The 72,089-nt window shown below is 43.0% G+C and overlaps 1 pseudogene; it reads left to right on the top strand.

Moving 5' to 3' along the window:
• The first annotated feature begins 25,183 nt into the window (after positions 1–25,183).
• On the top strand, positions 25,184–53,628 carry LOC124595162 (annotated as a pseudogene).
• Positions 53,629–72,089: the final 18,461 nt, after the last annotated feature.

Consider the following 72,089-nt stretch of genomic DNA (forward strand, 5'->3'; position numbering starts at 1 on the left):
AGCTCCTTAAAATGTGAATAACTGAAGCTATCTCACGACCCAGACGAAAGTAATGAGAAATAGGAGAAATTAAAACAAGGAGAACCTAATCATCAGGACTGACGGTCACGAAGTAGATGAAGTTAAGGAATTCTGCTACCAAGGCAGTAAAATCATTAGTGACGGACGGAGGAAGGAGGACATGAAAAGCAGACTATCACTGGGAAATAGGGCATTCCTGGCCAGGAGAACTCTACTAATATCAAACATAGATTTTAATTTGTGGAAGAAATTTCTGAGAATGCTCGTTTGGAGCACAGCATTGTGTGTTAGTGGGCTGTGGGAAAAACGGAACAGAAGAGAATCGAAGCATTTGAGATGTGGTGCTACAAACAAATGTTGCAAATTTTGGGGGGGGGGGGGGGGGGGCTCATAGGCTGAGGAATGAGGAGGTTCTGCACAAAGTCGGAGACGAAAGGAATATGTGGAAAACACTGAATGGGAGAACTTCAGATACAGTCCAAAACAGCACAGGAGATACTTTCAGTACTGTACTATTATGGCCACTCGGTTAGCCGTGCGGTCTAAAGCACGGCTTCCCGGATTGGGAAGGAGCGCCAGGCGAATGCGGGCTGATTCCCTAATTCCACCTCAGCTTCACTTTGTCGGCGATTGCTGCGCAAACAAGTTCATGTACGCGTTCACCACCATTACTCTACCACTCAAACAGGGGTTACACTCGTGTGGTGTGAGACCCTTCCCTGGGGTGGGGTGGGGGGGGGGGGTGGTCCAGCGGGGGTCGAACCGCACAGTAACCCTGAAAGAGTGGTTGGGTGTGGTGCGGCGGAGGGGTGAAGTGGACTGCGGTAGTCGTCGTGGGGTTGTGGACCACTGCGGCTGCGGCGGGGACGGAGCCTCTCCGTCGCTTATAGGCCCCCGGTTAACATACAATACAATACAATACTGCACTATTATGATATAATTAGAACATCATTTTACAGTTAATTTTAGGTAAATAATTAATGTATTATTGAGAGATGAAACACTTCTTGAATTGTCGTCAGTGTAACGAACGACCGCCCAACGAAGTGATTCGCGCCAAACGAGGCAGTGCTGGGACTAATGGCATGAAGTTGTGTGTGTGTGTGTGTGTGTATGTGTGTGTGTGTGTGTTTTGGGGCTTACGGACGCTCATCGCCGAGGTTATCAGCGCCCTGACACACAAGAAGTTGGAAGGAAGATATAGGAGGTCCGCGATTAAGCTCGGTAGTCTACGGGCAAAGCAGATTGTATTATGAGCTTCCGGGTGTCTAACTTTTTGATTTCTTAGTAATATATGTTCTTCAGTTAGAAAACGATGAAGGATTGAATTTTCACTCGTGAGACTGAAAGATGATTTATTGTATGAACTTGCCAGGCGTACGAATGATTGTACAACAATATAGAACTCATTTTGCTATATTTCTATGGAATATATTCATAATAAAGACAGTTGGCAATCCTGAACAAGCTACCCGATGAAATAAGAGCTGGGGCCAGTTCACTGCATTTTTGTACAGCCCCTCATCTAAAGTAACAAACTCGAAATCTTTGCGCTCCTTTTGCGCTGAGACAAGGACATCGCATCAAGCCGCCACGTTGACCAACTCTCAAAACTTCAGTATCTGATTATTATGTGGCAAGATGTAATTAGACCCCTTATAAGTTCTGTTACTCCAGGAGAAATGGAGACAGTAGCGCGCTATCTGTGATAACACAGAGACGTCAATAGCTCACTGATTCTATAACCACAAGCAAATTAATTGCTGGCGGGAAAAGCCTTGTATCAGATTTCCCCCGTAGTTGCAAATGTAAAAAGAAAATAAATTTATGTTTGCTCATTGTAGAATCATTTTTCGAAACATATTTGACTGCAAATATGGACACAAAATTTAAGTTATATACTAGAGATGTAAGTAAACACAGATGGTTCTTGCAGTTGAACTGAATGCAACAAGGGAGAATTCCAAAAGAGGTTTTATCATATAAACGGGCCTGTGAAAGACAAAACCGAGGTAACGTTGGCTACAAGTTCCTCTGAGACCAGGACAAGCGAATCTCCAACTACTTGAACGAAGGAAGGAGAAGAAACATTTGTCACTGACTGCCCAACTGGTGAACAGCTAATTATCAAGGAATATCACTGTTCGAGGAAAAGAGAAGTTGTGTTGCAGTGTAAAAATTTACAAGGCGGAACTTAAGGGAAACGTGGAGTGGAAATGGCATACTCCGCAAGTCACTACTCGATGTATGACACAGGATACGTTGCACCACTGCTAGTCATTTCCTTTCCTGTTCCACTCGCAAATGAAGGGAGGGAAAATCTCCTTTCTATTTACTTCCATACGAGTCCTATTTCATTTTATGTTCGCGGTCCTTGTTCGAAATGTACGTTGGTGGCAGTAGAAATTTTCTGCAGTAAGCTGCAAATGCCGGGTCTCTATATTTTCCCTGTAGCAGCACAGAGTACTTGGTTCTGTTATTTATGAAGTCTTCGAGCCACTCATATACCAGGTAGTTACAATGAAAGTGCAGCTACTCACAGAGGTCCAGCGGTGATCTGTAACTATCGTGTGGCAGCGAAATTTGGTAGACAGTCTAATGCGTCAATGTGGAACCGATTTACGTAGACAAAAATTAATTCTAGTTTTGGCTACCAGATGTCAATATGGCTCTGTGAATGCAAGAAAGGATAAAAGAAATGTTTCCATACGTAGTGCGTTAGGAACTGGACGTGAGCAGGAATGCTCAAATAAGTGAGAAATACAGGATACTGATTTTATTATTAGCTGACGCTTACACAGTTTGTTCAGTACGAGCACCGGAGACGTCGACGAGACGCCAGACAGCGCCAGACTTTCATCTGGAGGCCAAAATTGAAACAAATTTTTTCCAGCGTAAATCGGTTGCGTATTAGCATATATACCAATTGCCGTTGTTATACGATAATTACGGTCTACTCTGGATCTCCGTGAGTTGCTGCACTTTGTTTATTTATTCGAATAATCCTTTTGGAGCGTACGATAAATCAACCACGGCTTTGCTTATTTGTATTTAATTTTCGTTGCCCCCAGCCTTCCTTCATCTTCTGAGAGTGCTGTTCCTCTTCTTCCTGAGCCCAGTTTCTTCCTTTTGCAGACGAATTTCGTTCCTGAAATCCTGCATTTTGTGTTGCTTCTCTAAAAAATATTCTGTTATCTATTAGGTGTACAATTTTGCTTCCGCCGTTTTGCAATAGACGGCAGTAGCAGCAAGTGAGCTTCAGGTGATTGGTCATAGTTGTAATACAATAAGCTTAGGCATCTGTGAACACAATGCCATAAAAAATTAGTCGATTTGTGATTGCATCATAAGGTTATTCTTGATTAAGTACGTCAACTTACGTACGCATTTCTCGCCATTTTCGGGAACTATTAATTTTCTGCTTTAACATGAAGAAATCAGCGGCTGTGGCTCCTAAAATGCTGGGTAACTATTAGTGGAAGAACGTGCAGAGAATTCAACACCTTTGGAACGGTGATTGGGATGTCGAAGACCGGCATGGCGGTGGAAGACAGGACGTTTTCGTAGCTACTGAAACAGACGAAGACAGTCAGAGGACGTCATTATTGAAAGCAATTAAAGCGTTCGAGCCCAGCACTGAAACAGAAACGGCCACAATATAGCGATAGGCACGTAAAGGTAAATTTGCAGCAGGTCAGTGCTCGACCCCATGTCGCAAAATCCGTCAATAATATGCATGGAAACGTTGAAATGAGAAGTCCTATCCCTTCTGCCGTATTCTCCATACGTCGCTCTCTCTGACTACCACCTTTTTCGATCAGTGGCATGCAGTCTGGCTGACCAGTACTTCCGATCATATGAAGAAGTGCAAAATTGAATCGATTCATGGATTCCCACAATAGACGCCCAGTTCTTCGGCCACGAGATTCCTATGCTATTCGAAAGATGGGAGAATGTAGTGGCCCGCGATGGGCAATACTTTGAGTCATAACTTTTTTTGTAATTTTTTCACAATAAAGCCCCGAACTTCGAGAAAACACGGTGGAAGCAAATTTGTAGACCTAGTATTATGTCCATTCTGATTGCTGTGTTTTCCATATCTTTGTCAATTACGGTGAACCATGTGGGTTTGGATTTGAAGCTGCTTAGGAAATTGAAGATCTGCTTGGTTACTCTGTTACTATCCATTCGGTATAAGTTCAAATGATTCCAATGACTCTGAGCACTATGGTACTTAACATCTGAGTTCATCATTCCCCTAGAAATTAGAACTACTTAAACCTAACTAACCTATGGACATCACACACATCCATACCCGAGGCAGGATTTGAACCTGCGACCGTAGCGGTCGCGTGGTGCTAGACTGAAGCTCCTAGAAGTGCTCGGTCACTGCGGTATAAGTGGCCAAAAAACTGTAGCCTTCTTGTCCTCATTACACCAGTTAGCTTTTCCATTTCCACATAGAGCTCTCTGTTTGGTCTTCATTTTATCCAACATTAGTGTTACTTCTAGGTCCTTGTATTTTACTTAGAATTCTTCTTTCAACCTTTTCCACTTTTTCTAGATCCCCAAATCTTTCTGTCTCAGACAAGAATGTACCTTACGAAAAAAGCAGAAGAACAAACGGTATACTGGCGTCATACTCGTCTGCTAGTGACAGCCAAGTAATATGAGGTCGGATCGGGACGGTCGACAACTACGGTCTTCGCCGTGGATGCTGGTTCGTCTTTTATCGAATTGCCTGCACTATTATCTAACCATACTGTGGGTCGTATGTGTTGTGCATAAACGTGGCACACTTGGCAACGGATCTGTGCTGGAGATTGTATTGTATTGTATGTTAACCGGAGACCTAGAAACGACGGAGAGGCTCCGTCCCCGCCGCAGCCGTAGTGGTCCACAACCCCACGACGACTACCGCAGTCCACTTCACCCCTCCGCCGCCCCACACCGAACCCAGCGTTATTGTGCGGTTCGGCCCCAGGTGGACCCCTCAGGGAATGTCTCACGCCAGACGAGTGTAACCCCTATGTTTGCATGGTAGAGTAGTGGTGGTGTACGGGTACGTGGAGAACTTGTTTGCGCAGCAATCGCTGACATAGTGTAATGAGGCGGAATAAGGGGAACCAGACCGCATTCGCCGAGGCAGATGGAAAACCGCCTAAAAACCATCCACAGACTGGCCGGTTCACCAGACCTCGACACAAATCCGCCGGGCGGATTCGTGCCGGGGACCAGGCGCTCCTTCCCGCCCTGAAAGCCGAGCGTTTTTTTTTGCAGTGTATTCCTTAAAAAAACAAAAATATTCTCGTTTTTTCCAAAACACTTATTGATGGCAATCAATTAAAATAATTAAAAAGAAGTCATTTCGACAAAAACAAAAGGGTGAAATTAGTAAAACGTATAGGAAGGCATGGGGCGTCAATTTTAACGTTCCCACACATTCTTTCTTTCGCAACTTCTACATTGCGTTAGACCGCACGGCCAACCGGGTGGGCTGCTGGAGATTACTTCTGATCGTGTAAATATCAGATAAGAACACGAACCTCGTAGTTGGCGGGAGACAATAACAGAGCAGCCATTTTATCATAGCACAGTGCGGTAACCATGTTGTCAGAAGACCGAAAGTGCACTGCATTTTTGCTACATACCTCCTCTCCATTCCAGCGCATGCTCATTCATACCGATTACTCATGGCGTCTCTGAACGCGATCGGAACCCACTTTCTAGATTCATCTCGTAATAACAACAAACATGTCCACCTAATTCATTGAAAGAAGTGTGAAGCCGAGAGCCACAGCTGCTGGTGGCGCATCGGCCACCGTCTGGGTCGGCTACCGGATGTGGGCTGCAGCGAGTGCGGCTGACATGCGGGGAAGGAGCATGGCGCAAGTAATTGGGCGCAACGCCGCTCCGGTTAGCGTGCCACGCCACGCGTGCGAAGTAGCGCAAGACGGGCGGCGGCGCTAAAAGTGCGCCACGCGAGGCCGCCGCCGGCCCCGAAGCCCCGTGACCCCGATTCGTCACGCGCCGGTCGATCCACCGCCGCCGCCGCCGCGTCTTACGCAACTTGTCGCGGAGGCACGCGCCGTGGCTAGCGTCTGCCGCCCCCGCCACCGCCCCCTCACCCACCCGAGGTGATAACGCACAGCATGCCGCCTCTACCATCGCTACTGTGCAGCCCAGCGAATTCCTCCCGCTGCACTTGCAACACACCTTGGCGAAAGCAGTCGAGTGGCTCGAAGACTTATTAGGTAGTAGAACCCAATATGTTGTCCTCGACGGCAAGGGTTCATCACAGAAAAGAAGTGTGACAAGACCGCCACTGTTTTCATATTTTGGGGTAACTCCACAAACAGATAAAAACTTTTTAGAGCACAGAAGCGTATAATAAGAGTAATGAGTAGTGTAAATCCAAGAACATCATGTCGAAACCTATTCAAAGAATTGGGCATATTAACCACAGCTTCTCAGTATATTTATCCCTTAATGAAGTTTGTTGTAAATAATAAATCTCTTTTTCCAACTAACTGTTTAGTACACAGTATCAATTCTAGGAATATGAACAATATACGTAAAGATTTAAAATCACTTACTCTTGCCCAGAAAGGAGTCCAGTATTCAGCAACGTATATTTTCAATAAGTTACCAGCGACCATTAAGAGTTTAGTTTCAGACAAGGCACAATTTAAACATAATTTAAAAGAACTTTTGGTGGTCTACTCCTTCTATTCCATCCATGAGTTTCTCAACAAGTGCAGTAGACCATTTTAATGAAAATTTATTATACTTCAATTTTTGACGATACTTGGCTGTAACAGCCAAGTAACTACCTACTGTGTGAATGATGGATGTATGGAAAGCAGATGTAAGTCTTAAGTCTGTAAATAGTGGAAGTTTCATTTTAAATCTTGTACATAATCTGACTGTTCTTAACTGAGAATCACTGAAATGAATAATTTACTTTATTTTTGACAATACTTGGTTGTAATAGCCAAGAAACTAGCAAATGTCTGAATGATGGATTTAACGAAAGCAGATGTAAGTATCAAACCTGTAGAAATTAGAAGTTTAAATTTAATTCATGTACATAATTTTACTGTTTATTGCCTGAGGATCATTGAAATTAATGAAACTCAAGTTTTTCTAATTACATTTTTGTAATGTGTTTATCTGACATGTTCCACACCCAGGAGGATTCCCTCTTTCATGGGTCTATGGAATAAATAATTAATCTAATCTAGTCTAATCTTCTACATACATAACCGATCTTCTGCACAGGGTGGGCAGCAGTCTCTGTGATTGTTGTTCTTGATGCTGCAGTGTAGACAAAGGTGTCGGAGTAACTGCAGGAGGATACAATATATACGAAATTTCTCGTCGGAATGGCAGCGAGCTCTAAATGTAGAAACGTGTAAGTTAATGTGGATGAGCAGCGAAAAATAATCGCGAAATTTTCGGGCACACCATTAGTATTGCCCTGCTTGACAAAGTCACGTCATTTAAATATCAGGGTGTAACGCTCAAAAGCGATATGGAACCGATCGAGCACGTGAGGATTGTGGTAAGGGAGGTGAGTGATCGACTTCGGTTCATTGGCAGAATTTTGGGGAAGTATGGTTCATCTGTAAAGCAGACTGCATAGAAGACTCTAGTGAGACATGGTACTCTTGAGTACGGCTCGAGTGTCTGAGATCCATACCAGATCGGATTGAAGGTACACATCGAAACGATTCACAGACGAACTGCTAGATTTACGAGGGTCACTCCAAAAGAAATGCACACTATTTTTGTAAAAATACAGTTTTCATTCTGCATGTGTGAAAGTTTTACAGTGTGTAGATACATCCTTCCCGCTTGTTTTCAAACTTAGTTCAACTTGTTCCCATGCGTGGTGGCATCACAGCATGTCTTCAAGATGGCTGCTATACTTGACGCTCGTCAGAAGCAACGTGCTGTCATAGAATTCCTGTGCTGTGAAAACGAGACAATGGGAAACATCCACAAGAGGTTGGAAAAGGTGTATGGAGATGCTGCTGTCGATCGCAGTACAGTTAGTCGGTGGGCAAGCAGGTTACGTGATGAAAGCGGGCGCGGCAATATTGAGGATTGTCCTCGTAGCAGCAGGCCTCGTACTGCACACACTCCAGACAGTGTGCAGAGAGTTAACGAATTGTTGACTGCTGACAGACGCATCAGAGTGAACGAATTGTCACGCTACGTTGGGGTAGGGGAAGGAAGGGTTTGCAGAATACTGAAAGTGTTGGCGTTAAAAAAGGTTTGTGCCAGATGGGTTCCCAGGATGTTGACAGTGGCTCACAAAGAAACAAGAAAAACGGTATGCAGCGAACTTTTGGAACAGTACGAGAATGGTGGAGATGAATTTCTTGGAAGAATTGTGACAGGTGATGCTACTTGGCTCCATCATTTTTCACCAGAGACGAAGAGGCAATCAATGGAGTGGCATCATGCAAATTCACCCAAGAAAAAATAATTCAAAACCACACCCTCTGCAGGAAAAGATATGGCTACGGTGTTTTTCGATTCCGTAGGACTCTTGCTTGTGGACATCATGCCAAGTGGAACCACCATAAATTCTGATGCATACGTGACGACACTGAAGAAACTTCAAGCTCTACTGAGTCGTGTTCGACCACATCAGCAAAAGCACGATGTTTTGCTGTTGCACTACAATGCACGACCACATGTCAGTCAAAAAACCATGGAAACGATCACAAAACTCGGATGGACAACACTGGAACACCCGCCTTACAGTCCTGACCTGGCTCTATGTGACTAGCATCTCGTTGGGAACCTGAAAGGCTCTCTTCGTGGAACAAGTTTTGAAGATGATGACTCCCTTGTGCAAGCTGCCAAACAGTGGCTCCAACAGGTTGGTCCAGAATTTTCCGTGCGGGTATACAGGCGCTGGTTCCAAGATGGCGTAAGGCAATTGTGAGGGATGGAAATTATGTGGAGAAATGAAAATATTGTTCCTAAAGGATGTATCTACACAATGTAAAACTTTCAAACACGTAGAATAAAAGATGGATTAAAAAAAAATTGTGTGCATTTCTTTTGGAGTGACCCTCGTATTAACGGTTGGTTTGAACAACACATAAGCGTTGCAGAGATGCTTCCACATCTGACATGGGAATCTCCGAGGGAGTACTGCTGAGAAATTTTAGAGAACCGGCATCTTAAATTGACTGTTATGCTGCCTCCAGCATACATTTAACGTAAGGAAATCCTCTCGGTACTAAAGTGGTATACCACATTTATACACAGGGGTGACCTCCTAATATCGTGTCGGACCTCCTTTTGCCGGCATAGTGCAGCAACTCGACGTGGTGTGGTTCCAACATGTCGTTGGAAGGCCCCTACAGAAATATTGAGCCATCCTACCTTTATGGCCGTCTATAAATGCGAAATTGTTGTCGGTGCAGGATTTTGTGCACGAACTGATTATGTCCCATAAATGTTCGACGAGATTCATGTCGGGCGATCTGGGTGGCCTAATCATTCTCCCATTTGTCCAGAATATTCATCAGACCGATCACGGACAATTAAGACCCAGTGACACTGCACATTATCATCCATAAAAATTCCAGCGTTGTTTGGGAGCATGAAGTGCATGAATGGCTGCATATGGTCCCCAGGTAGTGTAACATAACCATTTAAAATCAATAATTGGTTCATTTGGACCACAGCCCACATCATTACGGAACCATTACCAGCTTGCACAGTACCTTGTTGACAACTTGGGCCCATGGCTTCGTGGGGTTAGCGCCACAGTCGACCACTGTCATCGGTTCTTACCGACTGAAATCGGTACTCATCTGACCACGCCACTGTTTTCCAGTGGTCTAGAATCCAGCCAGCACGGTCACGAGCCCAGGACGATGCTGTGCTGTTTGCAAAGGCACTCGCGTTGGTCGTCTGCCGCCATAGCACATCAACGCTAAATTTCGCCGCGTTGTCCTAACCAATACGTTTGTCGTACGTCCGACATTGATTTCTGTAGTTCTTACATGCAGTGGTGTTTGCCTGTTATCACTGACCACTCTACGCAGACGCCGCTGCTCTCGATTGTTAAGTGAGGGCTAACGGCCACGTCGTTGTCCGTGGTGAGAGGTATAAGCATGAAATTTGGTTTTCTAGACACACTCTCAACACAACGGATCTTGGAATATAGAATTTCCTAATTATTTGCGAAATGGAATGTCACATACGTCTAGCTCCAACTACCATTCCGCATTCAAAGTGAATTCCCGTCGTGTGTCCATAATAAGGTGGAAATCTTTTCACATGGATCGATCACCTGAGCACAAATGACAGCTTCGCCTGTGCACTGCCCTTCTGTACCTTGTTACGAGACAGTACTGCCATCTGCATATGTGCATATCACTAGCCTATGGCTTTAGTCACCTTAGTGTATTTCAGGTGCGAGAACGTTTACCAAATGTTTGCGTAGCATGTATCTGAGACGTGAAGATACAACCCTCGTGTTTATCTAGCGCCGGCCGCTGTGGACTAGCGATTCTAGGCGCTTCAGTCCGGAACCGCGCTGCTGCTGCGGTCGCAGGTTCGAATCCTGCCTCGGGCATGGATGGGTGTGATGTCCTTAGTTATGTTTAAGTATATCTAGGTCTAAGGGACTGAAGACATCAGATCTTAAGTCCCATAGTGCTCAGAGCCATTTTTGAATTTATCTAGATGAACGTGGAAAATCACCTTAAATCCAGACCAACAGTAATAAAAGGATAGGTCGAGAGTACATCACACTTCCCACAATAACAGAACGCTCATGTAAGAAATGGGCAAAAGAATGGTTTGTGATAGTCATTTGTACGTCTTAACCAACAGGAATAGCTTAGAAAAACGACTGTTTCTTTGCTGCTGCATAATATGGAGGCATGTGAAGCGTATCATAGCACAGACCAATGGAACTGTAACCACATTGCTCAATACTTTAAAATGGCATAAATCCGCTTCATTAAATTGTAATATACCTGAAATAACTAAGCAGATTGGTGATCTTTCATTCATTGACTGAAAGCAGTTCAGAAGCATTCACTGGTATTACAGTTTGAATAGTCTAACTTGCAGCTAAGCGGTTCAGAGTACGAGGAGTGTTCGATAGCTTCAAAAAAATGGTTCAAATGGTTCTGAGCACTATGGGACTCAACATCTGAGGTCATCAGTTCCCTAGACTTAGAACTACTTAAACCTAACTAACCTAAGGACAGCATACACATCCATGCCCGAGGCAGGATTCGAACCTGCGCCCGTAGCAGCAGCGCGGTTCCGGACTGAAGCGCCTAGAAACGCTCGGCCACAACGGCCGGCGTGTACGATAACTAATGCAACAATTTTTTTTCCTGAAAACAGGTTACTTTTATTCAGGATTCCGATACACTTTATAATTCCCCACTCTTTCGGAAATCAAATCCTGTTTTTAAAAATAATCTCCGTTCAATGCTATGGTCTTACACCATCTTACTGGGAGAGCCTGCATGCTCGCATGGTACCATTCTATGGGCGATGTCAGAGCTAGCGTCTTGCTGGATGAATAACCTCTCCATCATCCACGTACTGCTTCCTGCGAGCGCATCCTTTATTGCGCCAAACAGATGGAAGTCAGAAGTTGCGAGGTCCGGGCTGTAGGGTGGATGACGAAGAACACTCCATGAAGTTTTGTGAGCTCCCCCTGCGTGCGCAGACTTGGGTGGATCCTTGCGTTGTTATGGAGAAGGAGATGTTCGTTTGAATTCTTGTGCCGACGAACACGTCGCTGTCGTTTGTTCAATTTCCTGACGGTAGCTCAATACTCGTCATAGTTGATCGCTGCACCATGAGAGAGGACATTAAAGAGAATAACCTCTTCGGAGTTCCAGAATACCGGCTGAATTTTTTCTTCGGAGTAGAGGTGGTATAACGCCGCTTCATGGATTGACGTTTCGTTTCCTGTTACACGTGATAAATCCATGTTTCATCGCCTGTGAAGAAGTTCGACAAAGAACTGTCACGATCAGTGCCGTAACGCGCATGCAGTTCCGCATAGATGGTTCTTCGGTCTTCTGTTACGCGGCGTAGAACCCACCGGGCATATATCTTCGGTAACACACTCAGTTGAGTAACGAGTTTTTTAATTGTGCAGTCGGAAGACAGTGTCCGCACGTTCGTTCCAACATGCAGGAGTCGCAGCTGTGTGCAGCCTGCCGGCACTCGGCGGATCGGACAGGTTAGCGCGACTTTGTTGGGATGGTGACTGACGCCTCGCACAACCACTCACGTGCTTTTCCTCACCGCCGGGTCTCCGTAGACATTCTGCAAGCTCGAATGAATCTCTAAGATGCTCCGGTTTTCCGCCGAAAGGATCTCAAATGACAGCTCTGCTTGGAACGCACCTCCGTTACAGACGCCATTTTAAAGACAGTGTGTAGGTTCCGCCACCTGTCGGGACTTCATGAAACTGTAGAAGCTAAAGCGGAAAGACTGCACGATGTCCCCCAACAAATTTCACATTTTTTTCAACCTAAAATGCCCGAGAAAAAACCATGTTTGCATACTTATCGAACGACCGACGTACAAAGAAAGTGGCACAAACTCAATCAATGACATTGGATTTTGCAAAAACAGACATAATGTCTTATGGGATAACAACAATCAGTGAAATAATGTTACTTAAAATCCGTCTTGATTGCAATTTTTTTTTTTTTATTCATATGACCGGTTTCGGTTCATTCAGAACCATCTTCAGATCTGATATTTCAGTTACAGGAGTAACTCGTCCAAATCCAGCAACTCTCACATCATGTGACGTAGCATGTGAAAGTTGCTGGATTTGGACGGGTTACTCCTGTAACTGAAATATCAGATCTGAAGATGGTTGTGAGTGAACCGAAACCGGTCATATGAATAAAAAAAAAATGTGCAATCAAGACGGATTTTAAGTAACATTATAATGACATTGGAGTCTACAATTAATCACTAAGTAAAACATTCAAGTGATGCTTTAAATAGTAAATAAAAACAGTTCGGAAACACTTACAGGTCTTACAATACAAACAGGCTGACCCACAGCCACGAGGTTAAATGCACAAAGAAAACGAAACCAAGTTACGTAATTAAATCGGAATCTATTTGAAATCGATAATCAGACACTTCTGCGGTACTTTAAACAGTTACGTAAAAGTACTCCGTCTTCAGGTCACGAGTGGCCTACCGGGACCATCCGACCGCCGTGTCATCCTCAGTGGAGCACACCGCTCTCCCGGTCGTTATGATGGTATTCTTGACCGAAGCCGCTACTATTCGGTCGAGTAGCTCCTCAATTGGCATCACGAGGCTGAGTGCGCCCCGAAAAATTGCAACAGCGCATGGCGGTCTGGATGGCCACCCATCCAAGTGCCGACCACGCCCACCAGCGCTTAACGTCGATGATCGCACTTGAACCGGTGCATCCACTGCGATAAGGCCGTTGCCCTGAACAGTTACGTAACATTCGCAAATCTATTTAGAGGAGACGGCGCCAGCTTCTCATGTAAGACGAAAGTTTACCTTGCAGACCAGCTCAGCCTGCGTTCCCCATCGAGTGCCGTCTAAGTGATAGCGTCCTTTGATTATCGGTGAGGAAGGGAGCTCCCTAGCGGTTCCCACATCACCTGATTTTTCCTTTAACTTGTTACTACCATCTTCAGCGGAAAAGGCTTCTATAAATTAGGAAACTTGAGTCTCGAATACTTGTGTACAACCAGAGAATCAAAGATACCCAGAACACTTCCATTAGGAAGTTGAGAGGGCTTCTACTTGTTACTAAGAGAATAAAGCCACAATTATTATATTGTTATTACAAAATGAATAGAGAACATGCCTTGAACTCCACTGAACGTTAGTCATTTCTCCAGCTGCATGGGCTTCTTCCGGTGTTTAGAATCTGGGATATGTTTAGTGTGGCTAGAATTACGAGACCTGTCGGCACGTTAGTGGCCGACGCGTCTCACTTGCTAGACCCGCGTGGATTATATTTTCCCGAGCGATTTATGGTCATGTTAGTGAGGCCAATTCAACACATAGAAACAGCGTGATATAAATCAGTACAACTAAATTCCAATCAGTTATCGTTACAGCTGCTGAAATCACCAATCCAAAGAAAGCAATCAATGGTCGATTACACGTTTATTAACCAAGCACGGGAACTTAATACATAGACATCTGCCAGTAAATAAATTCTACATTATTTTCTGAAATTACCAATGTGTTGTGGAAGGACGGGACTATCAGACACCCATGGCGGAATAATTATGTGCTTACCACAAATCAGTTTTATGAAAAATCCCAATAAGGTGTTCGCCGTTAAGTAAAGCTACTCCCTCAAAGTTTTCTTGTTCGTCCACGTACTCGTGGAAGCAGATTGAAACATCCCCTTTGAAAAATTAAGAATGACAGTGCTGGTAAACCTCTTACGTTATTTGATTTTCAAACAGCTGAGCAGAACTGAACGTACTCAAACATTTCATAATCATCGCTGGTCATTGTGCAGCCGTACAGTCGTAACAGATTGCTGCTGGCCATCTCTACATGGACTACAGAGGGTCTGCACCTTTGATGGCTCACCAGTACCATTCTCTCTACAAGGACTGCATTGGGTCTGCACCTCTGGCGGCCCACCAATACCATGGTCCCTACCTGGACTACAGTGGGTCTGCTCTGTGATGACCTACCTACCAATATTCTTCAAAACTTCGACTGACCCTGCTGTGGTTTTGCTCTGTTGTGGCCCATTACCTGTCTGCATGTCGAGAGTCAGCATTGTCTTTCCGTTGGAAGGATAACACTACTTCTTGAAGACTGCATGGAAATCCACTACTTCAGTGTGCATTTTCTTTTACTGATCAGACTTTGTGCAATGTAATTACTACTGTGATGAATGATCAGGATTGTCTTTATGAGTACAATTTTGGCTTTTGAGCAGCATTGTATCGATAGGTGTGTGCATTTGATATATTTATTAGCGTTAATATAAAAGTTTTTTGTATCAAATATGTAGTGGTCATTGCCCAAAACAATTTGTAAAATTTTTTGTGGGGAGCATGGGGGCTATGTAAGTAGGCTATTTAGGTTTTTATGTTGGTAACGCCACGTAGTGCTCTGTATGAAAATCATTGGCTGTGCTGTGTGCAGTCTGTGGCTCGTTTGCATTGTTGGAATATTAATTGGGCAGTTGGATGTGAACAGCGCGTAGCGTTGTGCAGTTGGAGGTGAGCCGCCAGCAGTGGTGGATATGGGGAGAGAGATGGTAGAGTTTTGAGAGAGGACTATCTGGACGCGTGTCCGTCAGAAAAAGGAAATTTGTAAGACTGGCTGTCATGAACTGATACATATTATGATTTTTGAACACTATTAAGGTAAAAACATTGTTTGTTCTCCATCAAAATCTTTTATTTCCTAACTATGCCTATCAGTAGTTAGTGCCTTCAGTAGTTAGAATATTTTATTTAGCTGGCAGTATCGGCGCTCGCTGTATTGCCGTAGTTCGAATAACGAAGATTTTTGTGAGGTAAGTGATTCATGAAAGGTATAGGTTATTGTTTGTCAGGGCCATTCTTTTGTAGGGATTATTAAAAGTCAGAATGCGTTGCGCTAAAAATATTGTGTGTCAGTTTAGTGATGATCAGAATAAGTAAAGAGAGAAATGTCTGAGTACGTTCAGTTTTGCACAGCTGTTTGAAAATCAAATAACGTAAGAGGTTTATCAGCACTGTCATTCTTAATTTTTCCAAGGGGATGTTTCAAGATGTTTACCACCGCCTCTTCGAATCTTCGCCACCTGGAGACGGCAGCCCTAGAGCTAACAAAGGCCTCGCCCACGCCGTAAACACGTAACAAGGTTATGTCAGCGCAGCATCCCTGGATGGTTAGCAAGCGAAATGTGCTTTTAGCCCTGACGACACTCTGCCCAGCTTACAAATGAGCCAGATACATCGCACTCTCAGGCATGTCTCATTCATTCCTCGTTCGTATACTGTGGATTATTCGTTCTGTCGGGCGGCTGGTTTATTTTTAATAAGAAATATTCTATTTATTTGTTCGTTTCCATCTTTTACAAGAACCTGAAAAATATTTTTTGGTTCAGCCGGTAAGCGATGGAGAACATACTGACCACAGTTTCCAAGTTGAAAGTCCACATTATTCTTGTGCTCACTGAAAGAAATGTTTCTATTTACTCATCGAGATCAGGATTAAAAAATTTTGAATTCTAAGTGATTCTTATATTCAATAAAAGTTCACACGCACAAAGACAGTTATACCCCCGATAATAATAACAATAACAATGTCCCTATCATAAACAGCATTATAAGTACTTCAGAGGCGACCTCTACGGTAGGTTATAATTAAATAATCTTTTGTCATGACTTCTAATCGTCAATGTTAATTGCTCGCCACAAAAATGGAAAATAATCTCACCACTTGCCACGCGGTTTTGTTAACATTACGGGTGGCACATAGTTACTTTACTGAAATCTAAGCGCCGGCCGTGGAGGCCGAGCGGTTCTAGGCGCTACAGTCTGGAACCGCGTGACCGCTACGGTCGCAGGTTCGAATGCAGCCTCGAGCATGGATGTGTGTGATGTCCTTGGTTAGTTAGGCTTAAGTAGTTCTAAGTTCCAGGGGACTGATGACCTCAGAAGTTGAGTCCCATAGTGCTCAGAGCCATTTGAACCATTTTTTTTTAAATCTAAGCGATCCAGGAAGGCGTACAGTCCTCGCTAGTTCACTTCCTATTTGTGCCGACAACATGGGTTTGGTTGCAGCCTCGTTGTGTCATCGTCCGAGACGGCGCGGAAGCCCGAATTTGGCTGACGCGAACAGAATGACAGCTCGGCGTGAAGTGTATGGTACTGCCTCTCACGCCTTATTTATACAGGGTATTACAAAAAGGTACGGCCAAACTTTCAGGAAACATTCCTCACACACAAAGAAAGAAAATATGTTATGTGGACATGTGTCCGGAAACACTTACTTTCCGTGTTAGAGCTCATTTTATTACTTCTCTTTAACTCACATTAATCATGGAATGGAAACACACAGCAACAGAACGTACCAGCGTGACTTCAAACACTTTGTTACAGGAAATGTTCAAAATGTCCTCCGTTAGCGAGGATACATGCATCCACCCTCCGTCGCATGGAATCCCTGATGCGCTGATGCAGCCCTGGAGAACGGTGTATTGTATCACAGCCGTCCACAATACGAGCACGAACATTCTCTACATTTGGTACCGGGGTTGCGTAGACAAGAGCTTTCAAATGCCACCATAAATGAAAGTCAAGAGGGTTGAGGTAAGGAGAGCGTGGAGGCCATGGAATTGGTCCGCCTCTACCAATCCATCGGTCACCGAATCTGTTGTTGAGAAACTTACGAACACTTCGATGTGCAGGAGCTCCATCGTGCATGAACCACATGTTGTTTTGTACTTGTAAAGGCACATGTTCTAGCAGCACAGGTAGAGTGTCCCGTATGAAATCATGATAACGTGCACCATTGAGCGTAGGTGGAAGAACATGGGGCGCAATCAAGACATCACCAACAATGCCTGCCCAAACGTTCACAGGAAATCTGTGTTGATGACGTGATTGCACAACTGCGTGCGGATTCTCGTCAGCCCACACATGTTGATTGTGAAAATTTACAATTTGATCACGTTGGAATGAAGCCTCATCCGTAAAGAGAACATTTGCACTGAAATGAGGATTGACACATTGATGGATGAACCATTCGCAGAAGTGTACCCGTGGAGGCCAATCAGCTGCTGATAGTGCGTGCACACGCTGTACATGGTACAGAAACAACTGGTTCTCCAGTAGCACTCTCCATACAGTGACGTGGTAAACGTTACCTTGTACAGCAGCAACTTCTCTGACGCTGACATTAGGGTTATCGTGAACTGCACGAAGAATTGCCTCGTCCATTTCAGGTGTCCTCGTCGTTCTAGGTCTTCCCCAATCGCGAGTCATAGGCTGGAATGTTCCATGCTCCCTAAGACGCCGATCAATTGCTTAGAACGTATTCCTGTCGGGACACCTTCACTCTGGAAATCTGTCTCGATACAAACGTACCGCGCCACGGCTATTGTCCCGTGCTAATCCATACATCAAATGGGCATCTGCCAACCCCGCATTTGTAAACATTACACTGACTGCAAAACCACGTTCGTGATGGAAACTAACCTGTTGATGCTACGTACTGATGTGCTTGTTGCTAGTACTGTAGAGCAATGAGTCGCATGTCAACATAAGCACCGAAGTCAGCATTACCTTCCTTCAATTGGGCCAACTGGCGGTGAATCGATGAAGTACAGTACTTAGCGACGAAACTAAAATGAGCTCTAACATGGAAATTAAGCGTTTCCGGACACATGTCCACATAACATATTTTCTTTCTTTGTGTGTGAGGAATGTTTCCTGAAAGTTTGGCCGTACCTTTTTGTAACACCCTGTATATGGGGGCAGCGGACGGCCGAAAGGAACACCTGCCGTCATCTGCTCTATGCGAAAGTAGCAGCATCTAAATGGCCGCTTTCTTGGACATCTATTATTTAACAACTCGGTCATGAATCAAGTTACAATCTTCGTAATTTTTATATAAATGGATTTAAGTTGGATTTAATTACAGAAAAAGTTTTAGCTCGACTGCATTTAAACTTCACCAGTTAGAATTTTTATAACGGAAATGACTTTAGAAAATTACCTCTAAACTACAACTTTAAGAGACCTTGTATTGATTGATACTTACATCAAAGTTTTGGAACTTGTTATAGATTCATTATTTAATGGATGTAATCAAGTGCTGTAATCAGAACTTTCTAACAATAATATAAATGGTACCGGTACCTTAATCTATTGAAAATAAGGACGTTTTCGTTCCAGATTTAGTCTTTAGACAATTACTTGAAAAGTATTAGAGGTAGCTGAATGGATTCACATAGTTAATGTTTTTATATCAAGCTGAAGCTTCATATCAATTTTCATCTTTCTAAGTCTAATATTTAGCGGCGTCAGCTTTTCGTAAAAACGTCGATTTTCACCGAAATATAGTTCTGATCCAAGTTTGGAAAAGCTACTTTAATTTTTAATTTTATCCTTAGACTACGGCGCAATACTTTGTATGCTGCTCACAGGCGCATTACGATGACGAGGCGCTAGTAGCAGTGAGCTGGGGTGCGTCCCGGCACACTGGCTCGCCCCTATAGGCCTACCTCTCAAACGATACAGCGCTTGTTTTGCCACACTTCTTCGTCGACGTGAATATTGGCGCAGAGATCTTCCGTCGAGCTGCTAGAGGAAGTCGAAAAGCAACTTACATGTTATTATGGCAGCCCAAGTAATTTTTACTGAATTATGCAATACGTAATATACGAATGCATAGTTTCGCGGCGATATAAACTGATAAAGTTTTCTCGTGCTTCCAGTAGTCTCCGGATGTTTAAAATCCACGATTTTTCCGTCGAGTTCTCCTCGACCATTGTCAAGTGGTGACTATCGAATGATTGCTGCTGCGGTCCTTACATAACCACGCTGTCTTCAGTGACGTCACTGGTGCTCGCTCCAGCGTCATATATGGTAATGTTTTCATTGTGCGCTTGCCACGACCGCTTCAACTTTCCGACGGCTGGGTTCCAAGCTGTGCTTAGCTGCAGGCCGCCGTCTTTATTAACGGTGTTGTCAGAAATTTGTTAGTCGACCGCTTCTTTTATAACACTGTCCCAAAAACTAGTAGTCCGCGTAATAACAGATACCTCGGCAAATGAAATACGGTGTCCGTTTTCTAAAGCGTGTTGCGCTACCGCTCATGCCTCAGGATACCGTAGGCGAAAACATCTCTAATGTTCCACACGGGGCTGTTCAATAGCACGTACAGGCTGTTCGATAAAAGAACTGTCCACACCCACACGATATTTTATACACTCGTGGCGTTCTGAGTCCAACATCGTCTTTCACAGGCCACATTATCTGTCGAATTTTAGTTGGTGCCCTAAAAATCGACTCGATTTTATGCTTCTTTAGAAGTCGACTAATCTTTCCTGTTAGTGAGCCACAGAACGGCAAGAACGCAAGCTTCTTCGTGCCCTCCTCGGAGGTCTTCTGCTTATGTTTTTCGGCAAGATGGCTTGCGAAATCTGGTGGTTGTTGTAGCCGCTTTCTTTCCGTAAATGGCCCAGTTCCTTTGGAAGGCTTTCAGCGTCTGAAACGGCTTCCGCTCGATGCACCAATGTCCTGAACACAGAACTTTTCTGCGAAGGATGGTGATAGCTGGTAGCAAGCAAATATCAATCTGTGTGGGTGGGTGTCCGCTTTCCGGCGGACGAGAACGTCTAGAAAAGGCAAGGCACCGTCTGTCTCTACTTCCATCGTGAATCTGATGTTATCATGGATGCTGTTGATTTAGTTTAAAAATTCTCCCAGCTTTTCACGCCCATGAGGCCAAACAACGAATGTGTTGTCGACTTAACGATAAAAACAACTAGGGTTTACAGGTTTCTCAAAGTACTCCCATGAAGAGGTTGGCTATAATTGGAGCTAACGGGCTTCCCATCGCGACGCCGTCCGTCTGGTTAACGTATGCTTGAAAGTGACACAGACAAATGACACGACTTTCAACACTGTCACCAAGTCTGTGTAAACAATGGTCGGAACATTCTACCAATGGAAATCGACAACGAAAATCCGCTGTAGAACCGCTGTATGAATGTTACCATCGTTGGAAGATCTCTTTCCTCGACCCCTGCCCCCTCCCGCACGTTCTTTCAACTGACCGAAAAAATTAAAACTGCATGTTGGACTTCCCCATCACGCATGACCTTGCGGTCTCGGTTAAGTTATTGGCAACATTTCAGTACGGCTGGATGCGATAGTGCATTTGGTGCATATACCGCCAGAAATTCACTATGAGTCTTTGTGCAATTTTGACTTTTCTGCCATAAGAAGCGTAGTGTGCCGCATACAACGCTGGTGCGTTTCAATTTGCCGCAATATTTGAATCGCACATTGTGGATACGCCTGTTATTCCCTACCACAGCACAACTGTGTTGGCAGGAAACCCGGAACGTGTACTCTCTTCTGAGAATGCACCACTCTTGTTGCGCAAAAGTCTTAGTGTGTGACGCCGTTTGTAACTTTCATTCTGAAGTCCCTACGTAGATAATAGCACCCTCTGACATCCACAACTTTGAAGCCTGACTGGCAAACTCCGTCCATATTCTTAATTTGGTTGTGTCAAGAAGTGATAGTACGGATGAACGCTAGAAATGACTCACACCTGGGGTAAATGCTACGAGCTGAGAACCACATTAGTGCTGTCGCTAAGCTGGTAAGCGCTATGGTAAATGTAGCCCCTTGGGACGAATATCTAGAGCTCTCATGGCTAGTTAACAACCTCCATTCTTTCAGCTTGTACTTTTACTCCGACTCCATTTGCAATTCGAGCTATACTGAACAGCCAAAGACACTGATACACCTGCCTAATATCGTGTATGGTCCCCGCAAGCACGCAGAAGTGCCGCAACGCGGCATGGCACGGACTCGACAAATGTTTGAAGTAGTGCTGGAGGGAACTACACTATGAGCCCTTCAGGGCTGTCCATAAATCCGAAAGAGTCGTATCTATTCGTATCAGGGGTCTCATGTCACTCCAACTGAACACGCCCCACACCATTACAGAGCCTCCACGAACTTGAACAGTCCGCTGCTGACATGCAGGCTCCACAAATTCATGACGTTGTCCCCATACCCGTACACGTCCATACGCTCGATACAATTTGAAACACGACTCGTCAAAATGGTTAAAATGGCTCTGAGCACTATGGTACTTAACTGCTGAGGTCATCAGTCCCCTAGAACTTAGAACTACCTAAAACTAACTAACGTAAGAACATCACACACATCCATGCCCGGAGCAGAATTCGAACCTGCGACCGTAGCGGTCGCGCGGTTCCAGACTGTAGCGCCTAGAACCGCTCGGCCACTCTGGCCGGCACACGACTCGTCACACGCGGCAACACGTTTCCAGTCATCAACAGTCCAATGGCGGTACTGACGTGCCCAGGCGACGCGTAAAGCTTTGTGTCGTGCAGTCATCAAGGGTACTCGAGTAGGCCTTCGGCTTCGGAAGCCCATATCGATGATGTTTCGTTGAACGATTGGCACGCTGACGCTTGTTGGTGGCCCAGCATTGGAATCTGCAGCAAACTGCTGAAGGGTTGCGCTTCTGTAGCGTTGAACGCTTCTCTTCAGCCGTTGTTGGTCCCGTCTTTGCAGGACCTGTTTCCAGCCGCAGCAATGTCGGAGATTTGATGTTTTACCGGATTCCTGATATTCACGGTACACTCGTGAAATGGTCGTACGGGAAAATCCCCACTTCATTGCTGCCTCGGAGATGCTGTGCCCCATAGCTCGTGCACCGACTACAACACCACGCTCAAACTCACTTAAATCTTGATAACCTGCCATTGTATCAGCAGTAACCGATCTAACAACTGCGACAGAGCTGGCCGCGGTGGCCGAGCGGTTCTAGGCGCTTCAGTCCGGAATCACGCGACTGCTACGGTCGCAGGTTCGAATCCTGCCTCGGGCATGGATGTGGTTGATGTTCTTAGGTTAATTAGGTTTAATTAGTTCTAAGTTCTAGGGGACTGATGACCTCAGATGTTAAGTTCCATAGTGCTCAGAGCCATTTGAGCCAGCCAACTGCGACAGACAATTGCTGTCTAATAGAGGCGTTGGCGACCGCACCGCCGTATTCTGCCTGTTTACGTATCTCTGTATCTGAATAAACATGCTTAAATCAGCTTCTTTGGCGCTTCAGTGTAGTATCAGAGGCGAGTGCAACAACCAGTAACTACACTGAGGTCGAGCAATAGTATCTGAATTGGCGAACATATTAGTCATCGTAGCCAAATATCAGTTCTTTTGAGAGCCAAATATTTTAAACTTCAGGTGTCTAGCAAGGTACATTGTTATTAAGTTAATTAGGGCACTCTTAAGCTGGCCCACGTTAACGACGGTCTTTTATCTGATTGATGTACGTTTACTGAGGTCGATCCCTTCCAAATCACTCAGCTTCACTGCGCTTGTATACTTGTGTCGTTTCTATGTCTTCATTCGGTCTCTATGTCGAAACCGTCTTAACACGGCTTTCTCAGGCTGGCCGGAGTGGCCGAGCGGTTCTAGGCGCTTCAGTCTGGAACCGCGAGACCGCCACGGTCGCAGGTTCGATCCTGCCTCGGGCATGGTTGTGGGTGACGTCCTTAGGTTAGTTAGGTTTAAGTAGTTCTAAGTTCTAGGGGACTGATTACCTCAGATGTTAAGTCCCATAGTGCTCAGAGCCATTTGAACCATTTTTGGCTTTCTCAATGCTCGACAGTACATTTTTTTCACTCCACAGCGCATCCTATAATTAAGTCAATAAACTTTGCTTAAAATTTTAACTTTTAGTTAAACTATAGCTGTGTTGAATAAAACATATCATACTTAAATCCGATACTCTCTGTTGATTAAGTTGTAAGATATCCATCAAATTCAATCATGACGGTCACTGACAAACTGATAATCAGTAACGGGAACAATGCCCTTGCTCTCTTTGGGAACTTTGTGTAAGTCCAGTTTGTTGATGTTTTTAAGTTTAGGCTCATCAATGAGACGAAATTGGAAATTTGTGATAAGGACTATGGGAGCAAAACTGCTGACGTCATCGGTCCCTAGGCTTTCACAGTACTTAACCTAACTAACTTACGCTAAGGGCAACACACACACCTGTGCCCGAGGGAGGAGTCGAACCTCCGAAGGGGGGAGCCACGCCAAGCGTGACAAGGCGCCTAGACCGCACGGCTACCTCGCGCAGCGTCAATGAGACGATATCTTAGTGCTCTTGATAACGTTCATATTCCAAAATGATTTTTCGCATGCATATGTAGACTAGAATAAAGGAAGAACAGCAAATGTTAGTTTTTTTTCAACTGATTGTATAAGTCAGGAATACTATTTCAGGTATTAAACATCATCATACCTTCATTCTCCAGGTTTTTCAAAACACACCATTTGTGCTATGAACTGAGTTCACATTTCTTTCCTATATCAGCACAAAGCAGCTCGAATTTAATTCTGTTGTAAGAGCATTTAGCATTTTTTAACAAAGGCTAACGCCGCTCTGCAGTTTCTGAATTCCTGAAACTTGTTGAGAAAAGCTTCCCTCATATTTAGAAGAGTTGTTCGTAAATCGTAAATGTCAATGTCAGAATTATTTTGTTCCCGATGATGTAACAGGCCTGGGAAGTGAATCAAATTTTCTCCTCCAAAACCCTCAGCAAAATAAAAGGTCGTGTATTTTCTAATGGAAGCATCGAAAAAATTGTGTTTCCTTTCCCCTGTGGTTTACAATTAACCTGATTCAGATGTGCTGTAAAATCTGTCATGAAATAATTTTTTTGGATCCACTGATCGTTCATTAACTCAAGTAATGAATACCTTTCTCAAGAAAAAATGTTGTCATTTCTGCTAACAAAGACGAGAAAACTTTCAAAACTTTTCCTCTCGATTACCAACGTACCTTGTTATGCAGGAGAAGAGCTGTTTACTCATTGTGCATTTTAACTAAAAGTTCTTTGAACAGGTGTCGATTAAGAGCTACAACACTGTACGTGTAAGCACGCGCGTGATGTTTTGTGGAAGGGCTACACTAAAAGGGGCAACGGGTTGCACGCGTCTCGCGAGCTGCTGTTTGCTGACCAATGGGTTAGACGATATTCTTTACTTCTCTAAAAATACGAGCCTAAGCTGATGTCGTAAAGTAGGCCATTTACAGCAATCCCATGACTGAGCGTAGCGGCATAGCGTTCGCACTGGTCAGTACCCGGATGATTACTGAAACCGTGGACACTTTTCAGACAATTTTTGTCAAAAATAAACACTGGTCATCCGACCAGGCTGTGCGCGTATCAAAGTAGCGAGTCAATAAGTGATCCACTATCGCAACGTCGGCCTCCGCTGTGAGATCACCGGCGCTCTGGCATCATCCTGGCAGGACTGCCTGCCAAGGGCGTACAGCCATTGTCAGACGGACCGGGGTCGAACTCAGGCCTTGCTACTGACCGACCCACTGGAGCATGGAGCGTTCACCAATGCCGATCGTCGCCAGCCAGCTGAAGGTCCACATTTCACACGCCGGACATGTGCGCCCGTCACTTGTCAAGAGAGGACGGGATTTTGCACCAGGCTGTCAGCGGGCGAAGTCTGCCCGATGCGGCAGCCCCGACACAGCCCGTCTCCAACGCAAGGTGGCGCCGCGCTAGACCACATTGAGCATACTCGTAGCAGCGGCTGTTGTCGTACTGCAACACTTCGCTGCCACCCTGTCCGTGGGTCGAGGTCTGCCTTCCAGCAGCCGACGGATCAGGGCCTGAACTTGTAACAAATAAATATAGAGATTCTGCCAACTGCCAACGGCTTCTGGTTCTCCCCATTTTACCATGTATATGCACACCCTGTACACTTCCTAAGGTTCCAATTAGAGTTAGTGCACAGATCTGTTAGTTGATGCTGCTGACGTTATTCATAGCTAAATGTCATGGAACTTTCAAGCTTTACTTCCAAGTCCCCTCCAAAAACCGTCTAGTTAAACCCGATACATTGCTTACTAGGCACCTCCAGAACTGTCTAGTTAAATCAGATACGTTGCTTATCACATCCATGGGAACGGCCCACAACTTACGTGGCTTTACGAGCCTGCTTCCCCGGGATGAGTTCCCGAACAATGGCGTACACAGGGCTTACGTACGTGAAACGTGCTACACTATCATATGCAAACTCTATTTATTAGAAGAACCTCTTATTGGTGGTGTAACAGTACTGCAATAATCGCCATCTCCTGAAGACTGAGTGCGCGCAAGGCACAAGGTCGCACGCTAAGGTTTATGTACATCAAAGAAATGCCGACAGTGGACAGGCTGACCTTCCCAGCACTTCATCTACACATGTGGCTTACCTTCACAGACACCAGTGATCTTTGATCCCCAGAGAGATTACTACTTCAGCCAGGCTACATGAACAGTGGACACCGCCACCAGCACGATTCTCATGCGAAGACGTGAGAATAAGTCTGATCTGTCACATCCAAAATTGAGTCACTTGCCCAACCACGGTTCTATATGCGCGCTGATAATTAAGACTACAGAAAGTACTGCCTCACAGCGTGTAAATGCTTGTCTAACGGTCCCAAATTGTATCTTGGTGAATGTTGAAACCTGTAGAGGCTGATGGCAATAAGCTGCAAAATGCACAAGCGGAGGTGACGGATTAGAAGAATTGCGTAATGCTTGTAACAACCTATACTTTTGATAGAATTGTAGAAGGCTTCTTACTAATAACTCAACAACCATAAATGCTGGGTTGAATACGAGAACAGGAAGGGGAAACAAAGTGCTAAAAACTTCTGATGTACATAATTTAAATCTTACTTGTCTTATTGATCTTACCATCTTATTCTTGAAATGACCTAATGTCGTCCTGACTACAGACAACGTAGCGACTTAGATGCATAAAGGCGCCTGGCGACACTGCAACTCGTTTCACAGAATTACTATTAGAAACAACTTAAATTGGAACGTTCACATAGATAATGTTGTGGGGAAGACAAATCAAAGACTAGTTTTTATTTGTAGAACATTTAGAAGATGCTACAGGTCTACTGACAAAGGAGTAGAAATTGGAGGAAGAAGAGTAGGGTGCTTGAGATTTGCTGATGACATGGTCCTTCTAGCCACAGGGGAAAAAGAATTACGGGATTTGGTGGACACCATTGCAACTAACGGAAAAAAATATGGAATGAAAATTAGCACAAACAAAACAAAAGTATTGGCAATAGGAGGAAATAAGGAAATAAAAATTGTGCTGAATGGAGAAACACTAGAACAGGTGCAAAATTTTAAGTATCTTGGAAGCAGGATAGACACCGACTGGAAGTGCACCACAGAAATTAAAACAAGGATAGCAATGGAAAAAGAGACGTTTTATAAGAAAAGGAGAAACTTCTGCAGCGGTCTGGACAGAGAACTCAGAAAGAGACTCATAAAATGTCTTGTATGGAGTGTTCTTCTATATGGCGCTGAAACATGGAGGAAAAAAGACAGAGAAAGGCTGGAGGCTTTTGAGATCTGGACATGGCGGAAGATGGAAATAATAAGCTGGATGGACAGAGTAAAAAATGAAGAGGTACTGAGAAGAGTGGGAGGGAAAAGACAGTTACTAGATGTAATAAAGAGAAGAAAAAGAAATTGGATTGGGCATATATTAAGAAAGAATGACGGACTGATAAAAACTGTTTTAGAAGGATATCTAGAAGGGAAAAGGAAGCGAGGAAGGAAGAGATTCCAGATACTGGATGACATGATGGACGGTACAACATACAGCAGCCTTAATAAGGAAGCAATGAATCGCAGAAAATGGAGAGGCAAAGGACCTGGTAATATAGCAGATAACTGATGATGATGACAGGTCTAGTAAAGAGACTGTATACACTACCCTCGTTCGTTCTCTGCTAGAGTACTGCTGTACTGTATATGATCCTTGAAGGATAGGATTGATGGAGGACATCGAAAAAGTTCATAGAATGGCAGCTAGTTTTGTATTAGCACGAAGTAGGGAAGAGAGTGTCACGGGTGTGATAAGCGAGTTGGGACTGCAATGATTAAAACGAAGGTGTTTTTCGTTACGGCGAGATATTTTCTGAAATTTCTCCTCTGAACGTGAAAATACTTTATTGTTACCAATGTACAAGGAGAAAAATGATCATCATAACAAAATAAGGGAAATCAGAGCTCGTACAGCTCATTTTCCCCACGCGTTGTTACAGAGTGGAACGGTAGAGTCTGAGGGCGGTTCTGAAGACCTTCTGCCAAGCACTAAAGTGTGAATTGCAGAGTAACGATGCAGATGTGCAGGGGATAGGCAAATAATGTGAACACCTTCTCTTACTTGGGAATGGATTAGACCTCCATTTGCCCGTAATACAGCTGCGATTCTTCTTGGAATACTGGCGTATAATGATTGTATAGCCTCCAGTGAAATGTTATGCCACTCTTCGATCAGAACCTCTTCTAACTCGTGTATCGAAGAGGGAGCCGGAAATCTGCTCCGGAGTCTGCGCTCCAATACCGCACACAAGGGTTTGATAATGTTCAACTCCGGGGACTGAGTTGGTCAGGGAAGACGCTGTAGTTCATTTCCATGTTCCTCATACCACTACTGTACTGTCCTGGCTGTGTGAATGGGTGCATTATAGTCCTGAAATAGGGCATCATCGTTGGGGAACAACATTTGGACCATGGGGTTGTGATGTTACAAAATAGAAGTGATGTTGCTATTCAATGGAAAGTTGGAAATTGAGATTTAACTAACTGTTTTATCAATCACAATTGGCGTAAGAATCATGGATTGACCATTGTCATAAAATATTGCATTATGAGATGTGAATAGTTTTTACTTGCGGTTTCGCGTGGCTTGAGGCAGTCACAACTAGCGTGCTATTGATTAAGAAGTTGCGTTATCGTCTTTCTAATTACTTCATGATCGTAGATACGATCATACCCGGTTGTGAAGTTATTGTTATGACAAAAAAATTTCCTAAGGGACCAGAAAGTTCTTAAGGGCGCAAAAACAACTGTAACATCACACAAAAGAGAAATTCAATATTAAAGCTGATGCAAGAAGACGATAAAACAGTTTTCTTTTTATCAAGGTAACGCGCACATTGGACTGCTGATCTTGGAGTCTGTAATATTAGCAAAATGCATAATTAAAATGAAAATAATACTGAGGAGATAATAGAAATGAGCACTGCTAAATGATTCAGTATTCCCAGAACAAATATTTATTATAACTAAAACATATATCGTACCTTAAGCTTAATACTACAATGACGGTAGATTTTTATGTCCATATCATGTCCATTGAGCGCTCTTTTATATAGCCATTGCCCTCTTGAGTCGCTCGTGCTTCGTCACGGTAAGTTACAACAGTTCTTCTTCCTACACTTCACTCAAAACTTAGACGGAACACGTTTTTATTTATTTAGTAAAAATAATTAGATCAGACCGCCACAAATCTGCGTCCGTCTTACTCGAGAAAAACAGTACAAGTCTTCTTAGCGCTCCAGGCTTCATTTGTTCTCCCTCGAACAAAATAGTGAAGGATCGTATATCTATCCGTATTTTTCTGTTTTTATTGCCGCCGAAAGACGACAAATTACATTATCTAGAAAATTCCACCGTCGCCATGCGACGCCTTATTATATACTAATCATTCTTTATAAACAAGTATTTGCCTTCTGGCTGAATTTGCTGTTTTAATTAAGCCAAAAATAGCGAATATCACATTGCCTCCCATGAGGAGAGAGGGAATGCCGAAGGATTACCTCGATCCTCATGTCCTCATGAGATATTCGTGATTTTTGGTGTGACATTTACATAATGTTACTGGCGTACTATGTACTTAAATTGAAATTACATTTATAAACATATATCAGATATTTATCATTTTTCAAAATAAAGTTTTTCATTCTTTGTTCATCAGTCACTTCATTCCATAATACCAAGACTAACATTTATGTGCCTATTTAAGTTTGGTCCATATTTGCTTATAACAATAAGTGAACGTTCATTTCGCACTTCAGGGGATAGAATTCAGGAATTACTTTCTCTTGAGCTTAACAACTAATACATGAGTACAGTGAGTGCTTATTTTCACTAAACTAGAGTGGACAATGTTCGAGCATCTGTTGACTCCTTGTGGTTCAATTACAGTTTAATAACGTAGCACTACACTTCGTGATGCTTTCACTTTCTGTGTTAGCTGTCTACGGCGTTCATCATGCAGTACATCTGTCCTTTCCACTGTGGTGCCAGGAATTCAAGTGGCTTCCCGGGTTTTTATTTACAATATGAAACAGAAGAAGTGGAAAATTATTAGTATGACTTACAAGCTACTGGATACATTTATTAAGGATCGGGACTGGTCTGGAGTTTAGGGTCTTCCTATAGTGCACATTCATTTTCTTTGTCCATCAAGAGACAGGATTATAATTCATTTTAGCAGTGTTCAGGAGTGCCGGTATTAATGGCTTTAAGGTCTGAGTAATCTAACAATCTACTTCTCACTCATCTTAACTTTAACTCAAGAAAATTGCATAATTTACATATGAAAATGTAGTCACACAAGTGTACAAATGTCTTTCCTCCAGTATGTACGATTGAAGTCATGGCGGTTAGCAGTTTAAAGTTTGGATTGTTTCGTCACCCACACGTCAGCCACTCACAGCGGCTGCACAGTGTTGCGTGAGCTCCAATACTCAGTATCCGTTCGCGCTAAGGCTGTAACAGAGCTGCTGGTCGTAGATTGCTCCTTCTTTTTGTGAACTTCGTATCACACGAGTGCGTCGATACAAACACCTCGCGCGCGTTTCCCATCGGAGGAGCCGGACACTGAAGTTGCCTCCATACTTCTCTGTCAACTGCCTCCCATGAGGCTCACAGGTAAGTGACGACGAATGTTTTAGCTGTCGCTGCACTTAGAACAACACTGAACTTTGCGTTGCACCTGTTGTCGTAGCCTTGACTTCTTTTTTACACTTGCAGTACAACACTACCACTAGTATACAGTGAACAGTTATTTTTATTATGCACGTCGCACTTTAGTGTGCATCTTCACACAGCATTCGTGCTTAGTTCCTTCGCCGATAGAGTTCATTTACAAAACAATCAATTTTGCACGTTTCTTCCACAATAGAAATCTTAATCGCAGCCTGGACCTGTTCATCATAAATGTTGTTAATGTCTTGAGCTTCTTTGTCACGTGCAAGGTCATCTCGTAAGTCGGTCTCATGGTCGTACCGTATCGCATTAACATACTCAGAATCAGAGTATTCGTTAGTACCCCCACTGGAACCGGCAGCGACCTCTAGGAGGCTGAAAGGTGCTGCCTCTAATTTTCCGCAGGATGTTTAACCTGTTTGTCATTCATGGCCTTAAGTGTTTGTTCCGTTTCATATTGGTGCTGGTTATGTGGTACAAATGCCGGTGTAGAGGGGTAAAATCTACTGGGTGCATTCACTTGTGAATAAAATACTTGAGACGGCTGCTGTCGCCCGATCTTTTGGTTGCCGGCAGAATCATTTCCTTGTGAAGGAAAGTTCGCATTTGGTACCGTTTAAAAATTGTTCCGCGGTCCTCTATTCTGTGAAAAGTTGTTCTGATGTGCTGGGTGGCCTCCGCCTTGCCCATGCCACTTGCTATATTTCGACCTATAACTTTGATTGTACACTGGTCCATTTGAAAAATTACCAATCGTTTGTGGAGAATTTCCATACTGCTCAGGCGCAGATTTAAAGGGTGGGTTTCCGTACTGATGTTGTTCCTGGTGGTTGTAAATTGGGTGGTATCTCTGCTGATTACTGTAATTGGTTTTCTGCTTCCATTTAAAGTTATTGCCATTTGCGTTTTCATAACGGCTGGCAGGTTGGCAACAGCGGTCGCAGTAGCTCGCTCTCTCCTTCGGCGCATTGTTGTCCGCGTGCGATGCATTCTGCTGGCAGCCAGGGAAGAATTTGCCGCTGCCAACCATGGAGCGCACATCCTCGCTAATTAAATCTAAGGAATCCAGCACAGAAAGGAATGCATCCGTGTCCTCTTCGGACACATTTACTAGTTTCTCTCTAATAGACACAGGGAGTTTGCTTTTGAGAATCATAATTACGTCCTTGGAAGAAATCGGAGAATCCCAGAATTTAATTTTTGCTAGATACTTCTCAAAGTATCGCCGGAGACTTCCATGCTTCTCATTGAAAATTTCCGCACCATACACCTCCTTCCTTAATCTTTGCTGTACCCCATTACTCCAAAATTTTGCCAAGAACATTTTCTCAAACTCTTCATAATTCCTACACGTGTCTACCATTTCCGTTCCCCATAATGCTGCATCACCAGAAATAAAGCCAGTGACGAACTGAATACGCTGTCTGTCTGTCCAGCTCCTGGGAAATATGCCGGAAAAATTCTTTAGGAACACGATGGGGTGTATTTCTCGCTTCTGCGGATGAAAAACAGGAAAAGTGCGATGCTTAATCACACTTTCCTCTTGCATTAAACTCACGATTGTGGGCGGATCATTTATTTTCCCTACTCGGAACTCAACAGGACTGTTGTTTTGCATGTAATCAGGCGGTGAACAATAAGGAGTTGACTGACATTCGTCACCGTCTAAAGAGTTGTTCCCTATAGTTTGCGTATGCGTGTGCGGATTTTCTACACAGTTTCTCAGCATTCTCACTTCGTCCACTACTTGCTGCTTCCACTCGGGAAGATCCCGTGTAAGTGTCCTCCGAATCTGTCCCAATTCAGAAACTACTGTGTCTCCCGACTTACCAGGAGCAGCTAAGATTTCATAAGTTACATCCTTAACAGTCTCCCTAAGCTCCTCCCTGACCTTCTTTTCGATAAAAATATCTTTACCCTTTATCCATTCACTGTAGTGTTCCGACAATGCCTCCGCGTGTGCTTTCACGGTGCTCTTAACCTGTTCTTCAATATTGATTGAGTCTATCTGCCTCGACAGATCCTCCACTACACCTTCAATGTCAGATACTGCATTTCTAACTGAGTTTATTTCTTTGGTAGCTGCCTGAATTTTTGTGTTTAATGTTCCAGATACTTCAGCTATTTCACTTTTCACCTGTTTCTGCATTTTCTGAATTTGATCACTGATCTTAGTTTGCACCTCACCCAAATGGGTATTTAATTCAGCCGTAATTTCTTTATGCAGATCTGTTTTGATTGTGCCTAGCTGTGTTTTTAATGATTCGCTTACAGCATCTAATCGGGCGTTAACAGTCTCATTTTGTGTTTTTATAGTCTCATTTTGTGTTTTTACTGATTCGCTTACAGCATCTAATCGGGCGTTAACAGTCTCATTTTGTGTTTTTATAGTCTCATTTACTGCGTCAAACTGTTGTTTCAGCATTTCCATTAACGCACCGAGGTCATTTGTAGCTGCAGCGGGAAGAATTTGGACTTTAGGGTCACTTTCCCCTGTTACAGACATGGTTAGTTCAGTTTCCACACGGGAACCTACCGTTCGCGATCGTATAGGGTATGGAATACTATTAACGTCTTCACTCCCGTCTCCTGTTGTCACCTGTCTCTGTTTACTATCTGCCATTTTCGTTAGTAAATCACGTGCTACGCAAGGCTTTCGTCGTTTGTCAGTGACGTGGTGAGTCCGCTAAGAGCACCGCTCTCGCGTGAGCAACAAATGAAATTGTATCTTGCGAGAAGACAAGATGGAACCTAAACGTTTCAGACAAATGAATGAAGATGCTCTTCACTGCAAATTGCACACACTATCCACCATGTTGAAAATGTAATACAGCTATACTAACAATGGGGAGAAATAATTTCTATTATCAGACTACGAATAATTTTACTTTGAAAGATAAAATAAAGCAGATTTTCTATAGCGGGAAGGAGATAGAAAGGATGTGGATCGACTTGGAAAAGCAACGTTGCTACTGAAGCACTACACTGCGTATGCAAAATTCTGACTTACTTTTTGATGGCTTGGTTACCGCTATGTTGTCTCAGCAAATTAGCGTCTCTTTTCTTTTCCTTTCTCTCGATAATTAAACTGCGTTATCGACCAGCGTATTTTCTGTCTTACTCACAGAGAGATGATGTGTACATGAAACGACAGAACATTTATTAACACAAGCACATAGAAAATTTTCCAAGAATTTGAACTAATTTTTGGTCAAGTCCCTGTTCGGGCGCCAAGTGTGATGTTACAAAATAGAAGTGATGTTGCTATTCAATGGAAAGTTGGAAATTGAGATTTAACTAACTGTTTTATCAATCACAATTGGCGTAAGAATCATGGATTGACCATTGTCATAAAATATTGCATTATGAGATGTGAATAGTTTTTACTTGCGGTTTCGCGTGGCTTGAGGCAGTCACAACTAGCGTGCTATTGATTAAGAAGTTGCGTTATCGTCTTTCTAATTACTTCATGATCGTAGATACGATCATACCCGGTTGTGAAGTTATTGTTATGACAAAAAAATTTCCTAAGGGACCAGAAAGTTCTTAAGGGCGCAAAAACAACTGTAACATCACACAAAAGAGAAATTCAATATTAAAGCTGATGCAAGAAGACGATAAAACAGTTTTCTTTTTATCAAGGTAACGCGCACATTGGACTGCTGATCTTGGAGTCTGTAATATTAGCAAAATGCATAATTAAAATGAAAATAATACTGAGGAGATAATAGAAATGAGCACTGCTAAATGATTCAGTATTCCCAGAACAAATATTTATTATAACTAAAACATATATCGTACCTTAAGCTTAATACTACAATGACGGTAGATTTTTATGTCCATATCATGTCCATTGAGCGCTCTTTTATATAGCCATTGCCCTCTTGAGTCGCTCGTGCTTCGTCACGGTAAGTTACAACAGTTCTTCTTCCTACACTTCACTCAAAACTTAGACGGAACACGTTTTTATTTATTTAGTAAAAATAATTAGATCAGACCGCCACAAATCTGCGTCCGTCTTACTCGAGAAAAACAGTACAAGTCTTCTTAGCGCTCCAGGCTTCATTTGTTCTCCCTCGAACAAAATAGTGAAGGATCGTATATCTATCCGTATTTTTCTGTTTTTATTGCCGCCGAAAGACGACAAATTACATTATCTAGAAAATTCCACCGTCGCCATGCGACGCCTTATTATATATTAATCATTCTTTATAAACAAGTATTTGCCTTCTGGCTGAATTTGCTGTTTTAATTAAGCCAAAAATAGCGAATATCACAGGGTGCACCTGGTCACATAAAATGCTCACGTACTGGATGGCTTTAACACGGCCTTTGAGAGTAATGATGGCAGCAGCAGAATACCATGATATGGCTGCCCACACCATCACACTTCCACCTCAATGCTTATCGTTCGAATCAAGCAATCAGGATTGTCAGCTTCTTTTGGCGTTCTCCACACGTAAACCTGGCCTGATGTTGAAATAACGGAAACGCTGACTCGTCGGACCATATGGCGTGTTTCCACTGATCAACTGTCCAGGATTTATGCTCCTGACACCATGTCTTACGCTTCTTTGCATTGTTTGTTGTCTCTAGTGGTTTCGATATAGCAGCTAGTCTATGAACATTAGCGTTATGGAGTTCTCGGCGGACAGTGTCGATAGATACGGGGTCTCGGAGATGGCTACTGAGCTCTGCAGTCACTTTTGCCGCCGTATTTCTGTGTTGCTTTGATTCAAGTTTTGATTTGCGCCCACTATTACGTTTACACGATGAATTCTTTCCATGTTTTGTGCCGGGTGTCATGACTGTTGAAACAATTGCTCTTGAAACATATAATAAGTTGGCTGTCTTGGTTACCAACGCTCCAGCCAATCGGGGCCCCACAATCTGCCCTCTTTCGGAGTCTGTTAGGTCTTCCATTGCACGTCGACCTCGGACTCTGAATGCAAATACGAAGTGTGCACTGCTCATAAACAACCTGCACTGATGCGTAGTCTGTACTGAACACGTACAGTCCAGAGCGACACGTGCCTTACCTGCGTTGTTGACCGTCAAATACAACCATCCCATTACTGCCACTGTTCACATCCTTTTGCCTATCCCCTGTTGAAGTAGCATCCGATCGTAAAGTAATAGTAGCCTGCCAACTGTAATCCGAAACTGTGAGGGGTTGCGACTCCTTGTAGTACGCTACACCGTATGTGCAAGACGAATTGTTAATGTCGTTTCTTGTGTCACTGGGATCAGTTGGTAAACTTCCACTCAGTTGCCACCCACCTCGTACCACATGGGAATTTCTCTGCGTGGGCAGTAACAGGGACCTCTACACAAACTTTTACTGGTGTCAAGTTATGTGTGGCTTCTAATAAGCCATTCTAGAAACCTGATTCCTCCTTATGTTCTGCACCGCCTATCTTTCACTTCTTTCAACTTCGGCCATTACAGTACCAAAATCTATCGTGGCGACGTAAGAAAAATAGTTTTACAAGCAACTTGGTGCAGTGGTCCTTAGCACATGGTAAAAAACAAAAGCAAACACCCTCCGAACAGGTGTTGAAGGTTCAGAGATACTGACCGGCCGCTGTGTCATCCACAGTCCTTAGGCATCACAGGACGCGTATACGGAGGGTCATGCGGTCAGCACGTCGCTCTCTCGGGCCGCTACTTCTCAGTCAAGTAGCTCCTCAATTGGCCTTACAAGGGCTGAGTGCATACCGTTTGCCAACAGCACTCGGCAGACCCGAACGGTGGTCCATCCAAGTGCTAGCCAAGCCCGACAGCGGTTAACTTCGGTGACGTGACGGTAACCAACGTTACCATTGCGGCAAGGCCGTTGCCCTGTAGCACACACTAGATTTAAAAATATATCAATAATGTAACCAAAATGTTTTCCGCGATGGATTTATTATACAAATTATTCTAAGTGCAGTTGTTGCATCAGGTATATATAAAATACCGAGCTCTTGACTTTCTCTGGCAGTAAAGCAATTGGCTTTCAAAAATTTGACGTATGTTCCAAGAATGAGGACGAAATGTCTTCATAAGAAGAGATTATGAAGGCGCCAAAAGTGGTCTGTCGTCAGCAGCGTCATTGTTCCCATCACAGTGAAAAGCATGGGAGACACTTCTTCGTGAACAGGCCGCATTTTCTACTCGTTGCTGCGTTCTATAGGTGATGCAACACATTTTCTTCTGAAAGCGGTAGGTTTTGTTCAGGATTCCAATAGACCGTATTATTCCGCGCACTTCTGGCTATAAAACCCCGTTTGTCAACATAATGTTGGTTCAGTGTGATGGCCCTGCGCCACGCTACTGTGAGGCTTGTTTGTCCGCATGGTAGAATCCTACCGGCCGATGTCGGAGTCAACGTTTTGCTGCGTCAACAAACTCCCCATCATCCACGTACTGCTTCCCGCGAAGTGCATCCTCCATTGGGCCAAGCAGATGGAAGTCGGAAGGTGTGAGATTTGGAATGTATACCTTTGCGTATCCCAATTGGTGTACCGGTATGTCAGCACCACCAACAGAGACGTCCAGTTCAGCAGCGAGGTGTTTGATTGCGATCTATCGATCGCCTCGGACGAGAGTGTCTGCACGTTCCAACAGTGCAGGAGTCACAGCTGCGTGCGGCCTTCCGGCACGTGGTAGATTGGACGGGCTTACGCGATCTTGTTGCGATGATGACAGACGCCTCGCCAAACCACACCCTGTGCTGTAGTTCACTGCCAGGTCTCCGTAGACATTCTGTAAGTTCCTGTGAATACCTGCGAGTTCTGGATTTCCGCCAAAATAAACTCAACGACACCCACTGCTTGGAAAGCACCTCCGTTACACACACCATTTTGAAGGCTACGTGTGGCGCCGTGACCTATTGGAACTTCATGGAACTATAGGAGCTGAAGCAGAAATATTCCACGACGTCCCACAATAAATCCCGCATTTTTCAACTAAAAAAGGCCGATAAAAAAGTGTGTTGCGTTACTTAGCGAACGACGCTCGTATAAGATTTGAGGTTGTTGACATACTGCGAAGCTTTTGACACTGAGTCCCAGCAGTTTGAAGCGTGTGTTAGAATACGTGTCTACACTAACTGCATTCTCTATATTTACTCGTATAGCTCACAAACCACCTTATGGCGTTTGGTGAAGGGTGCTTTATGCACCAACGTTACTTATTACCCCTTTCCTGTTACAGCCACGGATTGCGCACACGAAGTATTACTGGCAAGCCGACGTATGAGGTAAACGTCTTCACTTTCATTTTTACGAACATTTGCAGAAGCGGGAGCAAACAGAATAGTGGCTTACTTTTCTGGTACCATACGCTTTCGAAATTTTAACAGTAATACACTTTAAATCAGTCCACACGCATACTCCCAGGCAATTAACGGACGGGACTCCCTCCAGTGATTTTTCGTCGGTCATGTTGGATTTCCACCTCTTTATGCGCAGTGCGTTATATTTATTATGTTGATGGTCCACTTGCAATCCCTGCACCTACCCTAGATCCTCTACGCATCTTCCTGAACTTTGTTATAATTTCTTGGCGTTGCACTTTTCTATACGCGACAGAATCGTTTGCGAGCAGCCTCATGTAGTTTTGAAGATATCCACTAGGCATGTTTTGTGCTTATGAGTTAGACACCGTGGTGCGATATCCGCCTGTATATTATACTTCTGTACTTGATATGCCGTTGATGTTCTGAAAAACCAGGAGAAAAAGTCGAATAGAGAATTCAGCGTTACTCATTCTGTACGGCCTGCTTAAAGTACGCTTGCAACGCGTCGTTATCTCATTAAGTGGGAATGGGGACCGGCGATTTTATGATCAGTTTCGATGTGGTATCTCCATTATTACGTATCATTTTGCATGCATAGATTCTGCACCTCAAAACTCGCCAGTTTGTTCTGATCTACTTACTTTTTATATGGTGGAAAATAAGTATTATTAAATATTATTAGAGGAAGTGGTACAAATATGCAATATCTTTTTGTTCTTCGTTCACAAATGTCGCAGTTTTTCACATCAAGCAAACAAAATATCTGTAGCTCATACTGTGGGATGTACTGTAATGCTTCCTATTTTTTCGAATAGATACTACATGAGGAACAACTTTAAACACGAAGTTTGACATTTTTGACTCTTCAGATTTTGGAGTACAAATATGGAATAGTCCATTCGTTTCAGGTTTGTTAAAGTTAAAGCAACTAAAGGAGAATCTAATAATTCATTGTCGAACTAAACAATACAAAACAAAATAGCACAGTAGAAAAACACGAAATATACCATTTTCAGTTTTTAAATATGGTCACATTTTCTCGTATGAAACCTAGAGATCTACGAATGAGGTTGCTGTGGATTTTGGAATCGAATATCCTTTTTCCGGGGCTTCAAGAAAAGGCGTAACCACCCTCTTCCAGCCTGTTCCCCAAAAATGGATTCTGGATATTAATGGCTTCGACAAACTGAAACGCCATCTGTCGAAGATCCTTTCAGGTAAGTACAAAAGATTTAGTTTCCATTGTCGTGCTGTATTCAATCAGCTGTTGTTCCTGTTCGTTAGACAGAACAGTTTTTCGCCCAAGTTCGGTCTTTGTGACTAAATCAGCCGGTAAATCTGATTGTAACAGCCTGCATAGAGTGACCCTGGGAACTTCGAAAGTTTTTGCGCCTTCAAGTAGTCCATCTTCTTTTCTCTAACCTTTTTAATTGCTGTTTGCATGGCAGACTAATCTCATCGTTTTCTTGCTCGTGAAGTCATTTCTGAAACAATACCTGTAAATGAAACTGTTTGTGACAGTACGGTACAAATATGGAATATTACTATTACTTGGTAGTGACACAGACATCTTAAAATTCACAAACGCAGATAAAATCGAAAATTAAATTTGAACAGGCAACACACACACCATTTCATAGCTTAATGTATTAGCTAAACTTCTGTTTAGGAAACGCATTAATGATTTACGTATTATGACAAGAATGAAACTGAAAACCACCAACCTACAACAGTTGTTCCTCCTATTGAATTTATTAAAACAGCTTCACTCACTTGCAGTGACTACCAACGCAATAAGAATGCATCTCAAAGCAGGTTATATTTGATGTATGTAGTTTTCAAGTAGCTCACCAGAGTACAGCACTCACATGGCAAGAAACCGTAGTATTTCATATTACTACCTCTTTTCCATACTTGTACCTCTTTCTGTGTTAATATCATTAAATAATATTATTGATATAATATTAATATAATTAAATATATAATATACTTAAATAATATTTAAAATAATATACATATAATGTATTAATAGCATAAATAATATAATATAATGATAAAATAATAATAATGTTAGTGTAATATAATTAAATAATATTGTTAAATTACAATTGTATTTCCTTCTGTTGCCCACCATGGCCAATATTTTCATTGAAAATCTGAACAACTCTCTTCTTGATTTCGTCGTTATGTTGATGATAACTTTCTGATACGTCCCCATGGCAGGAGCACGTTGAACGTTTTATTGATCAGGTGGCTACCATATGTACTAACAAAAAATGTATGGATAAGGGAGGAAAGCATTCCTGTTTAAACGTTTAGTGCAGCACAAGTCATATCGTTGACTTGGCCACTTGGTACATCGTAAATTGTCGATGCAGCTCACTATCTTAACAGCTACAGTTCCTATTTACTTGCAAAAAAGAGAGCTGTACTGATTACCATAATTCAAAGAACTAAAATGACATCTCACTAGAACCATGTCGGTACTGAAATAAACCAGCTTGCATCTATGTTAAGGCATAATGACCACGGGCACAAACAAGGTCAGGTCACCACTCATTCGGTCGGTCTACGTACTGCATCAGTCGGCGATGCCCCCGTTTCATGGAGGAACATCGACTAAAACCAATCACATAGAGAACAGGCAAGGCATTAAGTCGTTTTTGGGCCGCTTAAGAAAATAAGGGAGATGCTGCTCCCTATTAGAAGCGTCATGACCGCAGAGTCCCAGGTCACTGCAATATACCATGCGATTATCATTCTAAGAGGTCGACGTGAATATGCTTCCGACGTAACAACACCGAACGCTTTTTCTGAAAACTACTTGCAAGGGAACCTCCCCATCGCATCCCCCTCAGATTTAGTTATAAGTTGGCACAGTGGATAGGCCTAGAATAACTGAACACATATCAATCGAGGAAGCAGGAAGAAGTTGTGTGGAACTATGTTAAAAATAAGCAAAATATACAAACTGAGTAGTCCATGTGCACGATAGGCAACATCTAGGATAGTATAAGCTCAGGAGCGCCGTGGTCCCGTGGTAGCGTGAGCAGCTGCGGAAGCAGAGGTCATTGGTTCAAGTCTTCTCTCGATTGAAGGTTTTAATTTTTTATTTTCATATAATTATTATCTGTCCGTCTTTTGGAAGTGATTATCACATCCACAGGATAACCTAAATCGGGCAAGGTAGAAGAATCTTTTTACCTATTCGCCAAGTGTACAAGTTAGGTGGGTCGACAACATATTCCTGTCATGTGACGCACATGCCGTCACCAGTGTCGTATAGAATATATCAGACGTGTTTTCCTGTGGAGGAATCGGTTGACCTATGACTTTGCGATCAAATGTTTTCGGTTCCCATTGGAGAGGCACGTCCTTTCGTTTAATAATCGCAAAATTTTGCGGTGCGGTCGCAAAACACAGACACTAAACTTATTACAGTGAACAGAGACGTCAATGAACGAACGGGCAGATCATAACTTTGCGAAAATAAAGAACGTTAACTTTTCACTCGAGGGAAGACTTGAAACAAGGACTTCTCGTTCGGCAGCTGCTCACGCTAACCACGGGACCAGGGCGCTCCTGAGCTCACTCTCTCCTTGATGTTGCATATCTTGCACATGGACTACTCAGTTTGTATATTTTGCTTATTTTTTTCATAGTTCCACACAACTTCTTCCTGTTTTCTCGATTGATCTGTGTTCAGTTTTTCAAGGCCTATCCACTGTGCCAACTTATAACTAAATCTGAGGGGGTGCGATGGGGAGGTTCCCTTGTTAGAGAAAACCACTCATGACGGAACTACAACAGATCTAATAGTAATAAATAGACCTGAACTATAACAGCGTTTTAGTCTTGACCGCAGTTGCCGGCCGAGGTGACCGAGCGGTTCTAGGCGCTTCAGTCCGGAACCGCGCGACCGCTACGATCCCAGGTTCGAAACCTGCCTCGGGCAAGGATGTGTGTGGTGTCTTTAGGTTAGTTAGGTTTAAGTAGTTCTAAGTTCTAGGGGATTGATGACCTCAGATGTTAAGTACCATAGTGCTCATAACAATTTGAACCACTTTTTGACCGCAGTTCTTTATTAACGTTACAAAATCTTAAGCGTTTCGGCATTCTGTGATTTTCAAAGGACACTAAAAATATAGAACCAGAGTATGTTTTTTAAACAACGTGGAGCGTAAGTTCAAGAATAAAAAACAGGGTTTCAGTGCTGAATGTTTTACAAAATCGTCTCTTCAACTACAATAAAGCTGCACAGACTGATTTAAAATATATTTATTAGTTATAAAGCAACTACGAACACTAGGCCCACACAACTGAATAATTTAGTGTTAGAGATGTTCTAGCTGCTCTTCAAAACTGGTGGTCCGAAGGAGTTTGTCGTGCGAAGTATACTATAAGAGGCCATAAAAAATTTCTATTTCAGGGTGCTGATGCAGCGTATATGCAACGTAGCGCGACTGTCATGCTGGTATATAAGCATCGTCATGTTGACAAAGGATTAATGAGGCATTCGTGTCACTCTGACGTGAATGCGGAAAATGCGGAAACGTGAACTGTGGCGACATAATTACCGAGAACATCCAAACAATCCAAATGGACTGTTATTCTGTTTTTAGCTGCCGAAGGTCAAACACCGGTACACATTAATCGGAGAATGAAGAATGTGTGTGAGGCAGCACGTCTCTCTAAAACTACTGTTGTCGAAAGGTGCGCGACAAGGAGTGGTTGGTTGGTTTTGTGTGATTGAAGGGACCAGACTCGACAAGGAGTGCTCCTGTTTTATGATAAAACACGACGTCACAAATATCGTAACGCAGAAGTTACGCCAACTCAAGTGGGAGGTGCTCGAGCACCCGCCCTGTAGTTCTGATCTCTCCTAATGCGATTATCACGTTGTCGATGCCTTAAAAAGGGCTTTGAAAGATTGACGATTCCTGTAGGAAGTAGGAGGCAGTTACAGATTTCGTCACGCAGCCGAACACGGTGCTTTATCAAACGGGTATCTTCAACCTGTTGCGCCGGTCAGATGATTGTCCCAGTGCTCAAGGCGATTTTACCTGATTGGCTTACCGATTCTGGACTGTACGGTTTTCGAACGGAAATTATTTGGTCGTCCTTACAGAATATTACGCCAGTCTCTTGTGTTTCTCATTCATCAAATAAATACTTAATCTGAGATAATTCTGAGTTTTTAATATAGCCTACCAGTGCATTAACTTACAGGGTGACAATTATTGAACTACATGGCATAAAATCGTCGTAACTTCTGAACGGCTTGCGTTAGGACGTTCAAGCTCCTACGGTTGGCCGCAGGGCCTGATGGGAATTGTATGGTTTGGTTTAGCGACGAAACTCACTTTCATTTGGATGGGTACGTCGATAAGCAAATTTGGCGTATTTGAGGGACTGAGAATCCGCATTTCGTGATCGAGAAGCCTCTTCATCCTCAACGGGTGACTGAGTGGTATGCAATGTCCAGTCGCGAAATAATCGATATTCTTTGATGGTACGGTGACTACCGAACGGTAAGTGAAGATATTGGAAGATTATTTCATCCCCATTATCCAAAGTGGCCCTGATTTCAACAAGATGAGGTTCATGCAAGACGGATCTCATCGAAGCAGGCGAGAGTTTGATGTCGTGGATGAACACTTTGGGGACCGCATTATGACTCTGGGGTACCCAGAGGCCATTGGCGTGGGCTTAGATTGACCGCCATATACTCCAGATCTGAACATCTACTACCCCTTTTTGTGGGGCTATATTAAAGACAAGGTGTACAGCGATAATCCCAAAACCATTACTGAGCTGAAAGCAGCCATTCAGGAGGTCATCGACAACATCGATGTTTGGACACTCAGCAGGCCAGGCAGAATTTCGCTATTCGTCTGCGCCACATAATCGTCAACAATGGCAGGTACATCGAACATGTCATAACATACATCCGAATATCTCCAATGACATTTACATGTTGACTGAAGTGTGTGCACGCCGTAGCTTCACTTACCCAGTGCAAAAGGAACAGCAAAAGTTCCCGCACGCTTTCCTGGGTCACTTCTGCATTTGTCGATAACCCTGCATCGAAGAGAACACACTGCATTCTTCCTATCGTGAAATCCTTAGTCCAACTATAAATTTCGTTTGGAGCCCCGTACGAACGTAATTTCGTTAATAAGTGTTTGTGTAGTACGGTACTCAATTAAATGCTGGCAAGAAATGTAACAGTCACGAGCTAAGTCCACAACCATTACTTCTCAGCAGTGATACGCCTATGTGCCGAATTTTTTTTGTCATGTAATCTATCCTAATGCATCGCTACATATTTAGTTAACATAAGCTTAACTTTTCATTATGCCACATAAAATAAAGTGGAATACAGCATGTCCAAATTACATTCTGTGGAAGAAAATAAAGAACATATTTAGTAGTCACAAAAATAATTTACGATCAATCTGTCTACGGATCAGGACTGCAAAATAGTGCGTCATCAGAAAAACTTTTTTCATATAAGACTGGAGTGCGCTAAAGCATGCTCAAATGACATTCTGAGGAGAAAAAAATTATCTAATAAGCGAATAACGTCGTTTGCTTGTCTGCCTTGACTATTTAATGCATATTTTTTTCCGTGACGGATGCAGTTGAATCCTGTCACTGTTCCTTTATGGGGTGTAGAATAATAAAGGTGATTTTATTTACACACGGCCGATTTAGGCCTTGAGCCCGTCTTCAGCTGGCTTTCATTCATGTACAAGTTTACACACTCAGTGTTGGATATCACTGTTTAAATTAAAAACAATGTGATGAGGACTAAATAGACACTATGACTCTTTTGAAGGTGGCTAAGTGACATACGTTGCAAAATGTTGTAGTACTTCCATAGCTAACATGTACGTGTCGTTTTCATATTACATTTGTCACATTTCTTACAAAGGTATTTAATTTTTCACACGTTAACTGTTTCTCAGTCAATCTGCTATTTATCGCTGCTTCAGTATTATGTCTTTGATAAAGTGGTGGCGCTTTAAATGTTAATAAGTTCAGAAGTCCATGCACTTGCAATGTCCAACGTTTATACATTGGGAAACAGAGGTTATGGTCAAAGAGCTAAGGTCAGAGAAGTACAGAGATATGACACATACAGATTTTATTTACACACGGCCGATTTAGGCCTTCAGCCCGTCTTCAGCTGGTTTTCATTCATGTACAAGTTTACACACTCAGTGTTGGATATCACTCTTTAAATTAAAAACAATGTGATGAGGACTAAATAGACACTATGACTCTTTTGAAGGTGGCTAAGTGACATACGTAGCAAAGTATTATACAAATATATTACAAAGAATGAAAATGAAATTGTTACATGACTGTGGAACCACACCGTCACTTATAATTTACAGAATTATTTGAGGTTAAATAGACATTTTCTTTCTCTTTTTTCAAAAACATGCTAGATGTGAGGGTACCTTGAGTTACAATTTGTGTATTATGTATTAAACCGGAGACCTAGAAACGACGGAGAGGCTTCGTCCCGCCGTAGCCCTCAGTGGTTCACAACGCACAACAGGCCACAGCAGCCCACCCACCCCACCGCCCTCCCACATCGAATCCAGGATTATTGTGAGGTTCGGCCCCCAATGGACGCCGCTGGGAAGGTCTCATACCAGACGAGTGTAACGCCAAATGTTTGCGTGGTAGGGTAGTTATGGTGTACACGTACATGGAGACCGTGTTTGCGCAGCAATAGCCGATGTAGTGTAACCGAGGCGCAATAAGGGGAACCAGCCCGCATTCGCCGAGGCAGAGGGAAGATCGCCTTAAAAACCATCCACAGACTGGCCGGCGCACCGGACCTTGACACTAATCCGCCGGCGGATTAGTGCCGGGGACCGGCACGCTTTCCCGCTCGGGAAGCAGCGCGTTAGATCGCGCGGCTAGCCGGGCGGGCACATGAGTTACAGTTCTTTGTGTTCAAAATATTTTATTAAAGATCTGTAGAAGTGACTTGTTTACGAGGTCTACTTGTTCACTGACAATTAGAGGTGTTGATCTGGAGCTAACGATGTAAATTTCGAACTCTTCAAGAAGATTCATTGTCTTTCCCTTGCTGACAGTGTGTAGTGCAGGCTGTCTTTAGTGGCTGCGGCTGAGTGGTAATGTTTTTTCAGATATGTTTCAAAAGTGGATTTATCAAAATTATTTAGCCGAAGAGCTAAATTCCTTCCCGTTTGATCTACACACAATTGTGGCCAGTTGTCACATAAAAGTTTGTAAATACCTGATATGCTGTGACATTGGCTATTTCTCGGTTGAAGTGAATGATGTGCTGTTGTGGCTTATTGTTAATGCTGCAAGATATCTGACTACCACTATTACGAAAAAGATAAGCTACTTGGCACGAAATTCTTCCTATAAACGGTTGCGAGCAAAAATGTGTATTTTCTCTTGTGAAATTTTTGTAGATCCGTATGTGTAAGAACTTTATACTCCTTTGACCTAAGCTCTTTGACAATAAGCTCTGTTTTCCAATGTAAACACGTTGAATATTGTGAGTGCATGTGTTTCCGAAGTCATAACATCTAAAGCGCTACTACTTTATCAAAGACGTAACATGGAATGACCGATAATTAGCATGGTGATTAAAAATGTGATAAATGTAGTGTGAAAATAATATGGATACATGGTTGTACGTAAGTACCATAATATTTTGCATCAGATGTCGCTTAGCATTTCCGAGAGTTTCATTTGTGTCTGTTTAGTCATCATCAAATTATTTGTTTCTTATTTAAACAGTTATGTCCAACACTGGGTATGGAAACATGGGCATGAATGTAAAGCACCTGAAGATGGGCAGAAGCCGGATACTGGTCGAGTGAAAGGGAACGGTTATTATTTTACACTGTGTGACCATTTATGATCAGTCATTGTATTTAAAAGACGCCGGTATCCAGCTCTGACCAGCAAGTGAATCTTGTCCTCCCAAGGAACCAGTCCGGTTCGAAAACAGGGACGTCTGTTTGTATTTTTACTTTTCATTAAGAAATTATCATTGTAAACGACGTTGTTATCCAGCTTTCAGTTATAAGTTGCTGTGGATGTCATTCTTCTATCAAACCGGACCCAGTTTGAATCATCGGTCGTAATTTTGTGTTTTTTAATTTATATAACGAACGTTTCTTTGTACTTTACACTCTTGTCATTGCTGTATTGTCAAAATTGCATTAATGCTTAGTTAACATTGTTGTAGCTGCTGCTGTCTGTCTGGTGTTCCCCTCTTAATGTTTTTATTTTACATTTTTAACTTTCGTTTGTACGTCGAACTCTTTTCATTGTTCTACTGTGCAAATTACTATGGCACTTTTGTACCAACTGTTAGCTGTATGGTCTTTGGTGACGAAGGACAGAAGTAAATAAATGAATAAATAAATAAACTGAAAAGCTACTTGAGTGAAAAGTAACGTCTCCGAGGTCGAGAAAGCCGGCAACGTCCAGGACAGCCATAAAGCTGACCCCACGCCCTTCCATACTGCATGCAATGATGTCATTGGTAGAGGGCGACACGGCAGTCGGTCTTTCCGATCAGCCTATCACAGCCCAGCTTTGTTTTTATTTTTACGAACACATAGACATAAAAACTTTTCAGTCCCAATCTTATTTCCAATAATTATTACTTAAAACATGTTTTCATTTTCTATAAATGTAGTAAAATACGAGTATCTACTGATGATGGCACGAATGTGCCGGAACATGTTTTGGCATTCATAAAAATATTTTTTTGCCTGGGCCTGAATAACCATAAATTATTCCAGAAGTTATTCAGATAGTTTAGCATAATACAAAAAAAAATGGCTCTGAGCACTATGGGACTTATTTTCTGAGGTCATCAGTCCCCTAGAACTTAGAACTACTTAAGCCTAACTAACCTAAGGACATCACACACACCCATGCCCGAGGCAAGATTCGAACCTGCGACCGTAGCGGTGGCGCGGTTCCAGACTGTAGCGCCTAGAATCGCTCGGCCACACCGGTCGGCAATACAAAATATTACGGGAAAGTACTCTTTTGGCATAATTTTACTGAATCACAAACAAGATAACAACAGGTACGGCACTCTACTTGGGTTTCTCTGTAGAGTACTTTTACTAGCCTAGCAAAGCATGTCGGTATGCGTTTCACACAAGTCGTGTTGCAGCAGAGACTGTGTGGCACGTCGTCCGGTGCCGTCTCCCTCACTGTGAGGCGTTAAACTCGCCCACAGAGTTGGTGCGGCCGCCCCACTTTCCGCTGTGTAATCACAGCGGAGCCACAGCTGACCCGGTTTCCGAAAACAGGCCACGCTGTTTGCCGCGCACAGGCAAACGTCCGACACAGGCAGCGAGGGTCTCCTTAACAGGTTCTTGTTCAGTGGAGACAGCGTCTATTACCATTGGGTAATACCAAGAAGAAATGCAGATGATAAACGGGTATTCATTGGACAAATATATGATACTAGAACTGACATGTGATTATATTTTCACGCAATTTGGGTGCATAGATCCTGGGAAATCAGTACGCAGAACAACAACCTCTGGCCTAATAATGGTTTTGATACGCCTGGGCATTGAGTCAAACAGAGCTTGGATGGCGTGTACAGGTACAGCTGCCCATGCAGCTTCAACACGACACCACAGTTCATCAAAAGTAGTGATTGGCGTATTGTGACGAGCCAGTTGCTCACCCACCATTGAAGAGACGTTTTCAATTGGTGAGAGATCTGGAGAATGCGTTGCCCACGGCAGAAGTCGAACATTTTCTGTATCCACAAAGGCTCGTACAGGACCTGCAACATGTGGTCGTGCATTATCCTGCTGAAACGTAGCGTTTCGCAGGGATCGAATGAAGGGTAGAGCGACGGGTCGTAACACATCTGAAATGTAACGACCACTGTCAGTGCGAGCAAAAGGTGACCGAGACGTGTAACCAATGGCACCCCATAGCATCTCGCCGGGTGAAATGCCAGTATGGCGATGACGAATACATGCTTCAAATGTGCGTTCGCCGCGATGTCGCCAAACACGGATGCGATCATCATGATGCTGTAAACGGAATCTGGATTCACCCGAAAAAATGACGTTTTGCCATTCGTGCACCAAGGTTCGTCGTTGAGTACACCATCGCAGGCGCTCCTGTCTGTGATGCAGCGTCAAGGGTAACTACAGCCATGGTCTCCGAGCTGATAGTCCATGCTTCTGCAAACGTCATCGAACTGTTCGCGCAGGTGGTTGTTGTCTTGCAAACGTCCCCGTATGTTGACTCAGGGATCGAGACGTGGCTGCACCATCTGTTGCAGCCATGCGGATAAGATGCCTGTCATCTCGACTGCTAGTGATACGAGGCCGATGGGATCCAGCACGGCGTTCCGTATTACCCTCCTGAACCCTCCGATTCCATATTCTGCTAACAGTCATTGGATCTCGACCAACGGCAGCAGCAATGTCGCGATACGATAAACCGCAGTCGCGATAGGCTTCAATCCGCCCTTTATCAAAGTCGAAAACGTGATGGTACGCATTTCTCCTCCTCACACGAGGCATCACAACAACGTTTCACCAGGCACCGCCGGTCAACTGCTGTTTGTGTATGAGCACTCGGTTGGAAACTTTTCTCATGTCAGCACGTTGTAGGTGTTGCCACCGGCGCCAACCTTGTGTGAATGCTTTGAAAACCTAATCATTTGCATATCACAGCGTCTTCTTCCTGTTGGTTAAATTTCGCGTCTGTAGCACGTCATCTTCGTGGTGTAGCAATTTTAATTGCCAGTAGTGTAGCTTGAAATGTAGTCAACCATGTTTTCAGCTATCTTAACCCTAACAGGGCGTTATGCACAGACCACAAGGTAGCGCACAGGACACGCTATCGGCACGCTCAGCTAACTACGTGTCAATAGTGAAAGCTAAAAAATCCTGTCACAAAACGAACTTCACACCTAGAGGGCTACTTTCTGTTGTCAGTTTCTATACAAGAAAATGTCATCTCATTTTCTCCTCGTACAGTGAAATTTCCTCCTACTATGTATTCCAGTAAAAATAATTTTCGTGTATGGTAGCCATATATATATAAACAGCTAGTTTTCATTTCATCATTTGATCAATCAAGTACTTTATGTCGACAGATAACAATAAAGAAAATGAACACCTGTTATGTCTGAGGGCACCTTCTTCTTCCAGCGGAAACAGCACGTATCCGTGCTCAGTCACCACCGATTGTTACTGCCGTGAAACAATTCAATGCACAGTTGACTAGGTGGTTATTCATTCGCCGGTTACGCGGGTCGTAGGTGACGATAAATTTAAGGCTTCTCTGGTATCCATAAAAGAGGGTATATTATTTCTGTGAGATTTATTGGAGCAAGATTAGGCTACAAGTGGCTAGGTGTATGTATGCCTAAACTGTATTTCTTGACGTCACATGTCTCGCGAACGTGTAATCGATGACAAAAATTTTATCAGTGGAGCAGTATTGAAGAAGAGTGCTGAAAAAAGTTATCGATCGCCTTACACGACAGAAATGAAATCAGACCTAAATCAACATTTGGAAGAACCATTTTCAGTAATTAAAGTCCGACGTGCAAGCTAAACATCCACAAAGTTAAGCAATTTCCGAAACTCCACGAACGCATTGTTGCAGCAAAAATGCTACCGAGGTAACGCAACACGGATCACTGACGACTATAGCAGAGAAATACGAACCGATAGGTGGCTTTTTGTATGTTTCCAACAACAGTTTAAATTAATTAATGGCGAAAGTCGAAGAACTATATACCAATTTCCTATTATTGGCATCATACAGACTTTGTGATTTTGTGGACCAGATTTTTTTTGGGAGTCCATCGCCTTATTACTGCTTTCCTAGGATCACTTACGGCTCACTTTATTTTGGCATTTTAGATGCCTAACTGCATCATACAGTACTTCTTACGTGTTTGACGAGTACATTGATATTTTAATCCCTTATGACCCATTCCGGTATTTGCAGTAATATTATCCACCATTTGCGTACAGATTTTGTACAGACCTACATAAGTTTTCACTGGAAACAAAACTAAAATTCTCCAAATTAAATCCATAACGGATTGCAGTAATTTTTCAAGTGGTAATCCAATGTTAGATCAACCATTGCCTTAAGTTTGTCTATAACTTCGATAGTCAAACATAAAGGATTACCATTTGCCACAAATTTTCTTGCTAGGTCCCTTCCGTAATCTATCGACTTCGTGTTGTAACCTTAACCGTACATAAGGTAACAGTATTCTCGTGCGAGGACAATGATGGTGAAGTTAAGTTGCTTCTGGTCTTGGGAAGTTACAGCGTTACATGGCCTCTTACTTGTTAGTTTACCCAGGGAGATCCCTAAATCTAAAAACTATTGAATGCTGTGTATTGCGAAACGCGTGGTCTCTTTACAAGGTAATTCGTTCGGCTTGTTACCAATATTTTCTTTTCAGCGTGTATAGCGTTGCCAGTACTCCCATACGACTCGAAACGCGTGTAATACGAAAAACAAGTCGTATTTGTAAAGAACACATTTCCATTGTCTCATGGTACGGGCTGTAATGAGACATGAAAGGTGACCCGCAATTCGCTTGTGCTATTTAGTTTCTTTTGTCCAAAGAGAAGGAAGTCTAGTGAAATGATTACTTTAGAAACAAGTATTATTGATGTTCCGAAGGGGAATTTTTATCTCATCATCTGGGCGTCATTTGTAATATCTACAAGAAATTAAGAACACGTTCATTATCATAAAAATCGTTATGTGAAATTATAAAAGATCTATTTATGTTGCTATGGGTCATGCATTGTCTACTGCATGGAATTCTGCGTGTCTATTAGTAACGCTGTAGAGTTCGATGATAAAAGTAATTTGGTGTAACATGCCTGTGCTTCCGAAGACCCGGAATTTCTTTTTAAATCGACGTAGAAGAAAAATCTCTCTTATTTGTATAGATATTTCGCAGCGTTATCTTTGTGCGTTTGAAGTACTGATAGAAGACGTGTAAGTTGCATAATGGTTATAGCACGAAATATCCAATTGATAAGTACATATCTCAACCTCGTTACGGTTTTTTAACCATCTTCCTGTAAATGTTACATAACCCTCAATCATTGATTAGGGTCTTACGAATATTGACAATAGGTGCAGACAGGTAAAAAGCGAAACTTCGTGGCAGATGGAAACTGTGAGATACGAAGTCGTGTCGTAAGTAAAGCTGTGAGGTCGTGTCGTGGCGCGTGCTTCGGTAGCTCAGTTCGTTTATAACGGCTTCCGTGTTTGCAACAGAAGATAGTGGTGGTTTAACCGCTACAGTTGGTTTGTGGATTAATGCGGGATCGCGTTATGAGACAGACAGTACGAATGGTGTAGCTCACTTTTTGGAGCATATGGCATTTGAAGGCACATTGAAAAGATCTCAGACGGATTTAGAACTTGAGATTGAGAATATGGGTGCCCACCTTAACGCATACACGCCCCGTGAACAAACTGTGCCTTATGCAATGTGCCTCGCAGAGGAAGTTCCCAAATGTGTTGAAATACTTTCTGATATCATATTGAATTCCCGGCTGGGAGAACAAGAGATTGAGAGGGAGAGAGATGTTATTCTCCGTGAAATGCAAGAAGTGGAAATTAATTTGCAGGAAGTAGTGTTTGATCACTTGCATGCAACAGCGTATCAGGGCACAGCACTGGGCAGAACAATTCTGGGCCCTACGAAAAACATCTAATCTATATCTCGTCAAGATTTATCAGACTTTATAAAGACCCATTACAAGCCTCCAATGATGGTTATGTATGGTGCAGGTGCAATAAAGCATGACGACTTAGTAAAATTGACAGAGAAAAATTTTAGCAGCCTTAGTGGCTCTTACAGTGACGAAATTCCCATTCCAACCCCATGCAGGTTTACTGGATCGGAGATACGTGTGAGGGATGATTCAATCCCACATGCACATGTTACAATTGCTGTAGAGGCTTGTGGATGGGCAGATGCAGACAACATTCCATTGATGGTTGCTAATACCCTAACTGGTGCATGGACAAGAACACAGGGAGCTGGAGTCCTAACCTAACCTAACCTAACCTAACCTAACCTAACAATTCATCACGCTTAGCAGCAGCTGCAGCGCAAGATAACCTAGCACATACTTTCCAGTCATTTAACACTTGCTACAAAGACACAGGTCTTTGGGGCATATATTTTGTGTGTGACCCACTGAAATGTGAAGATATGATGTACAATATTGAAACTGAATGGATACGTATATGAACAGAAGTAAGAGTCTGAGGTGGAACGTGCTCGTAACATGTTGAAGACAAATATGCTTTTACAGCTTGACGGGTCAACGCCTGTTTGTGAAGACATAGGAAGGCAGACGCTTTTCTATAACAGGAGGTTCCCAACTCATGAATTTATTGCTAGAATTGAATCTGTAACAGCAAAACATGTAAGATATGTTGGAATGAAGTATATATATGATCACTGCCCACCACTGGCTGCTGTTGGACCAATTGAAAATCTCCCAGACTACAACAGAATCAGGTCATCAATGTACTGGCTGCGTGTGTAATTGCACATTGTAGAGGTACAGTGCAGATGGAAAGAGTGAGAATGGGCCTGTAAATAGGTAGCTAATTTATTTCAGGAGATCTACTCAAGTATAGTTAATATCCTTAAGCTTCTAGCCAATGTCATTACTTATCAGAAGACCATGACTTTTGTTTATTGTGATCAATTTATTAATGAAAATAAAATATGTACATTATGTAAGTGTTGTGGTATTTTTTTAAATCACCAGGTGTTATCTTGACAAAATGGAACCTCCCATGACTTGGATTGTTGATAATGAGCTATAGAGAGAATTTTGTAAAAAAGAAAAGCTGAGGATAGAAAACTTTAGTGTACTGGGTTCTGACATTTGGGGAAAAAAAAAGTTCGTAGAGCACTGCCCGTAAAATGCACAAGTCCCACGTTCGAGTCCCTGCATAGCACACAATTTTAATCAGCCAGGAAGTTTTGTATCAGCTTACACTCCAGTACAGAGTGAAAATTACATTTTCGAAGAAAAAAGTAAGTGACACCACTGCTGATCTCATAAAAGGTCTACTTGGAATTTTGACCTCACACTGTAAAGACCGTGATCTAACATTGTGGCTATTATGTTTTAAGGAAAAAAATAGGGAAGTTATACGAAACAGTATTTGAGAAATATGTTTAAAGTCTTAAAATTACACGCCTATCTGTCTTCCTAGTATCAGTGCTCCTTTCCTTATCTTGGGTGGGCTCAGTGTTCACTGACGGATTTTAACTCTGCGTGTCTCCTCGGATAAGACGGCCGAGACAGTACTCGAAGTTAAGCAAATTAAGTGCTAGTGCCCCACACGTACGTAAGGGAATACAGTGTGTAAGTTTGCCGTCTGCAGGTTGATTCAAATGGCTCTGAGCACTATGGGACTTAACAGCTGAGGCCATCAGTCCCCTAGAACTTAGAACTACTTAAACCTAACTAACCTAAGGACATCACACACATCCATTCCCGAGGCAGGATTCGAACCTGCGACCGTAGCGGTCGTGCGGTTCCAGACTGTAGCGCCCAGAACCGCTCGGCCACTCAGGCCGGCGCCGTCTGCAGGGACTGAAATGTCCGTACATTCGACAAGCAGGACAGCGCTATAGAATGGCAAGCGGCAGTGGATCTGCGGTCGAAGCTCTAACATGCAGCTGTCGATGTATCGACAGGCGGCTATATGGGACGCAGCTGGCGCGCCAGATGACAGGAGAAATGCGGACCCGCGTCGCGGGAGGATGTCGCTCCAAATTGGCAGATAGCGGGCACGCGCAACCTGTCATCGGCTGCCAGGGCCCTGCCCGACACTACATACCCGATAGAACAGCGGCTGCAGCGACAGCCTAACACCTGCGTCACGGACATAAATTACACACAAAAGTATTACAAACATTAAATACATCGGTGGCATTCAGACGACACACTTCACAAGCAATAACTGATAGGAATTGACAGTCTGAAAACGTGTCAGGCTGCAACTGCCTTCTCTTTGAAAGGAAGTAGGGCAAATAATATTGGATGACACAGGAGATAGTGAATTTGATTGATAAAAGGAAAAAAAAACATAAAAATTCCGCATATGAAGCTGGCGAAAGGGAATAAAAAATGAGTGGAAATCGGCTAAGCAGGTATCACTAGGAGAAAGATACACACTGCCTTCAGGAAAATTAGAGGCCTTTGGAGAAAAGAGAAGTAGCTGTATGAATTTCAAGATCTCAGATGGGAAACGGTCCTAAACAAGGAACGGAAGGCTGGAAGGTGGAAAGAGTACATAGAGGGTCTATAGAAGGAAGATGTATTTGAGGGCAATAGTAGAAACGAAAGAGGTGATGAATGTGAGGTGGGAGATATAATACTGCAAGAAGAACTTGACTGATCGCTGAAAGCTCTGAGTCGGAACAAGGCCCTGGGAGTAGACGACAGTCCGTCTGAACTACTGACCGTCTTGGGAGAGCCACCCGTAACAAAACTCTTCCATCTGGTGTGCAAGATGTATAAGACAGGCGAAATACCCTAAGACTTTGAAATCATTATAATAGCCTCATTCCAGATCCAAAGAAAACACGTGTAATAGGTGTGAAATTACCAAACTATCAGTATAATAAATCGTGATTGCAGAATATCAACACCAATTCTTTGCAGAAGAATGGAAATACTGGTAAAAGCTGACCTTGGGAAAGACCAGCTCGGATTCCGGAGAAATACAGGAACACGCGTGGCAATACTGATCCTACAGATTATAGATGATAGGTTAAGGAAAGATAAACTTAGATTTATAGTTTTTGTAGACTTACAGAAAACTTTTTACCAAGGTGACTGGAATACTCCTTTCGAAATTCTGAAGGTAACACAGGTAAAATACAGGCAGCGAAAAGCTATTTACAACGTTTGCAGAAACCAGATGGTAGTTATCAGAGTCTAGGGTCATGACCAAAGACAAATTTGGAGTAGGGATTAAAGTTCATGGAGAAGAAATAAAAACTTTGAGGTTCGCTAATGACATTGTATTTCTGCCTGAGACAGAAAAAGACCTGGAAAGGCAGTTGAACGGATTGGACAGTGCCTTGAAAGGGGGATATAAGATGAACATCAATAAAATCAAAACAAAGATAATGGAACTACTCGAAAAATCATTTGATGCTGAGGGAATAAGACAAGGAAAAGAGAGACTTAAAGTAGTAGACGAATTTTATTATTTGGGCAGCAAAATAACTGATGATGGCTGAAGGAAAGACGATATAAAATATACTGGCAATGATAAGAAAAGTGTTTCTGAAGAAGCAAAATTGGTAGACATCGAATATAGATTCAAGTGTTAGAAAGTCTTTTCTGAAAGTGTTTTTATGGAGTGTAGCCAGGTGTAGAAGTAATTCATAGACCATAGACGATTTTGACAAGAAGAAAGTAGAAGGTTTTGAAATGTGGTGCTACAGAAGAATGCTGAAGATTAGATGGGTAGATCACGTAATTGGTGAGGTAGCACTGATTAGAAATGGGGACAAAAGAAATACGTGGCACAACCTGACTAGGACGGTTGATAGGACACAATAAGAGAAATCAAGGCATCAGCAGGCAAGTGTATGGAGTAAAAATTGCAGGGAGAAACCAAGAGATGAAACAGTAAGCTTATTCAGAATGATATAAGTTGCAGTAATTATTCGGAGATGAAGAGCCTTGCACATCATTCGGAGATGAAGAGCCTTGTACAGAATGGAGCAGCATGGAGAGCTGCTTCAACCCAGTCTTCGGACTGAAGATCACCACAGTAACAAGTAAATACGAAAATCAGTGCGATACTGTCCAATGGAGTAATGAATTTGTGGTATATAACTAATCCCTTCATGTGAAATAGTTAATTAAAATGGCATCCTCCGAGTACCAGACTTCTGTTGTCCAATTAAACGGAAAAACTGTAAATTAACAGAACAGGAGGCCACCTAACCAAACTCTTCTTCATTTTTACTTTCGCCGTACTGAGACATAGATGGCACATTTGTTTTAAATCAAACGTTACGTTGTAAAAATGTGCAGAGAAGCTCCTGCAAAATTCCAAGTGCGAGAAAAACGTCGCATGTCGTGCAATTACGCTTAAGGATACGAGGTTTCCCAACAGACCGCCAGCTGAAGTACGGTACACAAGCGTCGCCCGCTTCTGTCGGCTGGATGTGGCCTCGTTTTGCCAACCTCTCAACTCAACACTCTGAGGTTGTTCTTTCAGTTCACCCTCATTTTAGATCTTGAACCAGGAGCTCAGCAGACAAATCTGAATGGGGAAGCTACAAAGCCTCTAGCGTCTCGTTGTTGAGAGATAAGTAAGACTATCCCTCTCAGCTCATATCGACCGATGCCGCAGCTGTAAGTTTGTGGAGAGCCGCATAATCATGTGAACAGCTTCTCCATAAGAGATGAGCGCATTCCCTTGCTGTATACTCCGTCCTCTCAATTCTGCTTAGGCCGTTCTAAAATCAAGGGGTAAGTGACAACAAAACGACTATTCACGCTGTTGTATACAACGTATGAGAGTGGCGATATACCATCTGACTTTCGGGAAAACATCATCCACACAGTTCCGAAGATAGCAAGAGGCGAAGGTTGCGAGAATTGTCGCACAATCAGCTTAGTAGCTCATGCATCCAAGAATAATGTACAGAAGAAGAGAAAAGAAAACTGAGGATCTCTAAGACGACGATTAATTTGGCCTTAGGAAAGTAAAGGCACCAGAGATGCAGTTGTGACGTTGCGGTATGTAATGGAAGAGTGGCTGAAGGAGAATCAAGACATGTTCATAGCGTTTGTCGACCTGGAAAAAGCATTCGTCAGTGTCAAATGGTGCAAGATGTTCGAACTTCTGAGAAAAAAATAGGTAAGCCATAGGGGAAGACGGGTAATGTACATTATGTTCAAGAACCCAGAGGGAACAGTAAGACTGGAAGACCAAGAGGGAAGTGCTCGGATTAAAAAAAGTGTATGACAGGTTTGTAATCTTTCGCCGCAACGGTTCAATCTCTACATCGAAAACCCAACGACAGATGTCTGTGACAAAGAGAGATCAGAGCGTTCTTCCGTCATAAAAGAGGCGCTGAAACAGAAGGTGGATCGTATCATTCGACAGAAGCGGCTCGTTCAATTTTGCACGAAATTGTCGCTCATCACTTAGGGTGCCACAGAATCTGTGCACGGTAGATGCCACACGTGCTCATGGTTGACCAGAAAACTGCGAGAATGGGTTCTGCTTTAGCCTCAGAGCATTACGAAATCGGTGGGAAAAAGTTCATTGACCATGTTGTTGTAGGAGTTAACACATGGGGCTTCTCATAAATCCCAAACAATGAAGCGACATTCCATGGAGTGGAATGATAAGCAGTCGCTACAGAAGCCATGCTGCTTCAAACTGCATCAACTCTTAAACAAACGCTTCTGTATACTGGGAAAGTCGATTTCATGCCTTAAACACATTAGTCAATAGTGGTGCTCACTGAGCGACCCTTGAACGTCTTCGTCAGGCTATTCAGAACTGTCGACGACGTAAGCTCTCTCGTGGAATTATTGTTCTGGACGACCATGCACGTCCGCATACTGTCCGACAGACACAAGCATTGAGTGAGAAATTCCGGTGGCACATCTTGGAGCATTCCGGACCTGTCATCGTCGGACTTTTTGCTGTTTCCAGAACTGAAGGAGCACCTTGCTGTTAACGCTTCCCAAATGATGAAGACCTGAATGATGCTATCGTTACTCGTTTAAACAGCTACGCGACCGCGTGATATGAAGACGGTATACACAAACAGGTGCAGAAGTACGACAAGCGCTTAATGTCAAAGGCGATTATGAGGAAAAGTAGACAAATTATGTGCCAGAACGTGTACATTCAATTTCTGTATTATTACTGCATATCTTCGTATGGCGAAGAGATCTTCACTTTCGGATGCCTCCCATCCATGTGTTCCAATGTACGGGTATTGTTCCATTTAATTTTAAAGACATTCTCTGCTCAAATCTAGGTGTCATCGGTAATACTCGTCGCAGCAGCCAAAAAGACTGATCGTCAAAAAATTTCAGGTTGAGTCAACGTCGTTCCGCTATGGTGCTTTTTTTCGTAGTTTACTGACGAGAGCGCACACCTGTGGTTTCAGCACGCTGCTTCTTATACCTGTGCGAGTCCGTTCCATGTTTTTTTCTAATCTGTGCATTTCATTCATTTACTACTTTCGCTTGATCTACAACTACATACGTACTCCGCGAGACACCGTACGGTGCATGGCGGAGGGTACCCTGTACAAGTACTAGGCGTTTCCTTTCCTGTACCACTGGCAGACAGAGCGACGATTGTCTTCATGCCTCCGAATGAGCCCAATTTCTCGTATCTTATCTCCGTGGTGCGTATACGCAATGTATACTGGTGGCAGTAGTTATGTGGCAGTCAGCTTCAAATACCGGTTCTCTAAATTTTCTCAGTAGCGTTCCTCGAAAAGAAAGTCGCCTTCCCTCAGAGGATTCCCATTTGAGTTCCGAAGCATTTTCGTAACACTTGAGTGTTGTTCGAACCTTCCGGTAACAAATCTAGCAGCACGCATTTGAATTGCGTCGATGTCTTCCTTTATCTGACCTGGTGAAGATCCCAAACACTCAAGCAGTACTCAAGAATAGGTCGCACTATATCCTTCATGCGGTCTCCTTTACAGATACTCCACACTTCCCTAAAAGTCTCTCAATAACCACGAGTCGACCATTCATTTGCCCTAACACAATCCTCACATGCTCCATCTATTTCACGTTACTTTGCAACGTTACGCCCAGATATTTAAATGACGTGACTATCGCAAGCAGGACACTGCTAAAGCTGTATATGGACATCACCAGTTTTTTTTTCCTACTCATCTAAATTAACTTACATTTTTCTACGTTTAGAGCAAGCTACCATTCATCACACCAACTAGAAATTTCGTCTAAGTCATCTTGTATCATCCTACAGTCATTCATATTCAACATCTTTCCGTACACTACAGCATCATTAGCAACACTCCGCACCAGATTATTTATGTATATAAAAATTAATAACTTTCCTATCACACTTCCGTGGAGCATACCTGACGATACCCTTGTCTCTGACGGACACTCGCCGTCGAGGACAGCATACTGGGTTTCACTTAAGAAGTGTTCGAGCCACTCACATATCTCTGAGGTTATTCTGTATGCTCGCATCTTCGTTAACAGTCTGCAGTGGCCTGCCATGTCAAAGGCTTCTCGGAAACTGAATAATATGGTATCTTCTTGGTCTCTTGATCCACAGTTCGTAGTATATCCTGTGAGAAAAGAGCAAGCTGCGTTTCACAAGAGTGATGCTTTCTAAAACCATGCTGATTGGTGGAAATACATACCGTTTGTATTGTTTTCGAGTCATGTTTATACAGAGTAAATTCTCGACTTACATACTTTTTCAAACGACAGTGAAAATCAGCGTTCTTGATCAGATAACAACAATGTGCCCAAGAAGAAGCGGTTATCCAGATGTCATTGCTTTAAAAGGCTTCCTTTGTTCGAACATGCAACCAACCGTATGGCTTTATATATCAGCAACGGTACTGGTTGCCCTCAAGGATCTTGCTCTCACTTACCAGTTTTGCTTCAATAAGAAATCCACTAGCCTTATTTCGCCAAGCACTCTCCTGTTGTCTTTCGTAACATATACAGCTATCAGGAAAATTTACATGATGTGGTTTCATGATGGATACACTTCAGATCAGCGTCATTACATAAACAGCATCATTGTTTATCAGGATTCTTCGTCCGGGTGCTCGGAAAGTTAGAGAATGAGGAGCTGGGCATGAAAACTGACACCAAAAATCAATTTGCCCCAAAAATCGAAATTATCTTATTTGAATCGTGATCGGTGCTGTTCTTTGCAGAAACTTTATTACCGTGAGGCTTAAAACAAGTACATAAAAACTAGAATCACATTGTCCACAGACACTAAAAGACACTAAAAATTTGCAATAATGCATCCAGTTTACAATAAACAGCTTGCCTCGATCACCAATATTCTTAGCATGCACACCACCTGGTAAGACGATGTAATTTTACAATTTTTCCAGGATATTAAACTAAAACATTTGAAAAACTCTCACTGTACATAAAAAAATTAAACATACACAGCAAATAATGCGAAAACAGTAAATTCCAGTGTAACACTTAGAGCATTCATAATAGAACTTAGCCGTAGACACAAGGGCCGGACGGTGTAGCCGAGCGGTTCTAGGCGCTTCAGTCTGGAAACGCGCGACCGCTACGGTCGCAGGTTCGAATCCTGCCTCGGGCATGGAAGTGTGTGATGTCCTTAGGTTAGTTAGGTTTAAGTAGTTCTGAGTTCTAGGGGACTGATGACCTCAGATATTAAGTCGCATAGTGCTCAGGGCCATTTGTAAACACAAGGAAAACTTCCAGAATTCTGAATAAAAATTGTAAATCCATAAAAGCAGATAACATTAAACGAATAAACTATTAACATTATAGACACTCGACATGAAAAACTGCGGCCACGAAGGGGACTAACCTCACATTAAGTACCACTGAAAAGGCACTTGTAGTAGTTAATGTCAACAGTAAAAACACTGTCCAGGTAGTTCATAACCTAATGTACACTTACGTTGGTACATAAACATGTTTATAGACACACTTGTTAAACCCATGACAGTTAACAGCGACAGAACAGTCCACTATAATAACTTCTGCACGTAATCCCCACTAAATCAGGCATAATGTAACGCATGAAGTTTTTTTAACATTCTGTCAAGGGAACTATAACCATTATAACAAGTGATATTTATTGCGGTTGCGTGTGGAATAACTTCACAACAAGCAAACATCTCCCGGAAGACTATTTCTCATCCAGGTTCCACCATCTCCTCTCCCCTCTCCCCCACATTACCGCAAAACAGGCGGGCTTGCCAGGGCAGGCATTTCCAAGCATTTTTTCCTTACATCTATGAACACATGTTTGATGGTATCTGCTATTGCCCACATTACCACAAACGCAACTAAATTTTACACTTTTATTGCTGATAAATCGCTTCACACCTATATTCCAGATGGTAATTGCTATGAATTACGATAAAATTTACGTAAAAATATTTTGTAAGTGATTGACAACTGACTTAAACGAAATTTTTGATAGTTATTCAAAGTAAGACCCCTTTCCTGATTATCACGCATTTAGGTCTCAGCTCACATTAGCATGAACTGCAGTTAATTTATACAACATCCTCCTGCATATCAATGTTGAATGTAAACTACGTGTAGAGAAACTCTCAGATCTCAATACAATCATCAGATTCCATTGACAATCATGGATAAAATTTTGCATAGAATAATTTCCTAGCAATGAAAATGTTCCCACTTGAATAGCAATATTTTCTTGTTTCACTTTAGTTTACTTAATATAGTGCTTGAACCTTGATGTTTTTAGAATTCTATATCAATGAGAACGATTTGTCATATGATAACATTTTTATGAAAAGAATTTTATTTGCCGGGTTTAAAAACAGGATGTAGGCCTACTGTGAACTCAACACAACTGGAAAATCTTGTTAACAAGGTGTTTGGATTTATCGTTTTTTAATAATTCGGAAAATCGCCATGGTCAATAACTCATCATTCTGCCACTAGATGGCATAACAGTGTTCCCTTGTGATATTTCATGCTTACTAACAGTTGCTGAAGGGTTAGAAAGGCTTTTTCCTTCGGCTCACAGATGAAACAAGTCCAAGTAAGTTTCAGCTTGAGACTTTGTATGTTCATTGTCATTAAACGGCATTCTGAAGCCGTTACCATGGTTTAAAATTTTAAGAAAGGTCACTACATAGTGCAACCTAACATTTTCTTTTTAGGTTATGGAAAAAGAAGGATATTCCATGCAGGAAGCAAGGAATGGCGTTAGCCATACAAAATGAAGGAGACTGAAAAAGGGAAACTGCATGAAAAACGTTCAGTGAACACAGAACAGTGGGAAACGTTAAAAAAAAGCAGAGAGACAGTGGAATATCACGCTTGCGACACACATATAGTCGTAAGAAGTACGCAAGTCCTCGACTGTGTAGGTCAATAAAAATTCTAGCAAAGAGAAAAAGGAAATCGTATTCTCGTCAGACTACATACAAAATGGAACAAGATTTACGGAAGAGTATTTCACGTCAACAGTGGTTAGAGTATATATAAAGACTGGACCAGTGGAAGACTGGAACAAAAAAAGGAGAAGGAAGAGTTTAGCGTCCCATCAACGTCAAAGCCGTTAGAGACGAAAAGACTGCAACAGATTAATTTTCTCTGTAATGTGTATGGTAGTGACGCTGGCTTGAAACTCTGGGCTGAGACAGGAGGGAAACTGAACAATTTCAAACGCAAAAAATTGTGTATATTTTGATATGAGGTGCGTTTCGTTCCATATAGGTTGGAAGAATAAAAACTTGCACGGGTACAGTCAACAGTTCGGTGCACTGGAACCTTACTGAAAAGGAAGTAATGATCACAACTAGGGACCATTCCAGTGGTGTAAACTTCTGACCATTCATTTTGCCAGATGACAATGCCAGCTGCAGCTGGCCACGGGTTGAACAACAATGTCTGAGTGGTCTGGGTTTCCAGATGCTGTGGTGGCCAGCAAACGCTCACGACGCTAATCCTGTTGAGAAATTAGGTTGCTAATGTCGAAAAAGAGCTACGTCATTGTTGCTGTCCATGTGTGCTGGTATTAAAGATATTTCGTGTCTGATACCACTGCATAGTGCCACCGTTGGGTGAAAGTTGGATTCATTCAATGTCGAGGAGAATCCAGTTTGTCAAGAAAGCAACTTGAAAATACAATGAATACTTAAAAGTTTATTTTTTAATGGATTTTAACCTAAATGAATCACACACTGACAAGTTTTTGGACTGGAGTTCTTAAAATAGGTTCTTTTTTTTTTCATAGCTACTTAATGTAGTAGGGATGTGACTGGCATGACATGAATTTGAGAGTGACATTAAAATGCAGAACTACTTTGGCCAGATAATATGATTAAATTGCAATGGAATTTCAATTTTTGCACTTTGTGAAGGGTGAAATGAGTTTAAGATATATTACATGAGTATATGACAGATGCTGCAACTGAGAACAGTTGCGTATTTAATGCCAAAGAATCTTCCTTAAGCTTGCTGTAGTGTTATCCTAGATATGAAGATGGTAGATTGACTGGGTCTAGTTATCTGCCAACAAATATTCAATACAATAGCTTTTTGTGCTTCCGTCATGCCTTTCTCTAAACAGGTAGAAAGTGTGCACGCTTCATCATCAAGGGGACATTTAACCCCAAAGTTCCAACCTACCTTCCAAGTCCTTTCTAGATACAGTCTTCAATGCACATATATTGTGAGTACAAAAAAAGTTAAACTTATTGAGACGTGGGATTTGTTATCAGACACAGCACTCAGAACAGCATCATACATTAATCATTAAATACATATCATTCTGAGTTTGCGTTGACACCAGAACAAAATTAGAGATTCTGTGGAGTGCCATCGACGTTAACCGCGAAACTTAGTACTACAATATTATTACTTCAAGGGAGGGGGCGGGGAGGGGGGTGGGTAAATGGTAAACGTCGTTTTCTGCTATGGTTTGGCCACCAGTGTGAGTCATCGGGCATGTGTCGTGTACAGCGACTGACATCTTCATCTCCCCTACACGTTCCCTGTCGAATCACAGTACAGTGTGTGGAGCATAATTCTCTGTACCACTGCCAGTCAACGCCGCATTCCACTTGAAACAAAAAATGATGTTCAGAACTTGTTCCACTGACTTGTATATATGGGATCACTCCAACAAGAACGAGAGATTGTGCTAGATATCAGAAAAATTCCACTACGATTTTGAGGCAGCAAGTGTTTCGAAGAATACGAGACGATGCTGGAACAAATGTGCGAAAAATTACAGCTGCTGACGTCATAAACAAGTAGTTACTTTACCCCAACCAGTAACAGAGTACGCGAGCTCTCAAGTTACAAGAAAACCACGATAATTTACAGTTATGTCACTTGAGTGTATGACTCAACAGTTGCATGACTCCTTCCATGCGGATAAGCAAATATTGCAGCTAAGTGTGTCGCAACGCAGCACGAGTTACAAAAAAGGCTCTGAGCACTATGGGACTTAACATCTGAGGTCATCAGTCCCCTAGAACTTAAAACTACTCAAACCTAACCAACCTAAGGACATCACACACATCCATGCCCGAGGCAGGATTCGAACCTGCGACCGTAGCGGTCGCGCGGTTCCAGACTGAAGCGCCTAGAATCGCTCGGCCACACCAGCCGGCCGAGTTACAAACGAAGCACATCAAGCCTGCACACGCTACAACTCTGTGGCCTGTGTGCATGTGTCGACCATCTCTGGCAACTTTCGCCTGGATGTGCAAAGCTTATTCGCACACACTACAGCCAAGAGAACACTATGAGGATCATGCACGTGCCTACTACGCTCCAATAACAACTCGTCTGTTAATAATCGATATAAGGCATCAGTTTCGCTCTAGTATCATTTTCACCGTAGTTGTTGTGGGCAATGGCTGGGGTTTATTCACAATGGGGCACCACCTTATTTTCTAGATCTGGTAGGACAGTGCCCAACACAAACGTTTTTTGAGCAAAAGGTTGGTGGAGGACGTCCACTAAGTACTCATTTGTTTTTACCCTAAGGTTTCTGGCTATGGGGATATTTAACGTCGTTATTGTACTCTACAAACTGTGCGCAATAGGGGAGCATGTTGTTCTCAACAGACACCGCTTTAACATAGTAGAGTCCACGCAGACGAGAGGGTTTTTATGCCCCATTCATTCAGAGGGCAAAGACAGGAGTAGTGTGACTATTGGAAGGGTGTCCAAGCTGGACGATATTGGGAGGAGGAGTCAAAGTGTCTCTCACAATGCCCTTCCTTTCATTTCGAAGGTGGGGATTCCCATTACTGTTACATCATCAGTATAGGGGAAGGACACCGCCGAACCAAATACCGCTTTTGGCATTTCCGTTAGACGCAAGTATAGCGCAATTGGAAATGGCAGGAAATGTATGCCTCGATACGTCGCGTGTTGTCGCTCCTACCGAGTAAGAAAGCATGGCTGCGAGGGTTGCACGAATAGTGCATAACCTCGCTGGCATATAAAACGTGCGTCAGGCGCAGATACATCCGTGAAGTGGACGCTCGTTCTCCTTTCACCAATATGGAAGTAGCTATGGTAACGGCAGTTCAGCAGTTATAAGTCCCCACAAATGGACATAATGCAAACTCCAGCGGTCGGCCGGCCGCTGTGACCCCGAGCGGTTCCAAGCGTTTCAACCAGGAACCGCGTTGCTGCTACGGTCGCAGGTTCGAGTCCTGCCTCGGGCATGGTTGGTGTGATGTCCTTAGGTTAGTTAGGTTTAGGTAGTTTTAAGTCTTGGGGACTGATGACCTTAGATGTTAAGTCCCATAGTGCTTAGAGCCATTTGAACCATCCAGCAGTCTCTACTGGCACTGTGAGAGTTCGTCGTTGATCCACTGGCTAGTCACTGCCTGCTTCAAGTTGGCTATCCCCAAGAGAATTAGGCACTGACCTGTCCCTGCTCTGATCATTCGGCTTGGGTGCATCCAATATAAGCTTTGCTAGATGCTGTCGCTACACTGCCTATATTTTTTGCAAGAAAAAAGAAGCTTTTCAACATGGGGTAAACCTTGGAGACATTTGGAAGCTCTCAAGATCCACACAAAGTTCCCATCATTCACATTGAATTACCTAGACATAATATGCTATAACAACCTTGTAGGAAGCTAGGCTACCAGATGAAGATTCCGTTCAGGAGGATAATTACACATTTTCCTGACAAGGAAACTCCCAGTCCCAGACAAAGCAGTATTGTATTTGACGCTCGTAACGACATTGATCTCAGAACGCATTATGACCCAGCGTTTGTCAGCTAGCAGTGGGACAATATCACTGACACTTGTGTTACTGACTCGATTGCGGACATACAGGATCAGTTTTACGAAGATCTCAGCGAATTGGCACATGCGTACACCCCAGAGACTGTCTGTGCATTCTGGACGAATTCAGTATCCGTGACTTTTGTGATTCCTCCGGAAAGAAGCTAATACATACGACTTAAATGCATTCACGTCTGAAGATTGGCAGAGGATCAAGTCTCTTCTCTAGCACCACCTTGGTACTTGGTAGATTGAAAGCGAAATATCAGTAGTGGTACATCGAGAATATATTGATATTCTGAAACCACTTCTTGATTATAAGCGTCAGGAACCGCCAACTTTTACTCAAATCATTGCAACGCTACTTGCAGGGATTAAGCAAAGTAGAGGCAGGCCTTCATCGTATCTTCCATAACTGCATTAATACTTACTGTGAGAATTTTTAGGCGAGTATACAGGGACATATCAACGGTGGAAACATTGGTGGTGTGTACTCGGGTATCAAAAGCGATATTATGCTCTGCAATAAAAAAAATTTCCCACGCAAGGATATCGATGCAACAGTCATTATAGATTGCAATCGACAATTGTACTGCCAGGTGGAAAGCTACTCCAGCCTCTATTCATGTCCCGCCAGCATCAACGCAAAGGCAAGCTGCCAGATATCTCAAATGTTAGCTTGTCACGACTTAGGCGCCGTGCCTATTAAGGGGGACATGGAAAGAGCTGTTGCGTTAATCAATTTCGTAAATTGCCCTGATAAAGCCTGTTTCTGCACAAAAGTTGTCAAACTTACACATGTCCTCCCAGTGCTCTTAAATCTTTCATTGAAATGTTGGACTGAAGGTACTGGGCCACAGGAGATAAACAGCGCTATCGTCGACTCTACAAACACAGGTAAAAGAAATCGCTGTGATTGTAATTGTGCCGCGGAATTTCACCGCTGATAGTGATGATGATAATGTGTGTGGCTAGACTGCGTGTGGCATGACCATGACCCCTGCATGTGGGGAGTCCAGCTGCCTGGTTCAAGTCTGTTTAGTTGACACCACTTCGGCGACTTCACTGCCGATGAGGATGAAATGATGATCAAGACAACACAACACCCAGACCCCTAGTGGAGAAAATCTTCGACCCTGTCGGGAATCGAACTCTGGTCCCTTGCATGGCGTTCCACCGCACTGACCTCATAGTTGTGAAGGCGGACATTTCAGTGCTGAACATCGTCCGTAAATCTTTTGCCCTGTTGGTGTTCAACGTAATCGGGAACCTTGCCTAATGTGTGCTCAGCAATTCTCATTGTGAATTTAGAGCATAGCGATCTATTGTTGATATTATCTTCACACTTCGGCAAATTGTGGAAAAGAGATGCAGGCAGAAGACTACAGTGTTCATTGCTATCACCGACCTAAATAAGACGTTCTATACGACAGGGATGCCTCCAGAAACGCCTTCTTGGATATCGGGGCTCAGTTCGAAGCGGACTCATCAGTGAAGAGAATTCTGCTCCAGTCCGTGAGATTCTAGGCCGAAGGTGCGTGTGGAGACGCCTCCCGGACCGTGGTGAGATACCAACCTGTGTGTTGCCCACCTTACGGTCCGACAGCCAGGAGTAGTGGCCTCGCTGCCATTTCTTTTCATTGCAGGAACCCTTTCCTTGTCATCCGCGGCACCATTACTGCACAGCAGTACGTCGACGATAGTCTACGCCCCGTATGTTTTCTTTCACACCAAGCCATCCTGGGCTTACATTTATGCCATACCGCACGCAGTGAGAGTTTCTATCGCCTATTTTCATGCTTGCCAAACCCTACCTTTGCCAGCAAAGTCACTGGATCTCTCGCCAATTGAGGACGTCTGGAACGTTATAATCAATGCCAAGCCGAATAGCTGCTTGGTCAAATTGTGAAGCTCTTTCTCTTGAATAAATAGTCATATTTTACTGGCATTATAATCATTTGTTTGTTGTACATGTACATCGCAACTACTGATTTCTGTCCTATTCAGATAATTCCTTCGCGGTGCATGTTTTTATTTATTTATTTATTTCGGTGCTTGTGGATAAATTGGCTACTACGTGCGTGCAAGCTCTTCTCTATGTCTGCAAAGGTAAACATGGTTGTGTTTATGGTGCAAGGATGCACTAATTTGCCTGTCATACATTAAACGCCTTCTTGTTGAATACAACCGAAAACTACTGCTATCCCGTTTCGCTAGGATTATAAAATCTCTCATTGGATGACGAGATAAACGTGAGAAGTAACAAATCGATTAACGCTTTCAAGCCCCGCACAATAATGGGAAAAAAAGAGAACCAAAATTGTAACGGCTTGCCAAGTGCCTGAAAACCGTACATGGACGTACATCATGTTGGACAACTGATTATCTCTTTTTCTGGCTATGAAAAACTGTCAACAGTCCGATTTTCCCAAAACTGCTACGGTATCTGGATATCTTTATCATTGTTTAAATTCTTATCGTCACACAGGTTTTCGGTCACCCGAAAATAAATAAAAGGTTTTACGCACGTGTTACACTTAATGGAGAGGCGGAAAGCGTTTGGAGCAATTAACATAAGACTGCAGAAAGAAAAAGACATCTGAACTTACAACAGGAATATTTTAATTAGTTATTTCCATTCTACATTTTTTTTAGAGTATTCCTTACCTAGTACTGATCAGTACTATTTCCTGTATGAATCTGATGGATTTTGTTTTGACACTCATTATGTTAGTTACTAGTGGCGCCTACAAGTATGTGGCTCTATGGGGAAAGAGTAATTCCCTCTTAACTGTTGTTGATTACAAAAAGCCTCATTACAGCGGTTATTGCCTCTTATGAAAGGAGGAACTGTAAGATCAAGGAGTGAAATGTGTTGACCTTGCACTGCTCAGGTAGTCAGTCAGAAATAGGCTCATGGGAAAAAAATCGCAACGCCAAGAAGGAGTTGTGTGACACAAAAGAAAGTTGGCAAGCGTGTTTCTACATCTGAAAGAAGATGTCTATCGAAATGTCACGCCAGTCGTTTAAGAGTGGCGTTAGTAACGCCATTATGAGGATGTAAGGTTTGTTTTAAAGACACGCTGTGAATCTCTCGAGTGTTAATGACCTTTGACATTGGACATGGTGAGCTGATATTAGTGAAGATGGCCGGTTTCTGAAGTGCCACGCGGCACTACGGTGAGAGAAGACCATTGCGTCCGATGTACCGGTATAGCTCTGGCGCATCGTACTGCATCTGCAGCAGCAATTTGAACGGCAGACAGAACCATAGTGACGCAACAAACTGTTACAAATAGGCTACTTCAGGGGCAGCTCCGAGCTACCGTCATTTACGACTTCAGTGGTGTTATCAGAGTGCCCATTGGAGGGCAGGGTGGAGATCTTGTTTTCTAATGAAAGCCGGTTCTGCCTCAGAGCCGGTGATGGCCTAGTTTTGATTAGGAGACCATTTGAGGGTCTGCAATCAACTCCCCTGCGTTCTAGACACACTGGACCTACACCTGGAGTTATGGTGCGTGGTGCGACTTCCTATGACAGCAGGACCACTCTCGTGGTTATCCCACGCACCCCGTTTTCCAACAGGATAATGTTCGCCCACACACCGCTGTTGTGACCCAACGTGCTTTACAGGATGCTGACATGCTGCACTGGCCTGCTCAATCACCGTATCTGTCTCCAGTCGAGTACATATGGGACATCATAGGACGGCAGCTCCAAAGTCCTCCTCAAACAGCACTATCAGGCACTGTACTGACCGACCAAGTGCAAAAGGCCTGGAACACCATCCCACAAACTGACCTTTGGCACCTGTACAATACATACACGTTTGCATGCTTAAATTCAACATTCTGGCTGTTACACCGGTTGTTAAGGTACCAGCATTTCACACTGACAAAGAAATATCTTGCGCTTGCATTAACCTGCGAACTTGCAGTGTTAATCACTTAAATACTCTACTGACCATTAAAATTGCTACACGACGAAGATGACGTACTACAGACGCGAAATTTAACCGACAGGAAGAAGATGCCGTGATACGCAAATTATTAGCTTTTCAGAGCATTCTCACGAGGTTGGCGCCGGTGGCGACACCTACAACGTGCTGAAATAAAGAAAGTTTCCAGCCGATTTCTCATACACAAACAGCAGTTCACCGGCGTTTCCTGGTGAAACGTTGTTGTGATGCCTCGTGTAAGGAGGAGAAATGCATACCATCACGTTTCCGACTTTGATAAAGGTCGGATTGTAGCCTATCGCGATTGCGGTTTATCGTATCGCGACACTGCTGCTCGCATTGGTTGAGATCCAATGACTGTTAGCAGAATATGGAATCGGTGGGTTCAGGAGGGTAATACGGAACGCCGTGGTGGATCCCAACGGCCTCGTATCACTAGCAGACAAGATGACAGGCATCTTATCCGCATGGCTGTAACGGATCGTGCAGCCACGTCTCAACAGATGGGGACGTTTGCAAGATGGCGTGATGATATGGAGTGCCATTAGTTACACGTCTCGGTCACCACTTGTTCGCATTGACTGCAGTCTGAACAGTGGACGTTACATTTCAGATGTGTTACCACCCGTGGCTCTACCCTTCGTTCGATCCCTGCCAAACCCTACATTTCAGGAGGATAATGCACGACCACATGTTGTAGGTCCTGTACGGGCGTTTCTGGATACAGAAAATGTTCGACTGCTGCCCTGACCAGCACACTCTCCAGATCTCTCACCAATTTAAAACGTCTGGTCAATGGTGGCCGAGCAACTGGCTCGTCACAATACGCCAGTCATTACTCTTGATGAACTGTGGTATCGTGTTGAAGCTGCATGGGTAGCTGTACCTGTACACCCATCCAAGCTCTATTTGACTCAATGCCCAGGCGTATCAAGGCCGTTATTACGGCCAAAGGTGGTTGTTCTGGGTACTGATTTCTCAGGATGTATACACCCAAACTGCGTGAAAATGTTATCACATGTCAGTTCTAGTATAACATATTTGTCCAATAAATACCCATTTATCATCTGCATTTCTTCTTGGTGCAGCAATTTTAATG

The sequence above is a fragment of the Schistocerca americana genome, chromosome 1 (assembly GCF_021461395.2).
Source record: "Schistocerca americana isolate TAMUIC-IGC-003095 chromosome 1, iqSchAmer2.1, whole genome shotgun sequence".
In the NCBI taxonomy this organism is placed as follows: domain Eukaryota; kingdom Metazoa; phylum Arthropoda; class Insecta; order Orthoptera; family Acrididae; genus Schistocerca; species Schistocerca americana.